The 71,235-nt window shown below is 31.4% G+C and overlaps 7 protein-coding genes, 1 long non-coding RNA gene and 1 other non-coding gene across 16 annotated transcripts in view; 3 read left to right on the top strand and 6 right to left on the bottom strand.

Moving 5' to 3' along the window:
• Positions 3,900-4,854, bottom strand: LOC109356881 (GATA transcription factor 15-like). Its single transcript, XM_019600495.1, has 3 exons — positions 4,660-4,854; positions 4,484-4,576; positions 3,900-4,390 (listed from the first exon to the last, which is right to left on the bottom strand). Exons 1-3 carry the CDS (start codon positions 4,690-4,692, stop codon positions 4,136-4,138), a joined length of 381 nt encoding a protein of 126 aa, XP_019456040.1. The 5' UTR covers positions 4,693-4,854; the 3' UTR covers positions 3,900-4,135.
• On the bottom strand, positions 16,907-21,073 carry LOC109356867 (importin subunit alpha-2-like). 3 transcript variants are annotated; one of them, XR_002108797.1, is made up of 11 exons: positions 20,707-21,073; positions 20,448-20,544; positions 20,187-20,278; positions 19,955-20,086; positions 19,686-19,871; positions 19,428-19,591; positions 19,259-19,337; positions 18,850-18,978; positions 18,104-18,231; positions 17,575-18,020; positions 16,907-17,504 (listed from the first exon to the last, which is right to left on the bottom strand). XR_002108797.1 is itself a non-coding variant. In XM_019600483.1 (11 exons), the coding sequence occupies exons 1-10, from the start codon at positions 20,911-20,913 to the stop codon at positions 17,645-17,647; spliced, it is 1,590 nt and encodes a 529-aa protein (XP_019456028.1). In that variant the 5' UTR covers positions 20,914-21,073; the 3' UTR covers positions 16,907-17,522; positions 17,633-17,644. The 3 variants fall into 3 exon arrangements, 2 of the variants coding, with proteins under 2 accessions (XP_019456028.1, XP_019456017.1); XM_019600483.1 differs by having other exon boundaries at positions 16,907-17,522; positions 17,633-18,020; XM_019600472.1 differs by having other exon boundaries at positions 16,907-17,516; positions 17,633-18,020.
• Positions 24,771-27,580, bottom strand: LOC109342761. The gene is made up of 3 exons (XM_019580751.1): positions 27,332-27,580; positions 26,840-27,090; positions 24,771-25,279 (listed from the first exon to the last, which is right to left on the bottom strand). The coding sequence occupies exons 1-3, from the start codon at positions 27,527-27,529 to the stop codon at positions 24,952-24,954; spliced, it is 777 nt and encodes a 258-aa protein (XP_019436296.1). The 5' UTR covers positions 27,530-27,580; the 3' UTR covers positions 24,771-24,951.
• LOC109356855 (AMSH-like ubiquitin thioesterase 3) lies at positions 29,785-36,634 on the bottom strand. Of its 3 annotated transcripts, none has more exons than XM_019600460.1 (15): positions 36,371-36,634; positions 35,109-35,173; positions 34,939-35,014; positions 34,630-34,830; positions 34,309-34,400; positions 33,562-33,667; positions 33,429-33,475; positions 32,767-33,097; positions 32,540-32,629; positions 32,385-32,447; positions 31,803-31,877; positions 31,642-31,704; positions 31,245-31,297; positions 30,387-30,616; positions 29,785-30,141 (listed from the first exon to the last, which is right to left on the bottom strand). In XM_019600460.1, the coding sequence occupies exons 1-14, from the start codon at positions 36,467-36,469 to the stop codon at positions 30,436-30,438; spliced, it is 1,542 nt and encodes a 513-aa protein (XP_019456005.1). In that variant the 5' UTR covers positions 36,470-36,634; the 3' UTR covers positions 29,785-30,141; positions 30,387-30,435. The 3 variants fall into 3 exon arrangements, with proteins under 3 accessions (XP_019456005.1, XP_019455996.1, XP_019455986.1); XM_019600451.1 differs by having other exon boundaries at positions 29,795-30,096; XM_019600441.1 differs by having other exon boundaries at positions 30,123-30,616.
• On the top strand, positions 44,286-44,358 carry TRNAE-CUC. The gene has a single exon. It is a non-coding gene; the product is annotated as a tRNA-Glu (tRNA).
• On the top strand, positions 45,749-54,758 carry LOC109356839 (calmodulin-binding transcription activator 5-like). Of its 3 annotated transcripts, none has more exons than XM_019600418.1 (14): positions 45,749-45,852; positions 46,082-46,167; positions 46,537-46,662; positions 47,143-47,258; positions 47,948-48,036; positions 48,235-48,280; positions 48,987-49,101; positions 49,529-49,648; positions 49,728-49,786; positions 51,043-51,471; positions 51,812-52,509; positions 52,727-53,273; positions 54,036-54,344; positions 54,424-54,758. In XM_019600418.1, the coding sequence occupies exons 2-14, from the start codon at positions 46,098-46,100 to the stop codon at positions 54,478-54,480; spliced, it is 2,781 nt and encodes a 926-aa protein (XP_019455963.1). In that variant the 5' UTR covers positions 45,749-45,852; positions 46,082-46,097; the 3' UTR covers positions 54,481-54,758. The 3 variants fall into 3 exon arrangements, with proteins under 3 accessions (XP_019455963.1, XP_019455972.1, XP_019455955.1); XM_019600427.1 differs by having other exon boundaries at positions 45,754-45,852; positions 46,031-46,167; positions 51,058-51,471; XM_019600410.1 differs by having other exon boundaries at positions 45,754-45,852; positions 46,031-46,167.
• Positions 56,011-60,250, bottom strand: LOC109356814 (GTP-binding protein SAR1A-like). Of its 2 annotated transcripts, none has more exons than XM_019600377.1 (3): positions 60,023-60,250; positions 59,780-59,911; positions 56,011-56,485 (listed from the first exon to the last, which is right to left on the bottom strand). In XM_019600377.1, the coding sequence occupies exons 1-3, from the start codon at positions 60,149-60,151 to the stop codon at positions 56,165-56,167; spliced, it is 582 nt and encodes a 193-aa protein (XP_019455922.1). In that variant the 5' UTR covers positions 60,152-60,250; the 3' UTR covers positions 56,011-56,164. The 2 variants fall into 2 exon arrangements, with proteins under 2 accessions (XP_019455922.1, XP_019455914.1); XM_019600369.1 differs by lacking the exons at positions 59,780-59,911; positions 60,023-60,250 and adding exons at positions 57,910-58,041; positions 58,153-58,351.
• Positions 62,268-62,979, top strand: LOC109356833. The gene is made up of 3 exons (XR_002108793.1): positions 62,268-62,340; positions 62,426-62,529; positions 62,651-62,979. It is a non-coding gene; the product is annotated as an uncharacterized LOC109356833 (long non-coding RNA).
• LOC109356808 (dihydrolipoyl dehydrogenase 1, chloroplastic-like) overlaps positions 66,904-71,235 on the bottom strand; it is a 5,423-nt gene continuing 1,091 nt past the window's right edge. Inside the window, exons 2-15 of the mRNA XM_019600356.1 lie at positions 71,046-71,192; positions 70,783-70,917; positions 70,534-70,642; positions 69,751-69,875; positions 69,446-69,571; positions 69,282-69,362; positions 68,649-68,711; positions 68,492-68,566; positions 68,333-68,411; positions 68,151-68,251; positions 67,824-67,937; positions 67,529-67,642; positions 67,309-67,380; positions 66,904-67,002 (exon numbers count right to left, since the gene is read on the bottom strand). Coding sequence (XP_019455901.1) covers positions 66,955-67,002; positions 67,309-67,380; positions 67,529-67,642; positions 67,824-67,937; positions 68,151-68,251; positions 68,333-68,411; positions 68,492-68,566; positions 68,649-68,711; positions 69,282-69,362; positions 69,446-69,571; positions 69,751-69,875; positions 70,534-70,642; positions 70,783-70,917; positions 71,046-71,192 — 1,389 coding nt within the window. The 3' untranslated portion in view covers positions 66,904-66,954. The remainder of the gene's footprint in view (positions 67,003-67,308; positions 67,381-67,528; positions 67,643-67,823; positions 67,938-68,150; positions 68,252-68,332; positions 68,412-68,491; positions 68,567-68,648; positions 68,712-69,281; positions 69,363-69,445; positions 69,572-69,750; positions 69,876-70,533; positions 70,643-70,782; positions 70,918-71,045; positions 71,193-71,235) is intronic.

The following is a 71,235-nucleotide window of genomic DNA, read 5'->3' as shown; positions in this document are numbered from 1 at the left end:
TTATACAAAATTTGATGTTCTTAATGTATGAACACAATAAATTATAAAGTAATGTAAGAAATCAAAATGACAATAAAATATAACTCTACTAGATTGGTCATCAAGTCAAGGAGTTCAAATGTGAAATGTGCAATCTAGTAAGTTTAAAGCTGTGAAATGTGCATAGAGTTGAAAATTAAAGCTCTATTAGGCTAGGCATAAGTAGTTGAAATTTAAGCTGTGAAATGTGCATGGAGTTGAATGAACTAAATACATTTGGTATAATTAATTGTACAATCTAGTAAATTTTATTAAATGATTTGAAATAACATATAATAATATGGAGTGTAATATGTATGTATTGTCAGTGTAAAGTTTTACAGACAGTCAATACATCATTCATTTGTATTACTTTTTTTAAGAGTCAATTTTGACTAAATATAAATGGTGGATAATACAATAACAATGTATATAACTTTTACACCGTAGTATACACATTTTTTCTCAATAATATATTTGGTTTGAATAAAAACTATTATCTGCTGAAAGTCCAAAAATATAAAATGATAAACAATTGTGACAACTCTCACTGCACACTAGTGGAGGATCTTTTCAATAAATGAGAATCTTCCTTTCCAGCAGTTATAGTAATCTTAGATTAATTTTTATGTTTACTAAATACTTTGCAAGATTTTTGGCTAGGTCAAAAAACTATAATAAACTAAAGTTAACAATAAGCAAAATTTCCAAATAAAAGCTAAATATGGCTAACCTATTGTTTTAACTTTGAAGTAGAATTTTCTTTATGAAAAGAATGGAGAAAATGAGTGTTCATTCCTAAACCAACTACAAACTATGAGTAATCAATCTATTTCCATTTTGATTACATCAAATCATTCTTTGGCATACCAATGTGAGTTTTTAGAAAAATATAGTATGCACCGACAATATAAGAGTTTTTTACTTTATTACTATATCATTCATATTTACTTATCATTGACTTTTAAATAAAAGTAAGATAAAAGAATTATGGATAATGCATTGTCTATGTATAAATCCTTACACCAACAAAACATAAATATTACACTCTTCAATTTATCTAGTTCTTGCTTGAAATTTAAGTGTTGCTTCCCCCATGATGAATATTTGTTTATTATTTTCTAAATCTCACTTAGCTTTTACTCTTTATGGTATTGACTTAGAATTTTCATTAATATTCGTCAACAATGATTTGCACTGACTTTGGGGTGGTTCCTGTGTTTCTCATTTCACACATGATGTCGAAATTATTATGCTAATTATTTAGACCAACGAAAAAGTAGAGACAAAAAGACATGGAATGATATGGTACTAATTGAGCAGCAAATTTTAGTCAAAGGAACTAGTAGTAAAACAAGATTCAGACACCATTTCATTGATTGATAAACAAAAACTAACATGGAGAACAACAACGTTATTTGTACAATTTTATATATTAAAGTTTGATAACTTTTTTGTTTTGAAAAAAGTCACAAAATTTCTCTAGCTTTCTTTTTTCTATATTTAAAGTTATATTGATGGATACATTATTGTGAGAAATTATTTTGAACATATGATGGCATTGTTTCATATCTTTACTTATTTTGACAAACTCCAAGGATGTTGAATGTTGAAAATGACATCTTAGTAGTTCTTGACTAAGACATAGCAAATCGTGCAAATATATACTTGATTGCAACATGGATAAAACTCAAGACACTGTCGTGTACCTTCATTAAAATAAAATAAATCCATAACAGAATCCTCTGAGGATTTTTATACTGCGCATTCATGTAGCAAGAAAGCTTGTCAATTTTCTACATATATACTAGATTATGCAAATTTACTTTTACTTTAAAGTGTTGTAATTTATGGTGATCGAATAGTTTATCTAATTTTTGAACGACAGATTCTACTTTGTGTGATGGCTATAAATTACAATCACAGGATACACCTATTATTATTAGATTGGATCGAATACATGAAAGAATTATATTAATGTATAATTTTTTTCTGGACAAGAGAAACTTATTATTACAATCACGTGACATATATATTCTTAAGTCTTGTTAGCTCATTCCATACTCATTCATCAATCGGAATAGCAAGTACATTAATTTTATGATAGATCTTTTTAGCATAAAGCCAAATTGATTTTTAATAATAATACAAATATATTGTCTTAGTATTCATTCAATTATTATTTCTCATATCTTCATAGAATAACTTATGGGTTTAATCGTACATAATTGTTCTAAAAGTATATGTTATAAGGTATGCATCTATATATTAATTGCTACTTTAAAATAGTTGCTTATGTTGAATTGGAATTTTATGATCATCAATTGTGCTAAACTGCCAATGTTCAAGGAAGAATATAGAGAGAAGAGATAAAATCTTTTGTTTGGTTCCAAAATTTAGAGGGAAAAAACGAAAGGGTCAAAATCTTGTCTTCCTAATTTGGTGTCTCACATTCAAAATTAGAGTTATTAATGAGATCGACAACAACTAAAACTATTTTAGGGAGTCATAAGGTGGTTAAGTGATCAGAGTGGAAAGGCTTAAGAAGTAGAGTGATGAGCAGGTTAAGAGTTCAAATCTCACTCATCACAAAATACTAACATATTAATATACTAACATTTGTCTATAAAAAAAAATTAAAACTATTTTAGAGCTTTCTCTCCTTTCATTTCAAACCAAACAAGAAGTAAAGAACATTTTCCATTTCTCCCTCATATTACATTATCTCCCTTTCAGTATAATCCCTGCTTCTACGTTACTCTCCTATCCTATAAAATCTTTTCTCTTCCCCTCTTTTGAATCAAACAATGTATAAAAAGTTTATAAGACAATCGTCACATGTTACGAAAAGCCTTATTCTTGCTATGTGACATTAGGCACATAAATCAAATGATACTATAAAATTCAGTTATTCTCATTCACTTACAAAAAATTATTATTTAAATCATTCTTAACAGTTTTGCACTTTTGCCTAAAAAATTCTTTCATTTTCCATTACCAATAATAACTGGATTACTTGTGTCCTCTCCTTATCCGACATTCCTAAAACATTAACAAAAAAAATACAAGTGAAAACCACATTTGTGATGATAGAGTGTGATGACACGTTTTTGTCCCCTAATCTAACCCTCAAACCGTAATGATAACTAGCACGTGATAATGACTATAACACGTGATACATGTTTTAAAGTACGAATGATACAAGAAAGCTGAATTTGGATACTTATTTTGTTCAAACTAGGTTAAAATACTTTTTTGTCAAAAAAAATCCAAACGTGTACGAATTGGATAGAATCCTCACTTGAAAACTTTAGTCTTTTTTGGAACTACCAAAGACTAACCCAGGGAGTGTGATTATACATACTAATAAGTGTCGTTTATATGAACTAAACTCTTAACATTTTGATTAATCCATAGATTTAGTCAAACTTTACATCATTAGACCAATATCAAATTCGTAAAAACTTTACTTGATGCAGCACTAGCAGAACTCCATTCAAATAAGATTGTTTTTGTTTATGTTAAGTGAATAGAGATTGTATTCTAATCTGATCAAGCATAATTCAAAATATCCTTATCAATACCCACGTTTTTCTAGATTCAAACTAGCGCGAACTATGAATTTCATGTTCGCTCCTCTGAAAATTGTTACCTTTAAACCCAACTTTATTCTTGTTTTTTTGAAATCAATAAATGACTTCACTTTTTTCAATTTTTCCACATGAAATCTATACTTCATCATAGATCACATATTCGCCAAATAACTAAACCCTTGATCGCTTATTCTCAAAATTAGATCATGAAATTAAATGTCGATATGGAAATGCAAATTGTTATAAAATGAGACAAACACAAAATCAAGTAATGAAACAAAAATTAAAGAGAACAAAGGAAATTCATACATTACTAGCAAAATTGGAATTCCAATAATTTCATAGAATTCTTCATAACAATGATCTGATACGCTCATCATCATAAGCAGAAAACTAAAAATATACACTACGAAACGATAGTAATGGATGATCGATCCTAAAAGCGAACAAAATCTAATCATAATCTTAATCTTACAGATTATAATTTATGAAAATGAAAAAATAAATATAACAATAAATTTGATTTAAGCATAAACAGATCCATAAGAAAGACACATTAAAACAACAGCAGCTTGTTCCTCTTCACCAAATTTCTTCATCATAGTAGATCTCTGCATCATAACTTCTTTCCCTAAATTCCACAACCTCTGCTTCAAACTTCCCCCAATCTTATTATTACTCCTTTTCCCCTTCCTAATCACATCACTGTTACTCTTACTCAAACCTAAAATCGCTCTCTTCCTCTTCCTGCTTCTGATCCCGCAAGCATTGCAAAGTGACTACAAAATAAAACAAAATAATCGGATCAGAGATTCAAAAATTGCATGGATCTGATTCTGATCTAACGAAATTGAACAATGAAATTGTTGTACCTTTGGACCAGCGGGTCCACCTCTCCAGAGAGGAGTTTTGGAAGTACCGCAATCAGTGCAAGTTTTCTTCGGTTCAGTAACCGCTTCTGATCCCTGCATAAGATAAAAAGAATGATTAGGTTTTTGAAATGAGAATGAAATGATGAAATGATTTGGTAGGGGAAATGAAGAGTTACTTTGATAGTGTGATCTAAGTCCATTATGATCATGAATATTCAAAGATCTAGAGATGAATGAGAATGGGAAATGGAAAATGAAGGAAGCAGAAAACGGCAGAGCGTTTTATGCATGCGATCGAGAGAGAGAAGATTGAGGAAGTGAAACGACAGAGTGAGACAGTAAGAGAGATACACGCGCACTAGCCGCAGCTGAATTTATCTAAAACACTACACCTTTTATAAATGCCATCATCGCGAAACCCTAACTCGTTGCTCAGTCAATTACTTTATTGCCCTTTCTTGATTTTTCTATGTCTAATCACACTCGGAACCCGCCAATATTCATCATGATTTAACATCAACGCGCCATTGCCCATTGCTAGATATTTCATATTTCATATTCGCTCCTTTTTCTCTCTTATAAATTTTTAATTATCAAATGTTGTATAGAAATAATTGATTTAATATGCATATCTATAGTATAAGTATTTTTTGTAAATCATATATCATTAACATTTATATATTAATTATCATTTACTCTCAAACAAAAATAATACAAATCAATGATGAATGGTGTAGTGATAATGTAAAAAACTTTATACTAACGGTACATAAATTTTCAACTAAAAATAATTGATTTTTATAGAGAAAAATATTTATGCATTGTGTAAGAGCTTTTTATATTGTCAGTGTATCATGAACCAATTATTTGCTATCATCTTTGTTTCTTATATATTTTAGATAAAAGTAATATAAATTAATAGTAATTGATATATTAGTTATGTATAAACCTTTAGACCGTAAGTACATAAATATTATGATAAGTTTGAGAGTGATGGACTCTTAAGTAAATTATCAAGTGTCAACCTTGAAATAAGTTTTTGAAGTTGTTTAGCTAGTTGATATTTATAGAAAAACTACAAATTTATAGGCTATGATGAATTAATTGATGTGGTTTGTTTTGTGATTATATGATTTGTAACTCTCTGTACATCATTTTACACATATCAAAACACTTAATTAACTAATTTCACCAAACACGTTTAGTTCAATGAATCAGCTTATGAGTATTGAAGCTACAACTTCTAGCTTTTCGAACTCCATGTGACTTTTTTTCAGCCATTTTTGCTAAACAAAATCTTATTTAACAAAGACAAAAAAACTTTACTAATTTCTACTTCTTAGGAAAGATTAGTTTTCAATTATTTGATCGGGCATGTTAAATCCTCACTAATTTATCTTACAAACGTTTTGAATTATGTAATAAAAAGTAGAGTAAATAGTCATTTATTTCCTCATATTTTTTTATCTTGCCAGTTTAGTCATTAAAAAAAGAAAAGACCTAAAATAGTCTTAAAAAATTTTAAATGTCGGTCAAATTAGTCCTTTTTGGGGTCAATTTAGTCTCTAGCAAATGTTGTAAAATGTGCTAAAAATCACTAATTTGACATACATTTAAAAATTTTGAGGACCATTTTTTAAAAACTAAAGTAGTAAGTTCCAAAAATATGAGAGACTAAGGTGAGTAATTACTCTGAAAGGTATTCTTAAGTTAGTGTGGTCGTTTAAGTAAAACAATAAAAGACAACTTATATTAAAAATCTAAGTCCTTAACGTTCGATGTATTAAATATATCAATTTTTAAAATAAAATTTTCCTTTGCACCATCTTAACAAAGGGCCATAATAAGAGTAGTTGTTAGCATTCCGTAGGGGTTTGACTCTTGTAAATTAAAAACGGTTTGCTAAAATAAATCCAAAATGAAAAGAATTACAATGAAAATTGGTATATTGGATATTTTGATTTTTCAATATAAACTTAGATAAACAAAATGAGAATATCAAATAACTTTAAATTCCTATCACCTACATTCATATGTTAATCCTCTATCCTAATAATAAGGTAGAGTGGAACCTTAGTTAAAAAAACAAAATCATACCAACTAGTGTGAGTATTGGTTAATAAATTTTTGAACAAAAAAAGTATGTATTGGAAAAGTAAGATTAAGATTTCCTTATCATCTCATCTCAACCACGTTCCAAATAACAATAATATGAGCATCGGACCGAGCCAAATGTTTAGACCGTTGACTAGAATTGAAAATTTAGATTTGATTGTTTAACCAAAATAATTTAGGAAATGTACCAAATAATTATGTTAACAATATTTACTTCATTCCAATATAAAAAACAAATAAATATTAGTGCATATTTGGTATGAATTAAAATTTTGACTTTTTGTTTATTTATTCAAAAATAAGCTTAAAATGTAAATTATGTGTTGGACAACTAAATGAGATTATAAACTTAGTTTTTTTTTTTAAAATAAACCAAAAGTATAAGCTCTAAAATTATGGGTTAGTTTATTTTGGTTAGCTTATTTTTTTTTCTTCAATTTTTCTATTTCTCATTTTACTCCATCACAACTTTGTCTTTCTCCTCCTTTTTATTATTCCATCAAACTTCATAACTCTTCATATATCATCACAACCAAACTCCATAACTTTCCATAACAATTCTACTTGGGATGAGATTATTAAAACTTTTGTATAAAACTTGATCTTTGTATATTATTTATTTTGTAAATGATGTAATTCAAGTTTAGCAATTTCTATTTATTTGTGTGTCATATTATTTTTAATACTGACGTTGGTTTTTATATTGTATTTTATTTTTAAAAATTTAACTTTTGTTATGCAATATTAAAAATCAAAAAAATTATAGTAAAACTATATATGATGATAAATATTAAAATGTATATTTAAATAATAGTGTAAAAAATAATCATAATATAAAAAAATAAAGTCATACCACTTTCTATAATTTATTATGTAAAAAAATATTTCTACCTTACCCAAACAAAACAGATTAATTTATATTCAGTTTTGGTACTCAAACATAAATATATTATAATCTTAACATATTATAATCTCACAATTTATAAACTATAAACTGAAAGTGGAAGTTTAATTTATACCAATGCACACTTAGTCTCATATAATTTTTATAAATTATATAATTATGCATTTATCTGAGATCTCTTCCGAAATGATATATGACTAAGATTTCATAAAATTACTATATAATATATTTTCCCATCCTTAATTATAAGATGTTTTTAACTATATTTCCCATACGAGAGACTGTAGTTATTTCTATTCATTTCTTTAAATTATATTATAACAAAATGAATTTACTCTACTAATTTTTCTTGGAAATGTTATATCTTAATATTTTCAATAGGGAACGAATAATAAGAGAAAATGTCATAAATACATCCCTGAAAATATAAAATATCTTTGTAGACTTAAAAGTTAAAACCTCAATCATCTAATCCCAAACAGACTTCGAGCAGTACAAAAAAAACATTAAATTTTTTTATCAATGTTAAAATTTTAAATGTTTAATATATATGCAGAAAAAAACTCTTATGGTGTCACTCTATAAATATTAATTCCAGATTTTAAAGGCATGGACATGGAGCTTCTGCCACTATATTTTAGAAACACATCCGTTTCATGATTTAAGAGCTGCGGTTAAAGAACTAAATTTAGGTGATCGCTTTCTCCACACCATCAATAAAATTTTCTACTGTGTGATAGAATAAAATAATCAACCTTTTCAATATCAAGAAATAAAGGTATACAATTTTCTAAATCCCCAAACAATATGAAAATTGTATAACACGAATAATGCACTTAAAAATTGGTTGCATATCTAACCTGAACATTAGAATATCATAGCAGCACGAATACTAACAATGTGTCAAAATACCACTAGTAGTCACTTATAAAAAATATACATCTTTTGCATATTCAATGCACACAAATAATTGTAGGATTTAATATATATATATATATATATATATATATAAAATGTAAGTATTTTTTGTACTGTTAACAAATTGTTTATTATTCATATATTACTATTATTTATTTTCAAGGAAAAGTAATATAAATTAATAGTATAAAATTTTACACTAATAACACATATTTTAAATTCTTTTAATTAAGTGATATTGAAACATGGACAAATGATTCATGTTACCTCAAGGCTGTAAGAGGGGATTCTTCTTTCTTTAAAGGATGGGATTTTTATACATTATTTTGTGAAAAAGCAAACGTTAATCAATAACATATAAATGAATAAACAAAATTATCACTTATGTGCATAACTAGATATGTGCAAAATTATACCCACAAGCCTAAACCACATATTTAGACTCTCAAACAAAAAATAATACAAATCAATGATAGATGATTGTCGAAAATGTAAAAAATTTTACACTAACTGTGTATAAATTTAAAACTCATAACTATAATCTTGCTTTCATGTACTTTTATACGGGCGTGTCATATTGGTATATGTAATATGTAAGATTGTATGTTGTTTGTCTTTATTTTATTAATTTATAAAAATATAAATGGTGCTCAATGAAATGGGTAGAGAGAGGATGATAGGTGAATTAGTGATTTAATGTGGTGAAGGTGAATTAGTGATTTGATGTGGTGAAGGGAGAGATTTGCATGGGAGCAAGAATTATTGGAGAGTTAAAGAAACTAATATTGTCATTTGTTGGAAATATTCTATTTTTAGATCTTTCATATTTCATAAGATTAGAGCAAAAAGAGAAAGACTAAAATTATATATAGAGCATATGTTACTTATTATATCTTGCACCAATTAGAAACATTCAATGGAATAGGATGTGTATATGTATTATGCAAACCATGTGTAGGTGTATTTAGAGCTTGCAATTTCTGTATAAAAGGCAATAACGGTACATGAGATTCTCACTCAACAGAATTTTATCTAATATTTAAACTTGTAAAATCATAACTATTGTGCAACATCTTGAGCATAGTGTTAAACTCAACCTTTTAGCTTATAATTTTAATATCTTATTAATATATTGTTGGATGTAAGCACAATAGAGGTTGAAAATCATTAACATTTTTTTGTTTATCCATATTTTTTCTTTGTTTATCCTATTTTTTCTCTTCTCTGTAAATATTTGTTACGGTATGATTAGGAATGATGGACAAATGATGATATTTGTGGTCATATTATTAAGTCAAATTTAAATGTATGGATGATCTAACTAGTTATTAGTCTAGTAATGTAAGATATTATTGGATCTCTAGACAAACTAAAATGTTAAATATTCAAATGTAAAAACAACAATTGTTGTAATGGACAATTACACATCTCGAAAGAAGCGAGTAAATTTAACTACATGTCATTCATTAGATTAGGAGTGAGCAGGATCTAACCCTACCCGCTCACCTGGTATTGTCCGATTTTGATCAGATCCGAATAGGGTTGGGTTTAGGTTCATATTAAAAAATTAGACTCATTCAATATTTAGGCTTAGGTATGGGATAAACATGATCTGACCTGACTCATGGTCATTCATTCATCGTGTTCTTGTGTGCCTCTTTTCAATTGTGTACAAAGTAATAACATCTTTTTGGTCGAAAGTATCATTAATTATCTAATTTTTTAATGATATATACATAATTAATAATATATATACATATATCATTTCATATATCAAATTACTTATCCATAATAATGAGTAATAATGAGAAAACTTTATCTAAAATATGTATACATTATATTTAATCAAGTCTAGGGCTATGTCTGAATTTAAAGGCTGACTCGATCATCATGTAGGGTTAGGTTATCTTCGGGCTGAGTCCGAATTCAAAAAATAATTCGACCAACATTTAGGACCGGATAAAAGATAAACCTTTACCCAATCCAACCTCACTCATACTCACCCCTACTTTGATCCTTCATTAATGTTGATCTATAGCAACTTATGGGAAACTTCTTTTGAGTAGATTGCTAATAAAAATCAATCAAGTTAGATAGAATATTTAACTGATTCTCTGTATTGGATGTGCATTGGTGCTGATGAGAATTATGATGTCTTATTTTTGTCATGTTGTTGCCTTTAAGGGATGTTGGAAAGGGTTATTTCTTGGTTGGATTTAGGTGTGCAGGCTCTTGACTCCGTTGTTGGTTTTTCTACATTATTTTTGGTGCAATTCTCTATGAAGTGGTCAATTTTTGGCTAAAGAGAAATAGCATTATCTTAAAAAACCAGACCGAGCTTTGATTCGGTGTTCTGGATTTAATATGATCAAGTCTTAGAATTTATTTAATGTAAATTTAAAGAATGCCTTTTTTCCCTAGATTCGGTGTATGAGCAATTATAGTTATTTTAACATAGCATATGCTTCAAATTAAAATCCATGGACATGTTTGTAAAAGGGTTTGAGCACCCTTCTACTCCAATAATATACCTTTCATTGTAAAAAAAATCAATACCTAAAATTATTATTTACCTTTTTAAGTTTTTCATTTTTGAATTAAAGTAGTTTATATAGTCCTACATTATATAAAAATATGATCAAATTAGTGTTTATAAGGCTTGAGCATTCATCATTATACTTGTCAATGTTCTCTTGGGTAGAGTTAGATCCAATTATTCTAAATTGTTGAAATCGTAACTAAATTAGAACCGTAATTAAAATTAGTCACGAAACATAAAATTTGTTGAATAACCCTGATTGGGTGGGATCATACTACGGCAAAAATCTCGCTAACGAATCTAGAAAAAGCTATATTTATAAACATCATTACACTTTAGTTTCTAGTATAATTATCATTTAATATTTTACATTTTTAGTTCATTAACAAATGATTTTGTAGCCTTTGTTATAACTTATAAGGACCTTAATAATAACGAAGGAAAGGTAGGTGAAAAAATGGTGATGCGCTGATAGTTTAAGAGTGTTTTATATTGTCATTTCATTATTCATGATTCATTTTCAATTGTTATTGACTCTTAACTTTTAAGTAAAAGTAGTATAAATGAATGATAGATGATATATTAATTATATATAATCTTTACACTATCAATACATAAATATTATAGATTGGGTAAGAATGAAAAAGTTTTAATTATGAAGAAAGTAAATGCACTATATATATATATATTGGAATGGAGATCACCTATCTCATTTTGAGTTTTTGTTTGTACTCTCATTTAATTAGAAAGAAAAATTATACAAATATAAACTACCATTTTATATTAATTATTAGTACTATTTGATTGGTTAGGGTTATAAAGACATGACTTTTTTGGGACATAGGATCTTTGCTCTATATTTTGTTACTTATCCCCATACCGTATAAACTTCGGTTGACAACTAATACCTTCACTCATAGCTTCATTAGCTTCATCTAAGGGTGAGGAGGACCTGGTCCTACCCGCTCACCCGGCACGGTCTGATCATGATCGGGTTGAATAGGGCCAGTTTGATCGGATCTATGGTCGAGTTTAGGTTCAAAAAACAGTCTCGGTCAATATTTAGAGTCGGATAGAGGCCAAGTATGACCTGACTCGTCTTGTCCCATGGTCACTCACTCATAATGTTTGTATGTATTTTTACTGAAATGTGTATAGAGTAATGATATCATTTTGGTAGAAAGTGTTACTGAATCTTTAATTTTTTATCATATATACATGATTAATAATATATATATACACATATATCATTTTATATGTCAAATTACATATTCATAATAATAAATAATATTGAGAAGTCTGAATCTAAATGAGTATGCATTATATTTAATTGAGTCTAGAGTCGGGTCAAGTTTAAAGGCTGACTCAGTCGATATTTAGGACCGGGTCAGCTTCAAGTCTACTGTAGGGTCTGAGTTCAATAAAATAATTCAACCAACATTTAGGGTGGGTAAGAACAAGCCTTAACCTGTCACAACCCTACCCATGTTCACTCCTAGTTCCATCTTTGGTAGCCAAATACTACAATTGAAAGCTACATAAATAATTATCTTGCACCATGTTCGTAAAATCTTGAAGTAACAATAGTAGTAGAAGGCTGTTATGAATCGTGAATGTTGTCTTCTATCTTAGCTCCACAACGTTAATTTGAAGTTTGATGACTAGGTAGGTGGCTGCAGTCCATGTCATGCTAATAACCATTGGATGGAGGGGAAATTAGGTCATATGATTTCAATATATATCTCAACACAATATAAAAGTTTTTGTACACAACTACTACATCATTTATGTATTAACCAAAGTTCTGCCAACATTAGCTAGAACACCACCATATCTATTAGCCCTTTGTGTAGTCATGAAACTTTTAATTTCTCAAACCAACCTAGTAGAAGGAGATTACTTGTCCCAATATTTGGTGTCCAATTGTGACTCAATCTATTAAAAAATGACAATTAATTAAGAAAAAAAAATCATAAAAATAGAAAATAATTTATTTTTTATTATCTGATGGAACATAATTGACTTGAGACATAAAAACATAAATTTATTGGAACATGTGATCCTTGCTCATAATACTCATTTGTGATGTAAAGAACACCAACCAGATGAACCATAGTTACAATAATTTAAGAGTCCATTTCCAAATTAAACTTATGGAAGCACAATAAGTTAAAATATTCAACAATTAAACATGTACAAATTCAATTTTAGAAGAACAACCATTAATCTTGTTCCACCCTAGATAAATTCGAGTTATTCCAAGCTCATCCCACACACATAACTAGAATAAGCATCCTCGCTCACCTGTCAAGGGCAGGCTGAACCCACTGTACGTGCTATTAATGTTTCTGACTCATCACTAATGCACATCTGATTCACCATTAATTCACATCTGACTCACAATTAATGCACATTTGATTTGTCATTAATGCACCATTCGCTCGCTATTAATGAGAGCTGACATTCCATCTGTCACGTTGCTTGCAAATTCTACTTGCCCCGATAGATTGAGAGTTGCAGATCTGCAAGATGGTTAAGGACAACCTGACAAACCCTCACAGTACACACCAAGTACTAACCAATGGTCAGACGCCACATCAGCCGCTCCTAACTCTATAAATATGAGACTCCCACACATGAAGTATCAATTAATACTCATTCTCTTATTTATTGCTTACATTCATTATTCTTGCTCTAACTTGTCTCTTATTTACTCTAATTATCTCTCTAGAAACCCGCATACTGACTTGATCGTCAGAAAATATTTTCAGGTACCTCCCCCGATGAGTCCAGACAACACTCCTGCCAAGACTCCGATTGTTGCCACTCAACTAGACACTTAATACTGATGATCAACACAAAGAACAAATCCCTATATGTATATTCCATATTTGAATAATTTACCGTCATAAATAAGGGATATTTCACATTTCTAATTGATTTAAATAATTCATTCATAAATTAGAAGACTTTTATAGTTTGTGACAAATATTTTAACTTAATGATAACAAATTGTAATTGAGTAGTAGATATGTTGGAAAAGCTTTAATTATAACAACCCTTAATAAAGTAGCTTTCATACTTATGCTTTCAGAATTCATTTAAAAATAACCTATGTAAGTATACTTGCATAATAAATACATTGCGAAAGCATATACTTTCAGAACTTATTTAAATATAGATTGTGGAGTATCCTTCTGTATGTATATATGCATATATATTTGATTCTATGTTTAGTTTCCTTATTTGCTTGATATAGAATATTCAAGGAAATACCATTAATTTTCTAAAAGGTACATTAATTGAAAAAAGAGGTCATAGAGAAGAAAGGGGTGGAAGTCAAGTCATCTCACACAAAGGCAAACATTCTCATAAAAGAAATAAGAATTTAACATTCTTGTCTTCTTCATAATTTCAAGTTTCCAAGAAAGTGAGCCAAGTAAAAACATTAAACTTAAGGAAGTGAGCCAAGTAAAAATGAGAAATAATAATACTTAATATAAACCATTAAATCTTATTTAAACGATTAATATTAAAATATATATACATATGATTTTTCACGTGATCATATATCAATAACTAATTTTTAATCACAATCATATATGTATGATTATAAAATTCAAATTTATTATTCTCATAATTTTTATATGTGAATTGTTCTCATTTTAATCACTCTATCTAACATAATAGTAGAGATGCTGCACCATTATATACGTACCAACATTTGATGTAATATAATGTAAAAAGGAATTTAGTGTAATATATGTCAATGCCCTACAAGTTCTATATCACAAAAGATAATATACTTATTAAACTCTATTTAAGTCGGCCGATCTGACCTGTCTGATCGTAAATCGGAGATATGACTGGTTTGAGTTGCTATTCGAAACAATTATACTTCAAAACTAGTATGAACTAGTTCAACTCGATCACTTTGAATATAAAATTGGTAACTCGGTCGGTTGAACCATTTGACTCATTTAATTCAATCAATTTTAAAAAACAGTCAAAACAACATTATTTTAATTGAGAAAAATATAATTCTTTCAACTTAATTGTAATTATGTTTATTATTATTATAATTATAATTGTTATTTGTTAGTTTATGTTGGATTAAAATGTTGTTTGATTAATTTAAAATTTATTTATGCACTTTTCTGCATAAAACCTATATTTTTCTGTGATGATTTCAACTTATGTGTGAAATTTTGTTGTAGTAAAAAATTTCTTGTTTATTGTTTTATGACATACTTTTGTAATGATTAGTTTTTATATTTGGGAAAATTTATAAAAAACAAGAATAAGACGATGTGATTCACAACTTCACGTAGCACATAGAGCAAGATAGGGACACGAGTACAGACACAATAAATAAACAAATCTTTGCCAAACAAAATGTGGAATGAAAGTGAAATACCTTTCTCGTTGTGGAGGATGCCTTCTACCTTTTTGGGAAGTAGAACCACCCCAATTTCAATTAATCATCCTTTTCAATTTTTCTATTCTAATTCCAACAACATTCACTGTGTCTTATGGTGCATGAATTATATTTTTTTATACTATCAATATATTTCTTCACCATTTTTATAAGGAATTAATCGTTTTTGTATTGTCCCTTCCAACAAATATCATTTTTATAAATCAAACTCTTAACTTTAGAGATCAGGTGATGCCTACATCACTAGACTAACACACGATTAGTGATATGAATTATATTAGTGAAAGTAACAAGATTACTGATTCACACATTAATTAATTTTTATTATTTTCAGATTTAGAGATATGATGGACTTTTCAAATGAGCTCTCAATTTGACAACGTACCCCAACAAATATATACATGGACTGAGTTTGCACCTCAAGTTCAATAAACAAGTTAGACATTACTTAATTAACATTCACTGTCTAGAAAGGTACGGCCACCAGGATCATAATATGCATCCAAAATAGGACACATATCACATTTTTATTGGCTAAAGGAGATAAGTTATCTCCTGATATGAGAAAATACATTATTCTCTTACATTAAGAGAATAAAGTATCTCCTGGTATAAGGAGATAAGTTATCTCATCCTGACAGTGAAATCATGACATGTGTCATGTTCATCATTTTCTATAAAAATATTTTTAAAAATAAACAAAATAGCACATGTGTCGCATTTTTACTGACTAGAGGAGATAAGTTATCTTCTGATATGCGAAGATACATTATTCTCTTACATTAAATAAGAGTTTAATATAAATTTTAACTCAAAATGTTATGAAGTTAATTTTATATGAGAGCTCTTCATTTAAATTGAATAAGTCGCTAAGTGCTTCTTTCTATGAGGGACCCCACCTTGCATGTTAACAAGAATTATAATAAACGGGTTTAATGAAAAATTACATGAGTGAGATTAATACCACATTTTTACCAAAAACATTAAGATGCTATAGTTTATGGATCTTACTACCTACATACATTTGAATTAATCCATTTGTTTCTAATGTAAAGCTTCTTTTACCATACATCCTACCATTGGAATTCCAAACAAATAAATACTCATTGTTGTATATAGATCATGAGTTCAAAATAAAATCAATCACTATTTGCGACACAACTAGTTAATGAATACATGGAAAATATTGAGTGAATTTGAAAACATGTAATTAGGTGACAATTTAGATAAACCTGTTATTGGAGGAAGGTTTTTAGAAGGCAGAGACAGTTGCTAAACATTTTTAAACTTTCCCCCTCTCAGACTCCAACCAAGCTAGGGAAGGGAAAATAATCGCGTTTCCCTTCACTCCCCTCATATTCAATCTAAGATTACTGCCCACGAATTATATTTTATTTTCAGCCAACATTCACTGGTATTTTATTTTATATCAGTCATCGTGCAAATTTAAGAAGAAAAAGATTTCCTTGCGCATGTCGATCAATGATTATCATTAGAATTAAAAGTATATAAAAATCAAGCACAAAAACAGCACCAATTCTTTGTGATTGCACCATAAAATTGGTTTCAAAACAATATATTCAACCTAAGTAAAATATTGACCGAGAAAAAATTACCAAGACCACGACCTTTGCATGGGACTCAAGGCTGCATTAAAGAAAATCCCAGCCATACATTACCCCCAAATCCCTGCTACTGAGAAGCACATATATTATCCCACAACACGTATCACTCCATATGCCATCAACTTCGATTGGTTGAAAAAATGTATTTAAATTAAAAGTTTAATTATTAAATATTGTTTTGACCAATCACAACTCATCTTATATGAAGTGACACACATTGTGTCACGGAATACGTGCTCCCCTACTACTGCAACATATAGTGGATACTTCTACACATCATATTGATTTTCGAGACAACAAACATAATGGACTAGGGTCATGAGGCTGCTGTAGAACCCACCAGATTGCTCTTTTGGACACATAAATGTAAACTAACCCACCCCAGCACCTCAGACCAGACTGTAACCAGACTCATGGTTCCCATGACTGACTCTCCAAAGACTTGACCGCAACAGCCACCCCGCATCAACCCCGGCTTTCATCAAACCAATTCCCTGCAATTATTGTTGAGGTTGTATGGTTTAGAAAGAAACAATACTAATATTTTTATACCAAATGAGCCAAAATAATGATTTATGACCTTATAAAGAAGGGTACATAAATCAGCTACCTCTCCAGGTCTTCAACTAAAGTTGAATCCACCAGATGGGACTGGGACCTCATTGCTTCCAAATTTGAAACCAGGCTGAGAATCATCACCGGGAGGCAGTGTCTCTTCATCTTCATCTTCCAACCAGTATGTTTCAAGAATCTTAACAGCCTTCTCATATATTTCATTGTTGTCGTGGCTTTGTAGGTTTTCAATCTTCTCCAATCCCTCAGCATCGTCAATCATTTGAGCATATAAGTTGACATCTCCAGTGTTACCAAGGTTCTTCTCAGCATCTCCCACCTTCAGAATATTCTCCAGGCCTTCCAAAGAGACAGTGATAATTCTTGGGTCGGGGCAAATAAGCAGCTCACAAAGAGGCTTTATGCAACCCTGACTCACCAAGTACCTTATATAACCACATAAGATAAGTGAGAACCAGTAACTCTAAACATAAGCAATATAACGAACAAATTAAAGAAAACCTCATACTTGATCTGCTCGTGACTACCACCAGATGTAGCATTTGAGATTGCCCATGCAGCTTCTTTCTTAATGTCAAACTCAGCATTTTGAAGAAGAACGACAAGGGGGGCAATAAGACCTGCTTCAATAACAGCCTGCACATTTAAAAATAAAAGCAGAGTCATGAGAATTTTCAACAAATAAACCAACTGAAGCTTTATAATAACAAAAGAAACTAAAACTCCCGTGAGATTCCAAATAGAAAATATAAAATACCCATTGCCTTTTTTGGATAAACAATATTCTTTCCCTTGCTTCCAGCAAAACAAAAGATCAATGGAACAGTCCCACGCATACTAGACTCCAGTTTTGTGTTTAATAGGGGAAAATGTTATTCTACGGATGAGGCTGAGATCAGTCCAACAATCACGTTCTTCTCCAGTTAGTATAGCCAAGGACTAACTGAACCTTAGTTATAATTGCACCATGTCAAGATGTTAACTACTTATCAATGCCCCTTATTGCAAGACAACAACAATCAAACCTTAATTCTCGTTCTGGAAACTTGAGACATTGTCTAGTAACTTTTTTGACAGGCACTGTCTAGTAGTAGCTTTGAAAGTTCAATTTCACATTTATTAAGATATCGAGAGAATAAATTTAAATAAAAATAGAACATGTACCACATATTGACTAGGACAATTAGAATATTTGGTTAACCATATTATTTAACATGAACCGAGAAGCAAATAATAAGACATTAACTAACTTACCTGTATTTGTTCCTTGTTTCCAGCTGTGATGTTTGATATAGTCCAGCAAGCTTCCTTCTTGATGCTTTTTTTATGATTATGGGTCAACAAGCTCAAAAGGATTGGGAGTGCACCATGATTGATAATACACTAATGAAGAAATTCCATCAGAAATAGGACACTCTTAAAATGGTGATACACATGTATAAAACAAGAGGGTGAAAATAGTATAATACAATGAGAGATATATAACTTTAAATTCTTTTCATTTAGATGCAAAGACTACCATTACATGATTTTTGAACAAAACTGAGTTTAAGAAAATATTTGGAAACAATTGGGATAAGACTGATGATTGAGAATTGCATCTCTCTTCATTTTAATACTACCACCGGAATCCTGATCATTACAGCAGTTTACAATTCATTACCTGAGTCTGCATATCATCTCCAGTCACAATATTTCCAACTGTGCGAAGAGCAGGAATCAGCACTGAGGGAGACGGATGCCTGAAAACGAATGCATGCAAATTTAGGGCAATCAACATTTGAGACAAGAGAACCTTTGTTAATAAGATATAGAGTAAAATTAAAACTCACATAAGGAGCTGCACCAGTCGGGTACATACGCCTGCCTCAATAACTGCTTGAATTTTATCATTTGTGCCATCAGAAAGATATGATAATGCCCAACAAGCATCTGTCAGAACTTCTTCATCACTGGAGAAAACCAAACGCTCAAGAGCTGGAATAGCTGGCCTTACCTGGTCATCAAAATATGAGCAGTGAGAATAGAGAAGAGGCATTCTTGGACATTTAAGTTAGATAAAGCAACAACGTCAAGAAAAGGAAAGTTACCTGCTCAAATGGAGGCTGTGGCTTGCCCCTGCAGAAGTTTGATAGTGTCCATGTGGCATTTCTCAGCATTGAAAGTTTTGCATGCTCATTCAACTGGGCCAATAGTGGGATCAGGGCACCCAGTCCGAGAACTAGATCCCGACACTTAGGGGAGTCACCAGCAACATTTCCCAATGCCCACACAGCCTAAAATACAATGGAATTAATACTAAGCACAATTAAGAAGGTAAAAGAAAATGCATGCAGTACCACATTTGAATATAATGTACCTGCTCCCGAACATCATCACTATGTGAACTAAGTAGCTGCACAAATATAGGAACTGCCCCATGATCAATCACCACTTTAGTATTCTCAGAAGTTCCAGATGCGATGTTTGTGAGAGCCCATGCAGCCTCAAACTAAACAAAACACAACATAAAAAATTTCAACTACTCTACACTACCAGAAAGGATCCAAAAAGGAAAAGGCAAAGAAGATGCAACACAACAAAATTCGAACCTGAAGTTGATGGAAATCTTCCCTACCGAGAAACTGAACAAAACGTGGCACAACACCCGACTGAATAACTTCCTCAATCGGAGGACTCCGCTCTACAAAATCAATAACATAATCATCACGTCAACGCAAAGCATCACGGAAATTTAATAAATAAACAATAGAAGCAATAGTTGAAGGTATCCGCCATATAAAATCAATGCATAGAATCAAAGCAAGACAGCAATTTAGCGAATAAAAATTGTAATCAAACATCAGAGTTACCAATTGAGAGCAACTTCCGAAATTGCGTGGTGGTTTCCAGTTGAATATTGTTATCATCGGACCAAACAGCAGCAACCATAGCAGGAAGAGTCTCTAACTGCAACATCAGACAAAAGCAACCATCAAAACCACATCAACAACTAAATAACCACCACATGCCTAACATCGAAGAACACTAACAAATGATCAAACGACTGTGATCAATAATCAAAATAAAAGAATCTCGAAAAACATAGAACGCAATTGATCGAACCCTAACCTTTCTATCGGCGTTGTTGAGAGGAGTGGCGAACTGTTGTTGAGCTGCGAAGCCTTCGCGACGCTTCTTCTGAAGGCTCTCTTCGCGCTTGTTCTTGCGAATCTCCACCAAGTTGTCCTCTCTTCTGCGACGGCCTTCGTCGGCGTCGACGGCAACCTTGTAGCGGTTGCGGCGACCGTCGGTTCTTTCATTTGGTCTAAGCGACATCGTTTCGTTGGTGAAAGGACAAAGAGAAGGAACAAAAGCAGACGAAGAATTTGAAGATCGAAATATTTTAACCGCGAAGAACACAAAAACCCTACTGGTACAAGTACTAGATTTATGTTACTCACACTCACTCGTACCGTGTCGTTTGTTTTGTTTGAGTGCTTTAAAAATTGCATCTAACGTTCGAATTAACGTAAAGAAAGTGATTTAATAGAATAAAATATTTTTTTATACTAAAATATTTTATTCTGACATGTTTTTTTTTTTTGTTTTTTTTTAAAATATATTATAAAAGAAAAGTATTACAAATATTAAATATGAGTTAGATTTAATGAGATAAATTATCTCATCGTATAAAAAGACACTTTATTCACTTATCTTAACTATCATTTATTGAATTCATCACTAATTAAGTTTATTTTAATTTTCAAATGTGGTTTTTCTAATTATGGTATAATTAATTTTAATGTTATTTTAAAGAGTAAATTACACTGACACAAACCACCCCTCATTTTTCTAAACCTACGCAAACTTCCCTTAGTTTTGTACTTTCATTATATTGACCACCCTTGTATAAGAAATAAGTGTAATCTTTTAAACAAAAAATGTGATAAATGCAATTAAGTTAAACAAAATATGATATATTGTGTAGACAAGTCTAAATAATATACAAATCAATGTATCTTTATTATTATTTTGTTACAAAATGCATCAACAATTATAAATAAATGTTGTTTAAATCACTCTTATAAATGTATTGTATCGGACCAAAAATAATAAAGATAAATTGATTTGTATATTATTTAGACTTGTCTACACAATATATCATATTTTGTTTAACTTAATTGCATTTATCACATTTTTTGTTTAAAAGATTACACTTATTTCTTATACGGGGGTGGTCAATGTAATGAAAGTACAAAACCATGGGAGGTTTGTGTAGGTGTAGAAAAGTGAGGGATGATTTGTGTAATTTCACTAAAACTCAGGGGGTGTGAATATAATTTACTCTATTTTAAATGAAGTTATTTTGTCTTGGGTTTTATCAGTTTTTTTACGATCTAGGTTCCAAAAACTTTTCTTGAACACTTCAGTTTAAGTGCTAAATGTTATCTTATTATATTTCAAACATGTTCATGGCCTTTGGAATAGTAGAGTTAGAGAAGAGAGAAAATGGGAAGAGAAATCTAAAAGAAATCTGAAATTTCTCTTATTCAGTTGAGAGAGGAGAAAGAAGGGAAAGAGCAAAAAAGTGAGTGGACCAGAAATTTTTTTCCTCTATACTTACAAGAAGAAAGTGAGAAGAGAAAAAAAAACCTTATTCGGACAATGAACACTTGTCCGAAATTGTATCCCATATCATATCAATGAAAATGTTAATTAAAATAATAATATAATTTATAATTTAAAATTATAACTTTTATTTTTAATTAATAAGAAAACAATATTTTTCTGTATTTTTTCGTTATTTTAGAGACATTTTTGTAATTTGAACTACAACATCATTACTATTTTCTCATTTTCTATTCAACCAAACAAAAAGATAAATAAAATAAAATATTTCTTTATATTAATTTTCTCTCGTTCTTCTTTTATACAGTATACTAAACATCACAAAAATCTATTCTTTTTTTTTTCTCTTCTCACCATTTTCTTTGGATGTTCAATTGAACTTGCATGCCCACCATTACTATTTTTTTTGGGAACTCGCATGTTTATTTTTGGACATTAAAATTTTATGTAGTTAATTCCTTTCTAAATTGCAGTCACTTAATTTTAATTTCATAATTTTGTACTACCAAATGTAATATATTCTTTTTTATGAGTAAGGAATTAATCTCCTTCAAGATGTGTAGTTGTCTCTCAACAAGTATTACTCTCAAGAATTGAATCTTTACCATTTTGATCTCTATAATGATCTAGCGAGATCTTGCATCACTAAATCAACATCTTATTAATATAATTTGGCATGAGGACCATTAAATAATAGGAATCGTGTAGGAATATCCACCAAATGCAAGGGCAATGATGGGGAGTGAGAAGAAAGTTAATCAATCAACAATATGGTAATTTTAATAATGTTAATGATGTGAATCAAGGGGAGACAACCTATAATTTGTGGAGGACAATCACTTGGAGTTTATATTCTTGGAAAGAAATTATGATGGTTTTTAGTTTATTTATTTATTTGTTCTAATTCAAATTAATGAGACTATATTCTCATAGTCTTAGATTTAATTTTGTTCAAATAATTTCAATTCAATAAATCATGGGAGGGTTGGGAACTTATTTATTCCTTTATATCATGACTCATTCGTGGCCAAGTAGTTTGATTGGGACAATTGGAATCAAGGCATGATGAAACTCTTACAAGACATGACACATCTCAAACTATAAGGATGAGAGGGTTCGGCTAGGACTTTATCTCTAAGGATAATCTGAATTTAACACGGAGATAAGGCAATGAATAAATTGATTAAATCAAAGGAGATAAAATTAAGAGGTTGGACAGTTACAATTAAGGATTCAAGTAAAGATAGATTTATTTTGACCAACAACTTAGCCAAACATTATCTTTTCAACAAATCAACCATACCAAGTCAAGGGTCTCGGCTATGACTCTCAAGGGTGCAACCCAAAGTGAACCAAAGATCTCAATAGGGCTCATGGCTAATCCAACTCAAGGCCATCAGCCAAGCACCAAAGATCAAGCAAGTTCGGTTCAAGGCTCAAGGCTCAACAAACCAATCAGATTGGATTAGATCTTATCTACTTGATAAATTAGGATTTTAAATTTCATTATCTTCACATTATCTTAGGATTAGTTAGGATTTTCGTTTGCATTTCAAATTTGATTAAATAAGATATTATTTTTTTAGTATCCAAAGATAATTAGGATTTTATCTTTAAACTTATCTTTAGTTTATTTCCACTAAGGCAGATTGTCTATTTATATATTTGACTTATTGATTAATAAAACAAGTTTAATTTTGAGAAAACCTTGTGTTTATTTTAGTTGAGAGAATTCTCCTAAAAACCTTCATTATTGTTGTGGCCATTAATGATGAATTCTTATCAAGTTTCCTAGTTTGTGACGAATAATACTAGTTTATCAAGCATTCTTGCTTGTGGTGTTTCCCCCTTCTAATCTTTTCCATTTCTCTCACCAAAACAACCTCAAATTTCTCATAATTCACAAAAACTGAATTACAATTTAAAAAGCTCAAGACTTCAAGCTAAAGCGACCATATAATTAAAGGCATCCTTAGAGGTTGTCATCGGTTAGTATAATTTAAAAATAGTAATATATATGTCTATCTCTAGATTTTTTATTATAAAGAGAATTAGTAGTTAGGCCACATAATTTCGTAATATTTAGTTTACTCTTATTTAAAAACATGGGTTAGTAGACGCGACAAATATATAGCGTATATTAAAACGTTATGCAAATATTTATAGGATTGTTCCGGACATAAAATATCTAAAAAAAAATACAAATTTTTTTATATAGTTATAAATGTACTAAAAAATGATATAGCTGTAAAAAAATTATGAATAGGTCATCTTTATTTCATAAAAATTTATTTTTATTGTTGTATTTTTTTAATTTATTTTTAAAATGCTGGCATACAGAGAAAAACAAGAAGTATGTAAGACATATACATAAATGTACAAAATTTCAAACACAACGTTGGAAACTTGATCTTCAAACTATATATAAGAACGATTGAACATCAAATATATATATATATAGAAGAATGTTTTATGTTCAAAATATATAGAAGAATATATTCTAACGTACTTTATCCTACATTCTTATTTAATTTATATCTATTCTATGATGGTTGTTCATCTATTTTGTTGTAGTTAGTAGTGGACCTTATCTCAATATTACTAAAATTTACACGTAATATTCCACTTTGCATGCATCCCTTTCTATGACCTTAAGCTTTGACCAAACCAAAAGCTAAATATTTACACTCCTTACTCTAACTCTACACAAACTTTTACATTTTATTGAAAAGTTGAAAATGCAGATCATAGTGTCCCTCTTGTTGTGGCCAGATTCTCTTTGGTAACAGTTGCAATATGTTGTTGTTGAAGCCATGTTGGATTAGAAACATGGATAACAGAAGAATCCCTTTGAACATTTTCAAGGTCTTGTGATATTCTTTGAGCATGAAGTGTGGTTAGGCATAAACCAGAAGCTAGGAAAACTGTGATTACAGCAAACACACCAGCACTAGAGAATATTCCTTCTCTAATGATTAGGCAACTTTTTCTTGGCATGGACCAATTCTTAAGATGACCTGATTCTACAAGCACTCCTAGTAACAATAGAATCTCAGCAACTGCAAAACAAATCCTACAAGAAACATTATGTGTTAACTCTTTATGTGACATGTATTATAAATTGTCTCATACACAAATTTTATTTTTGAAAATGTTATTTTGACAACCAATTTTTTACAGTGTTTAATTGTTCTTTATTTTCTTGATGGACTTTTTTATATGTGTGATAAAAGATGAAAAATAAATTAGAGATAAAAATAATTTGATTTATTTTAATACTACCATTTTATTTTTATAACTCATAGTAAGTGTTGATAAAATCTTTTCTTTTGGCTATAATATTGCTCAGAAGCTCTGTAAATTTTCATTTTTGGTCATAGCATGTTATGGTTGTATATTGAACTTCAAATTGGAAGTGATAATGATTTTAAATTATAGTTCAGATCATGGTAGTGGTTAGATTACCTTTTGTCATAATTATAAGATTACTTAAAATCTCTCATCTATTCTTGTACTTACGAATTTGGTCCTCAAAAATTAAAAAACTAAAAATGGTCACTAAAAATTTTAATTATGGTTCAAAATAATTTCTATTAGGTATTGTACAACAAACTAAAAAAATTAATTTGACTTACATTTCAAATTTTTTAGAGCATTTTGACTTTTTACTATTTCTGAGAGTTCATATAGGTAAGATCGAAAAAACATGAGAGAGAGAAATGAAATGTGTATTTATTCTAATTATAAATATTCCCATTCAATGTGACAAAGCCACCTACCTCTACCTTTCATCTATTTAGAGATGGCAAAACGGGCCGCCCGGCTCGTTTAGCCTGCGCCCGCAAAAATTTAAGCGGGCGCGGGCATGCGCACATTGCTTAACGAACAAAATTCAATGTCCTGCCCGTTTTAAAACGGGCTAACGGGCTTGCGGGCGGCCCGCGTGCATTTTTAAATAATTAAAAAAATAAAAAAATTCATATAATAAATAAAATTGAATTAAATAAAGTAGTTGAAGATAAAAAATTAACAAAATTTTTTATATTTCATATGAAGTTTAACAAATTACATTAGATTACAATTTTTGTAGGGATTAAAAATCACATTACACCATAACTAATCTAAAATTTTCTTACTTTTTTCCTTAAATTATGTTTATGGGCCACCCGGGGGCCGCCTGCATGCCCAACGGAAATACCCGCAAACTTGGCGGGCAAACCGGGCCGGACAAAACAGGCAAATGGACAAAAAACTTATGCCCTGCCCACACAAAAAATGCGGGCTATGTGGGCGCGCCCATGGGCAATGCCCATTTTGCCATCTCTACGTCTGTTGGCCCTATTCTTCAAAACTCAAGTTCAATATCTTTTTTATCTTAAATCAATTTGATCCACAGGCTCATGATATAACTTACTTATTTAAAGGGACTAGAACTAGCCACTAGTATAACCTTACAACTTTTGCATGATACATGTGTACAGCTATTTATCTCTGTAAGTGGAGAAGTTGTTCAAATTTCCTATATTCCACTAAGTAGTAATACTGGGTCACCCTTTTTTAAGAAAGCATGAAATAAAGAACTATATTTTCTACAATAGTTGAAGAACATGACAACTAAATGCCTTTGTCTTACCAGGCTGTAGTGTAGAAAAACCCAGCTTGGAATGTTAAGGACTTGACAGAAGCAGAATCAGGATCCAAGTTAAGTAAAACAGGTGATGATTTACTAACTGCAATTAGCAAACAAGTATGCTCCACAATCTTAACAATTGCTAGTGCAACAAAAGCACAAGTAGCACATAATAATGGCATTTTCCCACTACCATTGTAAACACATTCAGAGCTACCTCCCTTTTCATTCTCACCTATGTTCATCCATGTCACCTGCCATATCATCAACCCACCAGAGATTATATTAAACCTCATCATAAGTTAATATATGTTTCTCTTATCTATGCACTGACAGTGTATTATCTATCATTCATTTGTGTTATTCTTATTTAAGAGTCAATGATTATTGAAAATGAACTATGTATAATGCAATAATGAAACAAAAGAGGCCTATATATTCTTACACATATATATTTTTCAAATTTTTGTAACTTTGTACCATATTAAAATATACCTTAGAACGTTTCACTTCTGCTATAAGACACAAAATGAAACAAAAGAGGCCTAATAGGATTGTGAGAAGAACCATCAGCAAGGTACCTATTTTGCTTCTCAAAACTGTTGTTCCTGAATTTGGTTCAAGGTCAGCATGTGTTACAGCCATTTTTGGTGTTGTTGTTTGAGTTTGGGAGAATATACAGTTCATAGTCATATAGAAGAAATGGAAGATGAAGGGTATGAATGTTTATGTTCTGCATGGAATATTTAAGAGCAAGAAGGAAGAGTTATAGAATAGCTTGGAGCAAACAGCAAAGGTTACTTGAAGACTAAGGATTCGAAGGTTGTAGGATTTAATACTAAGCATTCACACAAGAGCAATAATGTTAGTTGGGGCTGACTAAAAGTTAAGTTTTAAAGGGTACTAGGTGATGAAGATGAGTTGATAAAGCTAGTCTTCATGAGTCATGACACAACAAGCCAACATAGATCATTTATCCAAAAAAAAGTCTTATTTCTCACGTGTCTAATAAATTTATACCAAATAATATAAATTTATTTTAATGATTTTTTATTTAACTGAATGATACATTTTAATATAAATGAGGACACAAAATGGGACCGGAGATCTTCATTCCACACCAAGCAATTGAACATTAGACAAAGATCACATGTATTGGACATGTCCACAATCCTTGTCTCAAACCAATTATAGTGTTACTTTTTATTTTTAAAAATTTCTTTTATTTATGTGTTAATATGTGATTAGCTTAGGACAAAGAATAGGACATAATGTGATCCTCATCCTTTAACATTATGCTTTTCCTTTTCTCTAAGTCTTAAGCCTCCCAACTCTTACACGTAGTGATAATTTAGTAACACTAGGCAGTCTTTATATTTTTATTCTAGAAAGTAAAAGATAATAGCAAGTTGAAGTACAATTTGGTTTGAAATTTTTTTGGTTAATTTAATCCTTTAATACCGTTTTTTCACTCAAAGAACTTTTGGACAATTTTGCTATTTGTAATTTGTTAAATATATTGGAAAGCTAAAGAATTATGTGCTTAAGATTTGGGGGAAAGCAATATATTAGAAAGGTGATGGTAAAGGACGGTTATTCTTGTTCTGTGGATCTTAATATTCTTTGTCTAAGGCAACAAAGAAAATGTTCCAAAAGGTGTTTTTTATGATGTGGATAATGACTAAAAATGTTGCTTATATATAGACCCGGTGGTCGTGGCACATAATGATGAGGGTGCGCATATATGCTTCTCAATATTTTCCCTTAAACCTAATCACCCACCAATGACATGTATATGTTACTCTCCAACACATATATTTCACCATATGGGAATGTTTTTAAGAATAAAAATATTATTTTATTATATCTAAAAGATAAAAATGTTATATTATATTTGTTACTTTTTTTGTTTTTTTTGATGTAGAATGAATTGATAAATGGAGGTCATTGGATGTTGATTTGTTTTATTAGCAGTGTTTGCCTTTATTTGATGATTGTAAGAGGTGGTGGGCACCTTGGCTTAGAGTGACCGTGAATGGAAGCAATATTGGTTCTGGGCACCACTTTATATTGGGCCATTGGGGTTTTTATTTAATAAATAAGCTTTGTACAATATACAAATTGCATTCAGCAAAAAGGAGTATTGCTTCCAATGCCAAGGCATAGATAATACAAATAGGCAAATAGCATGAATTCAAGTATTCAACTGTCAAAAAAAGCTAAAACACGACCAAATCCAGCTTAATATTCAACACAGGGGACACGTGTCTAAATTATTTTATTTTCCCCTGAGAATTGATGAAATAACTAATTTCACTAATAATTGAAGTGTAAGAATTAATTGGATTAAATGTAGAAAATGTTGTTAGAGGTGAAAATTTTCTATCCCAAAAAATGTATCACTTCATGTATCATTGTTTGTGATTACTCAGAAAAATACTTAATTTTTAACTTCAAATATAATTTTTCAACTAATCACAAACAGTGACAAATGAAGTGACACACCTTTGTGGGATAGCAGATATCCTTTTGTTAAGTGGTCATAGTAATTGTTGTGCCAAACGTTACCAAGCAAAAGGTGACACGGCTACACAAGTGGATCAAAATACAACCAGCTACTTGCCATTGTGCACCCATCTCCATAAGGGTTTTCAATTTCATCCAATTGATAGGGTTAGTTTGGTTCATGTAGCTTCAATTGTAAATGTAAGTCATAATAATATAAATTCTTCTGTAAAAAAAATACTTTGATGTTTTCTGTCTGACAAGGTTGAATTAGTGGCTAAAAATCAGGTGTCCCAACAATCAGGGAAAACTATTTAAAGGGTGGTCTAATGCATGAGGCTCACACTTATAGTGGGGATTCAGAAGTCAGGTAAAGCTATTTATGAAAAGAAACAAACCAAAATAAGAAAATCCTAGATTTTGCAACTGTACAAGGATGCGTGGTTCTAGTGGATGGAACAACATGTACTGAAGAGATTGTTGTTGGCTATTTCCTGTAGTAAAAGGCAACGTAGAAAACTATAGCTCTGTGTTCGGGTAGATGCTCTTATGTTTTCTACATGTATAGTTTATTGATGCTTGCATGAAGAGTAGGTCTTCTTGAACTAAAGGATCGTTCAATAGTGATATCTTTGTGATCACTACTTTATTTTTCAGCTTAAAAGGTGAATAAATGTTTCACAACTAAGAGTACACAACCAATTATCACCAGCAAGAATCAAAGCCAGAACCTGTTGTGCCAATGTAGTTCAATCCTGCCAGTAACCATCATTGGCAAATCAATTGACAGTATGAGTTTTCTGTCAACAGAGAGGAATGTTATAAACCACCTCGAAACTCGTTTCATTCCTCATGCATTAAGTATTACTAAACTTACACAACTATCTTTTCACAGATTTACTGGTATAATACAAATTCATGGGATCGGTCATCTGTATTCTCTATCTCATAGTTCCATAAATACAAAAAAAATCCATTTTTACCGATACAATTTTGAACATGGAATCAGATAGGCTGGTAGGGAATGTGCTGTATATCATTGTACCTGTAATCCATGAAGAGACATTCTTGAGAGAGGCCAAACTCATAATCAATCATCTCTCTCTCAGGTCAACGACTTCAAACTTCAAGTTAGCATTCATATAGACATGAGAACAATGCTCATATATTTGACTTCCATCCGAAGGCTCCTCGTGAGGATGAAATCCACGTTGTTGACAGTTACGAATGACAGACACGCCACCTGGATCAGACAGATGAAATATGCCATGTGGACTGCAGTCATGGAGTTCTAATTAGTGACGGAATGAAAAAAATTGAAACAACTATTTTATTTTGAAAGGACGTAACTTAAAATCTTGTATCCATACTATAACATTAGACCGTTCATTTCCATATGAAAGGCCAGCCTTGCAGATATACAGTAATAGGCACGCGAAATATATTTATACAGGGTCTATCATTTATTGGCACGCCACTTGTTAGGACTTATGAAGACCTCACGCTCCTCATTCGAAGTCAATTAATTGCTAAGTAAAAGGTTTCATGTCTTAACAACCCAGGCCAACAAATAAGAAGCCGAAGAAGCAAATCCTTAATCATATCATTTCTCTGGTCTATCTCTCCTTCGTCCACTCCACAGTCCACACTCAAGGCTATGCCCAATATCCAACAAGCAAAATAGCAAATCATTTCCTAGTCAAATCTAAGACCATGTGATTGAATTTAAGGGATCAGGTATATTATTGGACAATAATATGAAACCGGACTAATTTCAAAGTCCCTAAGCCTGAAACCGGACAAATTCTGTGTAAAGTGAAGCTCAAAGCTTGAACAGTGATCAGGGTTATTGAAGATGTTTCATTGTTTAATCTATCATGATTCATGAATGCAAGAAACAAACCTGTCTGTATCTGTAGGGGCCATGACAATTGCAATTGCCTCTGGTAACATGATCTAAAATGAAAAATGCTTTCAGTTAGGCACCAATGTAAAATTAAAATGAAATATACAAATGTTACATGCAGCAGCAAACCAAATGTTGCAAGTACTTCTAATTAAATTCTGAATTTCCGATACAAGTTACGTTAAAAATCATGAGAGAAGCATAGTATCATCTTTCATTTTTCTAACAATATGCAACACTATTACCCAACCACAACAGAGAATATATTATCTACAATTAGTGCAACTATTTCTTGTTTAGGCCCATAGTTAATAATAGTAGGCTATACCAACTGCTTCAGCATCTTAATATACAGTGTGAAAAACAGAGAATTCAAATTATATAAATCTATTACCTGGTATGAGTAATGTGTGTGCAGATCCACAGATGACATGAAACAAGTCTGTGATGGGTGTGTCTGAATTCAAAAGAGAAATAAGATAAATACTGGGATTTAAAGCCTTTACACAAAGTATAAAATAAAAAATCAACGGCAAAGGACAATGGAGCACTTACATGTATCCAACCTAAAGAAAAAAGTGATAAACTGTCTTGTACTTCAAATATTTCTTCTTCGTTCAATGTTTGGCACTGAACAATAAATTAATCAGATACATTATCTCAGAGTGGAATAATAATCAAACTATATTGAACAGTATAAAGAAACAGCAGTGAACCATGAGAAAATTACAGTTTTTTTAATCTCCCACTTTCAATGAGTACTTCATAATATGTTAGCTCTATTAATATATAACATGCATCATTAAAATTACTAAAGAACTAGTTGCTTTAAAAATAAGTATGAATAATTCTATTATATGATTTACAGTAACAATGGAGGTAGAAGCAGGCATTCCGAATAAAAATGTTGAGAAATAATCTCAGATGCCAATGATTTCAAATTATGCAAGATTCACCACATCTGCGCATCACAACTTCAAAGCAGTGTTGAAGTTTTATTTTGTCCGACAGGATGTAAATGGAACCTTTTTAACAATGGCATTAATAAGGAGCATGAGTCAGAAAGAAGAATGGCCTACATAATTATTTAAAACAGAAAACTGAAATTCATGAACTTAAATATGAGCAATATCTTACCGAGTCTGAAGTTGATTCCTGCTTTGGGATTATAAGTGTAGTGATATGGAAAACCCTGTTTTTCTAGAGCCACACAAATTGCAAGCACAAAGAATGACTAAAATTAGCATTCAAGAGATTCTCTACAATAAGTACACAAAAATTTGACTCCTTACCAGGGACCCTGCAAGAACACCACATGTCTCTAAGTTCTTCCGTGTGTTTCCCGAAGCCAGTCTCAAAAAATCTTCCATCATTTTGATAGGCTGCAACACAAATTCAAATCATAGTCACTTTTTCCGGGTATAAGAACTAAACACAAAGAAGAACACATACGATGAATGAGCAAAGGAATCCAAGACATTTGCTGCAAGCTCGTATTAGAAAACTAAAATTGGCTTACAATATGTAGGTGTTGATATGTAGTTGGACCAGCTCCCGAATCCTGAGATGATTTAGCTGGTCCGGGCCGTGGATCTGCAACTTTTGAAGGAGGAATAGGGGCATGTTCCGGGTACACCTGAGCAAGAACAGGAGGAGGCAGAGGTTGCTTGATGTTGAGCAACTGGAAAGGGTCCTCCCTTAATTCAGTTAAAACAGGAGAGCAGGACTCGACAGCAGGACGCAACCATCGACCATCATCCAAGGAGAGAATTGAGTCCAGTGTGGAAGTAACTGGTCCTTGATCAACATCTTTAACTGCCACAAGTTCATATTGCCCAGCTCGATTCAGGCTATAACCATGAATGTCAAAATAGTTAGTGAATGGGCAATTATATTTCAGAGAAACAACGCTGAACAAAACACTTTAGAATGGTATTTGACACTTGTATATTTCAGCATATTATTGTCATTGTCAGATTGCTTTACAAGCATACTAAAAAAGGGAAATGACAAGAACAGTTTTGATAAAGGAAGTACTCTATGTAATAGGAAGAGAAATAAAAAACAGATTCCAGAATGCAAAAGATGGGAATGACGATTATGCAATTTGCCTAGCATGAATATAGGAAACGGGAAAGGGAGATAACTTCAATCTCCCAAATTAGAATAAATAAGTCAAACCTTGAATCCTTGTCATGTGTCAGATCATTACTGCTTGGATATTGAACCTGAATAACACCAAATATCAATATTCTATTAGAAATGTAGATAATTCACATTTATGAAACACTAGAAAGCCACACTTCAGTTTTACCTTTATTTCCGTACTAGGTCCAAGCCATTGGCCCTGAAGACCATTTGGCCCCAAAAATGAGTGTCTGGACAAAGTCTCCTTCTTTGGAGGAGGTAGACCAACAGATCTGCATAGTATAAAGAACAATCATCATATTTCCTCCTCCAACATGACATTCTTTTTGAAATATATCTTGAATGTAAAGGACAGAGCTTCCACAAATAACAAGCATAATATAAAACATGTATGCTGCTAAAACAGCAAAAAGGTAGTACACACTAACACACAACAGGTTTGCTGAATGAAAGTGGCATTATGAATTGAAAAAGTACATGAACAACCAAGACACTAAAATAAAGCACTGGAATTTGATACAGTCGGTTATAGAAGCAGTTAACACGGTAAGTTTTGTCTGCCTATAGCAAAAAATGCATAAATACTCTTATTTGTTCCCTAATTTGTTCAGTCGTTACTTTTGCTTTGGGGGAAGAGTATACAGGAAACCAATGCAACTGCAAAACCTTGAACATGAAATGCACTCAGGCATATATATAAATGCACAAAAGAAAATTCAAGTACAGACAAAAGCGAAGTCAAAACAATGAGCATGGGTCATAATTTGACCAGCAATGTGATAATTTCTCAGAATGGTCAAAACCCAAAAGTTTCCAGTTTTCACTTGTATCAAAGATCAGCTCTTACTAGCAGGCCCCATTCAAATTTTAGAAAGTCCAAAAGAATATAACATGATTAGGAAGAAAAACTTACAGTTTCTGAAACTGCTTGTCAATGGGCATGGAATTTGAAGTTAACATATTATTGTTATATTTCCATGAAGGATGTGAACCCAATCCGGCAGGCTGCAAATATGAAGGTAAAAACGAATTGATAACAGTAAACCACATGCATGCACATTAGATTAGGAACATTTGAAGCCTTATGCAATTTACTAAACTAAAATTCTTCACAGGCTAAAATGAAGATTTTCAAGCACTTCAAATTGTATCTCAATCAGACTGGGCATCGAAGCAAAATATCGACAAACTTCAGGATCCCAGAGCATTAAAAAATTTATCAGCAAGTCCTCACCTGTTTAAAATCCATGCTCAAGGTAGAGCTTTTATTTACAGAAGGCCTTTCCAAAGTTGAATTCACTGAACTCTCCAAAGCCTTACTGAAGCCATTACCTTCGGGGAATGAAGCTTTTACACGTGAGTCATTCAATTTTTCCCACCGGCGTTTAAACTCGGGCTTCAAAGATTCTACCTCATCCAAAACAGCTAGTGATCTCTGTAGGCAAAATGACGGGCCAATGAACACATTACCAAATATCAAATATGAAGAATATTAAACTAAAAAATTAAACACGCACATGAAAAGTGGCAAAGCAGTTCTCACCTTTTTATGCGCTGCTCTTCCCTTGGGAAGTGAAACTTGGTAATCTCGATGATATGGTATAGTTTCAGAAACCAAACTTGAAAAAAAAACAAGAAAAAAAAGTTTATAATCAAGTTAACACACCTTATCAGTTGACAAAAAAGGAAATTCATGGACCTTTCATCTTTTACCTTAAATATCTAATGAGTATGATATACAAATCAACTATGTTTTTCTCCTCGCGATAGATGCTTGCCTGTCGACAAGAATAAAATCCATCACTCAATTGAACTCACCCAGAAGGTTATATAGAAAAACCACATGTGTGTATCAAAGTTCAAGTTATTCTGCACAATGCTTAAGACAATAAAGCACATATTTCTACAGGGTGGCATATAAATTTAAAAGAGATATTCCCAAAGAGCTTCTAAATTGTGTAGTAGGGCACTGATACTCATGCAGCATGCTCATCACGTGTGGCAGACAATGCTATAAAAGGATGGTCCAGCGTACGAGACTCCCACCTACTGGAGTACGAGGAGGGTAGATGTACACAGCCTCAGCCTTACCCACACAAGTGAAGGAGCTCCTTCTAGGATTTGAATTTATGACCTTCAGGTCAAAAGGCAAGCAAACTTACAATTGCAACAAGGCTCAACCTGTTGCAAACAATACTATATATGGAAAAAAAATTGTCTAGTTAAATCTGTCATTTAGAATTCTGTTTTGATATTTATTTGGCTTCAACAAAATTAGCTACACTAAAAATTCAGTCTACATGGCTGTAATTTGGAATTTCTCATGTTTATTCGTCTGTCTTATTAATGGCTTCTTTTGTTCTTAAGATTTTCTTTAATTTAAGTATGTATACCTCCGCCGGAAGAATATTGTCAAAAAAAATACAAAGCAAACTATTAAAAAGTGACAATCTTTTCAAATTGGCGAAGTAAGGGCGGCCCAATACACGAGTCTCTCACTTAGTAGGGTCTAGGAAGGGTAGATATAAGCAATCTTGCCCCACCAAGTAAAGAAATTGTTTCTAGGATTTGAACCCGTAATCTCATCATCACTAAGCAATAACTTTAACATTGCATCAAGCTTAACGAACAGATGAAGTGTGATATTAATTCTTTCTTTAATATCTTCCTCATATGCTATTAATTTTAAAAATTAGCATCATCTTATCAAACGGAGCTTGAACAGGATTTATAACAATCATAACATAACAAACTTAAATATGAACAAAAAATTACTAGGTTTCATAACAAAAAGCATATAATAAATATATCTACGGTGAAAAATAAAACCTATTCATCCTCAATCATATAATATTATAACAAAATGAAAAAGGATCCATCCTATTTTAGGCTTCGAGAAGATTCTAGATAAATCGGAGAAAGCCCTAATGTATTTTCCAATTGATGATGAAGAAATAGAGAATTTTGAAAGGAACCTGTTTGAGGAGATTATCGGCAATTCGATAATAATAGCGGAGGGGAATGCGATTATCAACATCGACTCTGCGAGTGGTTGAATCAAAATCGATCACCATGTTGGTAATCTTCTACTACTACTTCGACGTAAATCAATGACAGTGGCAATCGATTAATCAAATGTGTGAGTTGCAGGAATTGGATGAAGGAGGGAATTTGTAGTTTAATGTGATGTCAAACATATACGACATAGTGAGGTAACCCAATATAACACAACAAGGATAAACACGTTAACACAATTCTTTTAATTTTTGGGATTATAATTTGTAATGTATAGTTTGTATTTTATAAATTCAAATATAATTTTTTTGTGCTAAATTTACGGTTGAATTTATTCAATTAGTCTAATATTCAATTTTTTAAATACACTTTTAAAATAAGAATATAATAAGGATAAAATAAGAAAATAATATTATATGGTTTTTTGGTAGAAATAAAAAGATATTGAGGGCAAAATAAGAAAACACAAATTACACCATGATGAGTGGTTATTTTGTGTTTTCCCTTTATTAATAGTATAGATAATAGATACATATTTTAGATAAAATATTCTTAATATTTTACTTATTATTATGAATATATAATTTGATATATGTATATATATTGTTAATTATGTATATATGGTAAAAAATTAGATAGTCAATCATATTTTGTTTACCAAACAAATGTTATTACTCTATATTCAAAACAAATACAAACATGATAACTTAGTGATCATAAGAAGTGACACATGTCAATATCTTATGCAAAATTTTCCTCTAAAAAGTTCTCTACTTCTTATTGTGCAACCTCACCTCACACATAAGATGAAAAATTGTCTTTACTATTTATTGCAATTTAACATAATAGTTCATTATCTTTCTCTCACACTTTTTTCTATTCTTCCATATTTTCATAAAAATCAAATTATAAAAAGGAATTGTAACCGTAAAATTGTAACCATCAAATTTAGAAATTTTAATATATATGTTTGTAATTTTAAATTTGATTCTATTAGTTCTGAAAGTACCAGCTATATTTTTAGCTAATAAATATTTTAATATTTTACACCTAAAATAGAATAAAAATATTAGGAAAATGGCTAATTCAAATATTAGTATAATATTGTACTTAAGACTTTCAATCTTTCAATTTAATCAATTAGAAAATTGATTCAAGATCACAACCGTAATTGAATCAATATTCTAAGATGGAAAATTATGCAATTTAAGGTATGTTATTATTTGCATTTATTTGAGGAGAGGAATTTTATGTCGTGTGCAAATTTGCTTAATTAATATTTTCACTACATTATGAAACATTTTTTCTATTCTTTCATATCTTTCTCTCACATTTTATTCTAAAGCATAGAATCATCTCTCTACTTTTTACTCCCTCATTTTATCACTTTTCTTATCTTCCACCAATTTTTTATCTTCTTGGTTCCTATTCTTCTTCCATTTCATTTCATTTCACTTTGATGTCTCTTATTGTTGGTTCACCCTTGAAGCATTATTGTAGGTTAGTTTTCTATATATTTGTATATCTAATATTTTGTTGTAGATTTTTCTACTAAAAGTAATCATTATTTTAACAAAGAGCATATGAATTGTCTTTACCAGGTTGTAATATAATTGTTGAAAATGGCGTCAACAACGATAGACGATACAGAGGAAGAAAAAGATAATAGTCCATGAAAATTTGGTATTTTGATTATTTTCCTTTCAATTTGTAAATAAATAAATGTTTAAAAATAAACACTAGAGAATGTATTACATGTTATCTTACCTAAACTAGAGCAAGAAATTGTACGTGTTTTAATAGTCATTTTGATATTATTTTGACACATTTTGTGATAATATCATTTTTCTTGTGTTTAATGTCATCTTGTGATGTATAAAAGATTTGTATTTTGATTTAAGATTATATTTTTTATTATATAGTTTAGTTTGTATTATATTGTACTTAAAGCTTTCAATTTGATCCATTAGAAAATTGATTCAAGATCACAACTGTAATTGAATCAATTTTCTAACATGGAAAATTATGCAATTTAATGTATGTTATTATTTGCATTTATTTGAGGAGAGAGATTTTATGTCATGTGCAAATTTGCTTAATTATTATTTTCACTATGTTATGAAACATTTATTGGTCAATCATTACATAATGTTATATAATATTAAAGTGCAATCATTATAATATTTGAATTACAACAGTGTAACAATATATTTTCATAAATTTCAAATTATAAAAAGGAATTGTAACCGTAAAATTGTAACCATCAAATTTAGAAATTTTAATATATATGTTTGTAATTTTAAATTTGATTCTATTAGTTCTGAAAGTACCAGCTATATTTTTAGCTAATAAATATTTTGATATTTTACACCTAAAATAGAGTAACAATATTAGGAAAATGGCTAATTCAAATATTAGTATAATATTGTACTTAAGACTTTCAATCTTTCAATTTGATCAATTAGAAAATTGATTCAAGATCACAACTGTAATTGAATCAATATTCTAAGATGGAAAATTATGCAATTTAAGGTATGTTATTATTTGCATTTATTTGAGGAGAGGAATTTTATGTCGTGTGCAAATTTGCTTAATTAATATTTTCACTACATTATGAAACATTTATTGGTCAATCATTACATACGTTATATAATAATAAAGTGCAATCATTATAATATTTGAATTGCAACAGTATGATAATATATTTTCATAAAATTCAAATTATAAAAAAGGAATTGTAACCGTAGAATTGTAACAATCACATTTATAAATTTTAATATATATGTTTGTAATTGTAAATTTTATTATATTAGTTCTGAAAGTACCAGCTATATTTTTAGCTAATAAATTTTAACATTGCAATATTAGAATCATGTCTAAACTATAAACAAAATATGTTCATAATGAGTTCTAACATTGAGGAATACATATTTGTTATGAATTATAAATATTTCATATTACCTATTATATAATTAAGTATTATACATAGTTATAAATACTTTTTATTCCTTAATTTTAGACATTGCTCATTATAGATATAAATATATAATCAATATTTTCTTGATTAATATTTTCATTACGTTATGAAACATTTGTTGTTCATGTATGTTATTTTAAATTTATTTAATTAATATTTTCACTACGTTATGAAACATTTATTGGTCATGTACGTATTTGAAAATTTATTTAATATAAAATCATTAAAATGTTTAGCAAATTAACTTCTTCCATACACACAGTTACAATGCAGCCATTACATTAAGTAACATTAATATGCAGTTGTTACATTATATAATATTAAAGTACAATCATTTTATAACGATATATAATATAAAAATACAGTCATTATTTCCAATTCCTAAACTTTAGATCATGTTCATTATAAATATAAATTTATTACCCTTTATTGTTTAATTATATAATAGGTAATATGAAATATTTATAAATCATAACAAATATGTATTCCTTAATGTTAGAACTCATTATGAACATATTTTGTTTATAGTTTAGATTTGATTCTAATATTGCAATATTATTGTTGTAGTATTCAAATAGTAACAATAAGAAATATAATAAAAAATAATAATAATAATTTTCTATTATTTATATTTGTTAGTAGTTATTAAGAGTAGTAACAATAGTAACAATTTCTAAATTTTATTTGTTTGTAGTTATTTTAGAGTCAAATAATAATAATACTTTTGAAATTAATCTTATTTTATAGTCAAATAATAATGAGTTATAAATTTATTGTTGATTTCTAAATTAATATAATAATGATGTGTTGCTCAATACATTATAAGGTCTCATGTCCTTCATCTTCATATAGAACAATATAAAGTATAACAATGTCTTTTTCTATCTCTTTCCTGCAGGTAAAATCAACCACCAAAAATAGAATAATAATTTTAGGAAAATGACTAATTCAAATACTAATACAATTTCAATCAAAGTTATTTCTGATTCCTTAATTTTAGACACGACTCATTATATATATAAATGTATAATATCATTGACCCTTATTAAAAATCAACATTTTTTGCTTAAAATAAAGTCATATCTTTGATTTGATTTAATTGTGATAATGAAATTGATTCTTCCACATTCATTATATTAAAAACAATCATAAGATATATAAAATTATATGTATTGTAACACATATTTGATTTATATTTGTTTTAATTATTTATGATTCCTTAATTTAAGTAATGCCCATTATGTATATATTTTTTAGAGTTTAGATTTGATTATAATATTGACATGTTAGTATTGCAATATTAAATAGTAACAATATGGAACATATCTTAAAAAACAATATTAACAATGGACAACATAACTTTTATTTTATTTATTAGTCATCCAAATATATGATTATAAAGTGATTAACATTTAGTTAATTACTTATTTTCATATGTAAAACATTTTTTTTACCAATTTTCCAGTTCCCGAATGTAAGAAATTAAAATATTTAGTGATTTAATTGTCATTTTTGAATTAAATTATTATTGTTCCAATTTAAAAGTTTTATTTATTGTTTAAATTTTTACATAAGACTCTTCACTGATTATATGTTCAATTAATTGTGCATATGTAATAACATTTTTTATTTACTTTTCTATTTGGGTACACAATTAAGAATATTTTTTATTTTCCATTTAATGCTACTTTCCATTGCATTCAATATTTTCATTTTCACCATTGAGAATTTACACAATCTTTTAAGAAGTTTTCAAAGTAATACATATATTATTTCTCAATACTAAGAAGTCATTTAATATTTCCTCATACTTTTCAATGATTAACCTTGCAGTACACATGTGGTCGTGTAAAGAATACCTCTCAATGTTCAAAATTTACGGGCATTTTAGTTACTCGTACATATGGTTTGCTTCTTGCCTTTTAAAAGTTTTGTTGTCTAAAGAGCTTCTTTAATTTTCGCATTGTTTTTCACTATTTTACTTCTGATTTGTTATATTTGCTTTTTAATTATCTAATATTACCATCAAATTCTTATGTTTTCTAAATGTTTAGGTCATTTAATTATGTTTTTAATCATTATTTTTCTCTCTACAATATATGTTAACATCATGCTTTCAAAGCTCTTCATCACTCTCATATGAAATATACGAGTAATATGAATATTATTAACTATGCGATAAAAATTATTGTCCCGTGTAAATGCACGGGTAACTTACTAGTTGGAACCTAACACTAGATCCGATGAGACTCAATCCTATTTGGGTCATATTATGTTTGCGCCAAATTAATTGAGCGGGTAGGACCGGGTCCTAATCACATATAATTTAGAGCATAATATATATTCACTATATCATGTAAATATTTATAAGAAAAAAATGTATACAATGATAATGTAAAAGTTTTTTATATTGTCATTGCATCATTTATCATTCACTCTCCATCTTCATTGACTCTTCATAAAAAATAATCAAAATCAAGGGTAGATGATGCATTGACTGTGTATATATCTTTATATTGTAAATGCATAAATATTACACTAAATATTTATTCACACTCAACATATTATTTAATATTAATTTGGATTACTTTTAGAAAAGTCAATTATGATTAAAAATAAATCATAGATAATAGACCGACAATATAGAAAACTCTTACACTATTATTGCACACATTTTTCTTCATTATTTTTTGTTTATTTTTTTAGTAAAATATCTTAGTTAATAACAAATGTAACAAATATTTAATTCAAATGACTTGACTAAGAAGTTGGTTCGTAATATTTTACTAGACTACAGAAAGACCAAAATTATGATTTGATTCTTGTGAATGATATTAATTGATACAAACAATTATGTATCTCAAAAAGAATTAATTCTTTACACATACGGTGAAAGATACTATTTGTAGTACAATTGTTTTGAGTAATTGCATGCAATTAGATATGGCAAAATGGGCCGCCCGGTCCATTTAGCCCGCGCCCGTAAATGCCCACAAAAATTTAAGCGGACGCGAGCATGTTCGCATTGGTTAACGGACAAAATTTAATGACCTGCCCGTTTTAAAACGGACTAACAGGCTTGCAGACATTGTTAAATAATTTAAAAAAATAAAAAAATCATATAATAAATGAAATTAAAATAAATAAAGTAGTTGAAGATAAAAAATTAACAAAAAGTTTGATATTTTATATGAATTTTAACAAATCACATTATATTACAATTTTTGTAGGGATTAAAAATCACTTACATCATAACTTGTTTAAATATTTTTTACTTTTTCCTTAAATTATGTTTATGGGCCGCCTGCATGCCCAACAAAAATGTCCGCAAACTTAGTGGGCAAAATGGGCCAGGCGAAACGGGCAAATGGGCAAAATTTCTATGCCCTGCCCGCAAAAAAATGTGGGCTATATGGGCGCACCTGCGGACAATGGCCGTTTTGCCATCTCTACATGCAATACTAATTAAAAAAAATTAGTTAATAAAACAATGGTAAAAATGAGTTGAGCCGTGTTTAATAATTAAGGGTTGACTTAATTTGAGTTTTATACCAAATTAAATAGGAACTAATTTTACAATTCAATTAAAATTTCAATCCGGTAGTGAACTCAAATTAATGTCATTTATGTGTACACTCTATATGAGTGTACGAGTCAGAGACGGGTACTCATAGAGCTTTAGAATCGGGTTCATCAAAGTACACATAACATATATAGCATGCATGTGTATAATAGTATTCGTGTCCCCTAGTACTCACAATATATGGAATTACTTTAATATAATTTGAATTTTTTTAACTTGTATATTTTAATTTGGTGATACACATTACACATTATTTTTAAGCGATGTTGTTTTTGATGTTTTTATTTTAGCTAACAAGTGATTGACATTGAAAATGTCAAAAAATAACTCATGAAAAATTTATTTTATAAGGAATATAATATATGACTTTGGTAGTCGGAAATTATATTTGTATCTACCCGTATAAGTGTGGAAATGATAATAGGTAACTATTATTTGTGTTTATTCGCACGCGTTGCTATCCCTAAAAGTGAAGGACACTTTTAAAATAATTTATATTAAAATATTAATTTTAATATTATATATATATATTTATATAGAAGTGTACATACATTAAAATTATAAAATATTTTTTGAAATATGTATATAATAGGTATAAATTTAAACATTGTCTACCTATATATGTATATATATACATGTATTTATATATCATTCAGTCATTTCATTAATGTAATGGGTCAAATTATATTTGCATTAAGTTTGATTTTTTATTTATTGAATTCAATTTAGTTGAAGTTCAACTCACTTTATGAGTTAAGTTTATTAAAGTAAATAGTGAGTTGATTTTCAAATAAAATCAAAATGAGTTGTTTTATTTTTAACCCAAACTTACACATAGTTGATTAATGTATGACTTAGTAATAATGATGTTATGATAAAAGACATAACAATAAGATTAAAATTTGGATTCATGATATTAGTTATCCTTTTAACTTTGTTTTTTCATTGTAGCTAGACTATTTGGTTTTTTTGTCAAGTTTTTTAATTCTCAACCAAAATTCGTAATTTTAGTATCATTTGAGTTCATAGTGAAAAATCTATAAAACTCCTTTGTTAGTATGATAAAAAATATGATGACATTTGACAACATATTAAAAAGTGTAAAACATGTTACCAGGTTTTTTTAGTATTGATTTCTTAAAGTCCAAACAGAAACTAAGTGCAATTTCATAATTTATTTTGGAATGTTAGAACATATAAGTGCAATTCCTCCCTTTTTGGAATTTATCTTTTTGCAGCTGCAGTTAAGAATAAACGCTGGATGCTAATATAATGTAGTTGATCATATAAGATGTTTCTAACAAAATAACACAAATCCGTTGTAGTCTAGTTGGTCAGGATATTCGGCTCTCACCCGAAAGACCCGGGTTCAAGTCCCGGCAACGGAAATTAAGGTTTTTATTGTTTTACTTTTTATTTAAAACATTCAGGAGATAAAGTCAATTCTTGAGGTTTAAGGTTCAAGTCTCTGTGAGCAACACGATAAAAGATGGGATGTGCTCCCAATTTTTATGGTCACACCTTTGCAATAGCATATTTTACTCAAAACCTCTATACCATCTTCTAAATTATTTTATGCTTGCTTCAGATGTGGGTGACCTTACTGAATTATTCTCAATCTTCTTCTTTTATTTCTCCTAATTCAGCCACAAGTATTTGTTATTCAATGAAGACTCTTCTTTTACCACCTTCATTTATGTAGAAAGTAAAAATACGGATATAAATATGTTGTCTTATAAATTGTATCATTGTATATGTTATCACACATATGATTGGTTAGAAAAATAATTAATTATTGATTTTTAACTTAAATATATTTAATCAACTAATCACAAATAACTAATACATACAGCACCAGACTTTGTAGGATAATAGATATGTTTCCCTCCAAAAAAACCAATATAACTTCTTTCTTATTATCAAGTTTTTGCAAATACAACACTAGCATGAACAATCATTTGACTATGTATTTTAGGTATTATTATAACAACGAATTATTTCACCTATATTCCAAGACAAGATTGATGTGATAGATGCAAAAAATTATTAGAGAAGTTTCTCCTTTCGTGTGTAGCTGTATTTTCTTCGTTGGTACACGTAATTAGTTTATAGACCAGGCAAACTTTTTTATAATCAAAACTGTATTAGAATATACTAGGGAGTATTAGATGTACCTGAGACAATAAGAACTAAGCATTTAAAAGTACTAACATTTTTCTAAGATAAAATTGACATTTTATTATCTCATTAGAAAATCCAATTTATTGCAAATAAAAATAAAATCTCAATTATATTAGAGTTTAATTTATATACAATTCACATAATTTTTTGTCCCACACCACCTACATCAATTATATAGGCAAGCCAATGTTATTTAATAACAATCCACATAGGATTATAAGTGCATAATTTTTTTAAAGTGGAATAAAAACCCATTTAATCTAGGAATGATATTAATTTTCATGTAATGTAAGAAATTTTTAAATATTTCATTTACTTAATTACATAGATTGAAACATGTATATGAAAAATATACAATACTAATAAGACGTTACTCTAATAACGTAAGACTCTCCAAAATACTATAAGTTTAATAATTTGTTTACAAAAGACACCAGAAGCCTGAAAAAATTAATTCTGTATCAAAATGAAAAAAATGCAATAACAAATAAGTACATCATCTACTATTCGTATCTAATTTAATTTAATGATATTTAATCATCATTTATTATTATCTAATATATATATATATATATATATTAGTAGAGTGAGAGAGTTCGAAGGAAAACGAAGATTTGAAGAGAACAGAGTGTGATTCAGCACCGACGAGACGATCATATTTCTCTTTCTTCTGACGACGACACACCCTTCTTTGCAATCAGGTAAATTTCATCATCACGTTTTTTTCTGTTTTTTCCAACAATCCTTTTAACTTTTCATGCTATTTTTGTTGTTCCCTTACAATTATTGATCCGTTATTATTATCATTACACTTTCCCTCGTTGATTTTCCTTTTTTGTTCAATCATACCTTTTTCGGATTTATTTTGTTTTTTATAAGACTGTAAGTTATATAATTGCTGATTTTGGACTGAGAAAAAAACGTGTTCAGAATTTGGAAAGAGGTTATGATGATGACAAATAACTTAGCGGAAGAGTTAGTGGGTTCAGAGATACATGGGTTCCACACAATGCAAGGTTCATGCTTCACTCTTTATCTTTGAATTATGCTAATATTTTGTTTAACTCGATAATCTTTTTTCCTTTTAAAGTATCAGTTTTGAAATTTTCAATCTTGTTATATTTCTGTGACTCTAATTTTTTTGTTCAATATGGTAATATTGGCATATATAGTATAAACCCATTATTTGTAAGATAGATAAGATTTAAAAGAAAGATTAAAGTTTACATTTTCACCATGTACTTCTGGTGCAGTTTACTTCACACTGCAAATCTTAACTAATAACTAGATTACTAATTGCTTGGTCAATGATCAATGATCGATGTGTATTATTCATATTGGTTTATTTGTTGTTCTGAAATAATTTCTTATATATTATTCCATAGAGCTGGATGTGGGAAGCATTATGAAGGAAGCAAGAACAAGATGGCTTCGTCCGAATGAGATTCATGCCATACTTTGCAATCCCAAGTATTTTACCATCCATGTCAAGCCAGTGAATTTGCCTAAAAGTAATTATCTATTTCTATTAGAAGTAACTTGGGGTTTCTGAAGTCGATATGCGTCATTTTCAATATGCTCCGCTGTTTAATTTCTTATAGACTACTTTTCACCATTTTCATTCCTGTTAATCTCTCTTTCTTAATTACCATAAAATACATTCCGTGATGATAGAAAGCTTTCCGCGATAATCTTACTCCTTAATTTTTTCGTGATTTGTAGCATGTGTTGAACTTCTAGACCCTTTATTTGTTGTTGAAGCAGGGATTAATAAATAGTGTTGAGATGTATACATGGTTTAATCATTATATTTCCAATGAAGTAGTACAAACTACAAAGCCTCACTGTGAATGTTTTTTCCATTCATGTATCTAATTGAATCTCGATTAGTTATTTCACATCAAAGTAATAAGTTTTCATTATATTATGATCATATGATGTCAAATCTCAATTGACAGTGTTTTAATTATTATTATTTTGTGTGTAAACAGGTGGTACTATTGTATTATTTGACCGCAAGATGCTTAGGAACTTTCGAAAAGATGGGCATAACTGGAAAAAGAAAAAAGATGGGAAAACTGTTAAAGAAGCTCACGAGCACTTAAAGGCGAGGACTTTTTTTCTTGGGTGTTTATGTCTGGGTTAAATTGAATTTTATGGTGGTGATTATCTTTAACATACTGTACATAGATGAAGCATTGATACCGATACCAGTATCAAATATGATAGGTATATGATACATCAATACACATATTCTTGAAAATATATGATACAATGTGTTTGGAATTCGCATATAAAATATGCACATAAAATTCATAGAACATAATAACCATATAATTGTTGTTTTGAAATTCCAAATATAGGACATATTTCTTAGAAATCACTAAATACATAATGAAAGTCATAGTCATAAGAAATCATTGCGTAGTACCCACGAATAGGAATAATATCGACCCCGTTTAATACATGATCGAATACTGATACATGAAGGATATTGAAGTATCATTGCTTCATAATAGGATTGTGCTTGATTTCTATCATTGTTATCTCTGCTTTGTATGTTATATAATTTGCACAAAAAGATTCAGTCATGTTTTTATCATTCTCTCTGGATAAATTTGGGGGATAGGTTACGTTTCTGCTCTTGATTTTACCATCAGATTACAGTGTTTATTATGATCATATTTCATATTTCCCTCCTCTAATTTTTTGGTTATTGATTATGCTAGATTGAATAGTTGATGTTGTATATTTGACACTCTTTCTGGTCAATGTTTTCCTTTTTCCATCAATCAGGTTGGTAATGAAGAAAGGATCCACGTATATTATGCACATGGCCAAGATAACCCGGGCTTTGTTCGTAGATGTTATTGGCTGCTTGATAAGTATGCATATCAATAGTTAACTCTTAAGGCTCCAATTCCAACATGCTATTCAACTATGTACTTCTGAACTATGTTGTAGTTATGGTGCTTCTCTAATTCTTGCATATATTGGTTAAAACGGAATTATAAAACAAGTTTGCAAATAGTAATCACGATTCAGTAATTTGATTTATAATTGCTCTCATTTTTACTTTTCAGGAGTGTGGAACACATAGTTCTTGTTCATTACCGTGAAACACAGGAGGTTGAGTTCATCATTTCCTTTATCATTTTTCCGTTTGAAGTTTATTTTCACCTTACAAACAATGACTCATGATTTTGTTGTTTTGGCTTGAAGAAAGATCACATACATAACATTGTCATTAGTCAGTTTGTGATCTTAGGTGAGTAAATATAGTTTTAGGCATTTGAACTTGTCTGGAGTATTTAGTACAGCAACACCTTTTTTTCAATTGGTCTGGTTGAAAATTGCATTAGTTCCCTGCGTAGAGAGCATAGTTTCTTTTATTTGTGGGTAATTGAAGCACCTTATATAATGTTGTTTACAGTTACATGCATTTGAAGGAATATCCTAGTACAAAAATGATTTGTTTCAGTTTTGATGATGGTATATAAGCTCCAAACTTTGATTAGTAATACAAGTGGTATGACCATTAATTTTATTAGGTCACGTGTTTTGTCCTATTTGATATGTTGTGGGTAAGTTGGGTTGGGGCATGAGAAACTATTGACACAACCTTCATTTCTAAGGGCATGATTGTTTAAGAACCTTCTTTAAGACTACTTCTAAGTATACTTTAAGCATGCTATTATAAACTCAATTTTTGAGCTGAGTTTAGGGTTTAGACATAAACTCATGCTGAAGGTGCCATTCATGCTTTACCATTTGATCACGATAATGGATACAACTTGTCTTTGTAACCTATGCTTGGTCATGGTTTATGAAACAGGTGCAAGGTTCTCCTGTCACTCCTGTGAATTCAAACTCTAGTTCTTCTGATCCAGTCGCACCATGGATTATATTAGAAGAAATAGATTCGGGGACCAACACTTCATATGCTGGTGGTGAGAAATAACTGTAGTCCATCTTTTTACAAGTGACACAGTTCAGTAGGAAAAGTTTATACCATTTATTTGAAACATTTATTTTTAATCTTGAAGATGTTAAGAGTTTACGTGGAAACGATGAGAGGCATGACCATGAGTTAAGAGAAAAGAACATATCGAATTTGCATGACTTTACTTATTGCACATAAATTCCTCTCACCACATTTTTGTTCTGGTCATGTTTCCAAGTAAGCAGATGATAAGAATTCTTTTTTTTTTTGAAACATGACCGGGTATATGAAAATAAACAAAAAAATCACCAAAGTAATGTCATGTATCTATGATAATTATGGGGTTGTGTGTGTGTGTGTGTCATGGATAGTATAGTTGTCTTTACTTGACAGGGTATATATGTTCTCATCCATTCTGTTTTGGGGATGAACAGAGATTAATCACAATTCAGCAGCCAAAAGTCATGAACTGAGGCTTCACGAGATAAATACACTTGAATGGGATGACCTAGTGCTTGCAAATGATCTTAATACCTCTACTGTGCCTAATGAAGGTAACTGATTGTGCTTTAGCACCAATCTCTTGTCTGAGAAGCACCTTATTATTTTATAACAAAATTCAATTTTGTGCAGGCAAAGTTCAATTTTTTGATCAACAAAATCAAGCTTTACTGAATAACAGTTTCAACAATGTAAGATAATATTAGATTTTTCTTTCTTTTGTATTCATTTGTCTTTTCTATATTGTCCTTCCCATTTAAGTTTTGCTCGTGGGAAAGATAGTCTTTTGTTTTTCCCCTTTTGAATGGAAAGAGAAATTTTATTAGAGAAAGTAAGTGTAGCCTAAGATATCTTCCAATGCCGAAAATTGAAAGAACTAGATAAACAACAGATTCAAAGATCTAGCAAGGCTGCTTTGTGGATATTAGTGGTGGAAACTCCCTTGAAAATACCATGAGTTAATCACTAGAGAGAAGCCAAAATCACTAACCTATCCAAAAGCAAACCAAGGGGCTAAGAGACCCATAACAATGCAGGGATCCTTCTCCAACCAAACATGCTGAGGAACAGCAAAAACTTCACAGTGCTACTAAAGTTTGGCTTCCTTATCCTTGGTCCTTCAAAATTTATCAAAAGAACATGTCATCCTCTTTAAGTGCATGTAATAGTGTGGTTTTAAATTTCTTTACAACAGATCTGATAGGTACTCAGGCATTCAGCATCCAACTCGGCAGCAGTTCATGTGTGTCTTAACCAGGGATTGATCCAGAAAGCATCTGTGGGAGGGGCTGGATATATGGAAATATTTATAAAAAGGGTCATGCTAACAAGAAGTAGAAACCTTACATCGGAAATCACAACTTTTTAAGATTTTCAAGTTATTAATTACATCACTTTCCAATGCATAGCTTCCATTTTTTGAATCCTTAAACAATGACCTTAGGGCACTCGTTAGTATTTTCCTTGTACAAAATATATGGAAGCGGGGGGCAGATACCCATGGCTGCTTCCCTTTGGAGCCGTTCCTGGTTTTAACACTGTTAAATTCATGTTTCATTGTAGATGATAAGGAGTTACAATGCTGTTTTTCCTTTAGGGTTAGTTTGGGAGTTGAATTTTGGAGGGGAAGGAAGGGAAAGGGAAGGCTTGAGAGCCATGAAATGCACTTGTGAGTTAACTCCCAAGCCTTCCCTTTCCCTTCCTTCCCCTCCAAAATCTAACTCCCAAACTAATCCTTATTGTATTGTTTTTCCAATCACCAATAACTACATTAAAAAGCTACAGCCATTTCGAAAAAGCAGGACTTGGAATTATGTTGAATCCGAGGTTGTTTATATTCCTAGGGCTCAGATTTATTTCCTTGCTTTGCTACTTCCTTCTTCTCCCTGTTATTTTTCTTCTTCTGGAGACACTTACTTTGTAATAGTTGCTGCTATAACTTATACAGGGTTTTTGTCATCAGGTAGCTAGTGATCGATCTGCAGAAATTTCTTCTTTTGATAATTTAACTCAGCCAATTGCTGGGAGCAATACTGTTCCTTACAATTTTTCAGAAAGTGTTAATCTTCAGACAATAGAGAATCAAGTAAATCCAAAGGAGCACAGGAATGATCCTGTCTCTGCAAGTGGTGTGGGTTCCTTTAACAATGTTGTCAATGACAAATTGCAAAGTCAGGACAGCTTTGGAATGTGGGTGAACATCATGTCTGATTCACCATGTTCAGCAGATGAGTCAGCTCTTGAATCCTCGATTTCATCTGTTCACGATTCTTATTCACCCCTGGTAGTCAATAGTCATCTATCTTCTCTGCCCGAACAAGTATTTAATCTCACTGATGTGTCCCCGGCTTGGGTGTCTTCCACTGAGAAATCAAAGGTTTCCTTTCCCCTTTCATATATATACTTACTGGCAATTATTTTATGTTATAATTGTGTCTTTCTTTAACACTAACATATTTGGTTACTTAGTTGATTTCTCTGCCTTTTCTTCAAATCTTGAATGCCTATAGAATTCTAAAGCTTTAAACTGTGAAACATGTAAATCTTTTTTTCTTTTCAATGTTGCCAAAATTCATTTTTAGTTAGTGTTATGAGTAGCACTCTGACTGCAAGCATGTAAATCTTATTTGTGTATACGATAACAAAGTATAACACAATAAATTCTTTGTAATTTTGCAATTGTTACCAGACTTAGTAAGTTCCTGTACTTCTTTCAGGTCCTGCTGACTGGATTCTTTCATAAGGACTATGAGCACCTCTCAAAGTCCAATCTATTGTGTGTTTGTGGTGATGTAAGTGTTCCTGCAGAAATTGTTCAAGTTGGGGTTTACCGATGCTGGGTATCACCACATTCTCCTGGATTTGTGAATCTCTATTTGAGCTTTGATGGCCATAAGCCAATTAGCCAACTTGTTAATTTCGAGTATCGTACTACTGTTTTGCATGATCCTGCAGTTTCTATGGAACAGAAGGACAACTGGGACGAGTTCCAAATTCAAATGAAGCTTGCTCATTTGCTCTTTGCTAAACAAAAGATCCTTGATGTTTTCTCTAGTAACGTGTCACCTAATGCACTAAAGGAGGCCAGACAATTTGCCTTCAAAACGTCATACATTTCCAATAGTTGGCAGTACTTGATGAAGTCAACTGAAGACAACAAAATTCCATTTTCACAAGCAAAAGATGCCCTATTTGGGATTGCATTGAAAAACAGACTAAAGGACTGGCTGTTGGAAAGGATTGTTTCAGGCTGTAAGACTACCGAGTTTGATGCGCAAGGCCAAAGTGTAATCCATTTGTGTGCAATTTTGGAGTATACTTGGGCTGTTTCCTTATTTTCGTGGGCAGGCTTGTCGCTGGATTTTCGGGATAAATTTGGATGGACAGCTCTTCACTGGGCGGCATATTATGGAAGGTGTATACACAAGTACCCCACTTGTTTAAATCATTAGCCTTGCTGCTGCCACGTTGTGCTAAAATCAGTTTCACAATACACTCTTTTTTTTCTGTTTCTTTTTCCATGCAGATAACAAGACATGCATATAATTAACCTATATGAATTTAGCATGAAAGTGACTAAATAGGCAGCATGAACTTATGATGGATTTTTTATTTAAAATCTGTGATTACAGGGAGAAAATGGTTGCAACTCTGTTGTCTGCTGGGGCAAAGCCAAATTTGGTCACGGATCCAAATCCACAAAATCCTGGTGGATGTACTGCTGCGGATATAGCTTATATGAAGGGTTATGATGGCTTAGCAGCATATCTTTCAGAAAAGTCTCTAGTTGAGCATTTCAATGACATGAGCATAGCTGGGAATATTAGAGGCTCACTGGAAACTAGCACGACTGAACCAGTAGGTTATGAGAATCTTACTGAGGACCAGGCATACCTGAAGGATACATTAACAGCTTACCGAACGGCTGCTGAGGCAGCAGCACGCATACAGGCTGCATTTAGGGAGCACTCCCTAAAATTGCGAACGGAGGCAGTTGAATTTTTCAGTCCAGAGGGTGAAGCTCGTGCAATAGTTGCCGCAATGAAGATTCAGCATGCCTTTCGTAACTTTGAGACAAGGAAAATTATGGCAGCTGCTGCTCGCATTCAGCATACATACCGTACATGGAAGACTCGTAAGGAATTTCTCAACATGCGTCGTCAAGCTATCAAAATCCAAGTAAGAGCTACTCTTCCTGCCTCTGCTATTGCTAATTGTACCGAGTAAAACATATGCTAGATTGTAAATCCATGTTATTTTGTTTGTCATATTCTTAACTGATTAGTTGACTACAGAATGATGTCAGTTAGTACAAATGTTAACATGATCTCCACAAAGTATGAGTGCACTTATACACATCCAAGAACCTAGTCATAAAACACCTGAGCTTTATCCAGTCAGTTGATTTTATTTTCAATGGATTAAATTAATTTTTAAAGTTTGTAATTAAGCTACCTAGAGGTTGTTGATACAGCATGGAAGGAATATTGGTTCTAGGAATGATATTCTAACCTTAATTTCTTTCTCATCTAGTCATAGCTAATGCTAATCACCTTAACATTAATGAGACCATTGAAGAAACATTGTGGAGAGCGATAGACACTTGAAAATGTCGTTTTTGTTGTTTCAAGGGAGGGTAAAATATATCTAACTATCATATATATGTTTGTGCATGTGTAATTGTTTCTTGTCTCCTTTTCCTCTCTTTTTTTGGCTCACATGACGCCATTGAGTTCACAATATACATGACAGGATATTAGTCCTCTCCGTGCTTAAAATTTTAAAGTCTAGCATAGCAAGTAACGAAGTCATAAATCAATCCCATATTTCCAGATATGAGAATCAGACCAGCAGATTTGTTTGGCTAATTGGCTTGCATCTGCTAGACTAGTTTAGTATACTTTACATCCAGGAAGACTGATTGCATATGTTACAATGCAGGCTGCTTTCCGGTGTTTTAAATTGCGGAAGCATTATCGTAAAATTCTTTGGTCTGTTGGTGTGGTCGAGAAAGCAGTGCTTCGCTGGCGTTTAAAGAGAAGAGGCTTCCGTGGTCTCCAGGTTAATCATGTGGAAGCAGCCGAAGATCAGAAGCAGGAAAGCGATGTTGAGGAGGACTTCTTTCGGACTGGTAGGAAACAAGCTTCAGAACGTGTTGAGAGATCTGTAGTACGTGTGCAAGCCATGTTCCGTTCTAAGAAAGCACAACAAGAATATAGGAGGATGAAGTTGGCCCTTAATCAAGCAAAGGTGACTAATTTCTAAGTAATACATTAGTTCCATGATTTGAGTTTGCTTGTATATTTACATGTACAATTCCTTTGTGCAGCTGGAACGGGAATATGAAGAACTCCTCAACACTGAAGTTGAGATGCAATGCAAGTGAGGGATAGGTTTCCAAATCTAGGCTTAGTTCCTAGAATGGCAAGTATTTTTCTGATGCACCCAACACCTCAAAATTCTTGTGACAAACTAGTGATATGTTAGGGGAGGTTGGTGTTGTTTTTGTACATTCTATAGTTCTTGTAAATTTGCTAGTGTAGTAGATTTAAACCATTTGTCCCTTTCAACTCAAGCTCTGAAATTTTAATGTGTAGCTGGGCTTCTATGGTTGATACTTTCAATTCTAAGATCTAGTTCCAACTGAAATAACATGCTCTCCTAAAGTTGAATATTATCTTCATTATCATTGGTCACAAGTGTTCTTAGATTATTGCCACCAAATCTCTAATGTCTAACAGGCACTGAGCCATTGAACATTCAACCATAGTTTATTGGTTCTGCAATCTTAGTTACCAATTAGACTGCAATACAAGCTTTGTTAACTACAAAAAAAAGGGAACAATACTCTGCACTAGAAATATATTAAAATGAAATAGAAAGTCTTTGATTTCAGGGAAAACAAGAAAATGAAATTGGATCGGTTTGTAGATTTTTTTGAAAGTGAGATTTGAAGTAAAGTAGAATATAGAGTTGTTAAAAGTAAAAAATTTCCTTAAATGTATTGTGTTGGTTCACATTAATATTGCAGTTGGTTAGAAAAGATATAAGGAAAGTGATATGGTTCATTCCTCTAATACTTTATATCTCAAACTCAATTTTGTTATCCTCATTTTCTCCCTTGGGCTCACTTAGGCCTTGGAAAAAAATTACATTCTCCTCTAGGAGTAGTATATTATTTGTATCAATTCTAATTATGTCCACATACCTAATATTGCACCTAATTAACTTTCTTAAAGAAAATCTTATTGGAGTAGATAAGATTATTATGGATGACAAAACTTTCTATACCAATTATTTAACCCAACTAGATATTCAAAAACTCGAACTCAATACTTTTTTACATGATAGTAAAATATGTGCATTCAATCACAAACTAACCAAATTTCTAGTACTATTTATACTTATACTATTTGTACTTATTTATATCTCGTATCAACTATCTGGCATACCATCATTATTGTCTTGACCAAATCATCAGTTAAAATTGTCTTCAAAAGTTAGCTTAGTTGATAAAGCTAGGAGACATAAAATATGAAGACCTAAGTTTAAAAAAGTTGCACAATTTTCCACATCCCCTTAAAAACTTCACCTACAAAAGAAATAAATACCATTGATGAACATTGCTCATGACACAGTTCATAAATCACATCTTTGTATAGTCATAGGCATAACTGTGAGATGATTCAGACACATTCCATTCCTTATTTTCATATTTGTCAAGCATAATAGGATCACAAGAAAGAAATAAGTAAAAACTAAGCTTCCAGTCAAAATGAACCAAGAAGAGATTGGAATAAGATTTTCCAAAATTTATTTGTGACTTTGTGTTTCTCCCCAGTCATTCAACACAACAATACAATTCAATATTTCAACATTGAATATCTCCCACCACACAAAAAAAGAAATCTCTAAGGATACAAATTGTAGGACATAATGATATATTACTGCACTTGTATCAAATAATCCAAACATCAAAAGCAAAAACAAAGATAAAACTCCTTTTGATGTATCTGAAGGCAGTGCTGGTTGACAAGGGAAAGGGGAACGAAGAAAAATGTAGCCCGACTCTACTTGATATATTGAGAAACCCACTTGAAGCCATCACCATACCCCATCTTCCGGACAATGCTACACATGAACACTTCAAGAGGACGAAGGTTGGACTCGGTAAGACTTACCTTTCCCTTTCCTGTGGTGAAATTGGTCAGGCCTAGATGATATCGTAGCTCTTCTTCGGAAGCAGCATATGGAATGTCGATCTTGTTGCCTAGCACCAGAAATGGAACATTTGCCAATGATTCATCTGAAAGCAAGGCATCAAGCTCCTTCTTTGATTCTGCAAACCTCTCTTTGTCATAGGCATCAACCAGGTAAACTACCGCATCAACCTGGAAAGCCAGCATAGATATGAATTCTAAAGCAACACCAGCATACGAGTCATTGCAGATTAAGCATGTGTTTACAAACAGCAAATATATTTTAAAATCCAGGGGAATACGGTGAAAAACAGTTGTTCTTGAAGAAACCATCAACCATCAAATTAACTCCGAATACTAATAACCATCAAATTAACTCCAAGCTTATCTTAATGAATAGCTCTCCTCCCCCAAGGTTTAAGAAAATATCAATTTAGAACTTCTGCTTCGTCTAATACTTCAAATTTGTTAGAAAATCGATAACTAGCTCTTTTAAGAGATCCATACATCTTTTATCTGTTCCTTTCACTGTGCTTTTTTAGTTCTAATTTTCATCAGGAAAAGTTGAGCATGTTAAGATAGCTACAAGTAGAACACACCCTGCAAGGTTAACAGGAATGCTATCAATGAAATTTCCACAAATAATATTTGCCTACCATGAATCAGATAAATACAAAAGGCTTTATCTCAGATTACGAAGGCATAGCTTGCTGAATTAGTGGGCACATATGAAAATCAAGCCAGATGTAAGTTAGGTATTGTGACATGTTAAAAAAGAAGGATGGATCAAAATTGCACAGTGCTAGAATCTAAGACAAACATCTAGGGAATCTCGAAGGTTTCCAGAACATCAACAAAATAGGGAAGAGAACAAAACAGATAATGAAAAGCTGGCATTCCAAATTGGAAATGAACAACAATGAATAAACCAAGTAGAATTCAACGAGGAGTGAAACCAACCTTATCAAAGGCAATTGGGATCTAATGAAAGATTAACATGTATAAAAGACCTTCTATCAAACATGTTTCAATGACTAAAGAAATCAAACAAGAACAATGTTCCAACATATCCACTAGAAAGCAAATATGCATAGAGCAAAATATTCACTATCTATATAATATAGAAGAGGAAGTGAATGGTAACAAGGTGATCACCACAACACTTCCTCCCAACTCCCTGGGCACAAAGGCAATCCCATTTGTTAGAAACCAAATGAAGATCACGTTAAGCTCATTCATTTGAACGATTTGAGAACATCCGACGAAAAGAAATTATGCACCAATGCTGTAACAAAACAATATAAGTACAAACTAACTATTATAGTGCAGAAATAAAATATTAACCAAGTAGTCCATATTATAAATCATAGTTACAAGTTACAACTTACAAGGAATGCAGTAAAGGTGCAGGTACAAGTACCAGAAAATGATTCATTTGGATAAATGATTTACCAAATTTTGCATCATTATTACAATTTACAAGACTGTAAACTATGTTATAAAGCAAATCCCTCTTTTCAGAAATTAAAAATCTTATAAAAGTGCATATCATTGAAGAGGGGTAAAAACCGAAAATTATGAATAGATTGAAGCATCATAAGGTAAGGATAATTGACCTTAGCATAATAGTCTCTCCAGACTCTACGAGCAACTTGATGACCACCCAAATCAAAAGCTTTAAACTTGATCTTCCCAATGCTCAATTCCTCTGAAGTTGGGTGTTGGGTTGGTTGGTGCTGAACTAATCTCTTCAAAATACCCCATTTAAAAAAATCACATTTTTTATCTATTCAAACCCAAAAACATATATACTATAGAAGAAAATGTAAATTTATTCAATTTTGAGGGAAAAAAGTAACCTCGTCTTTGAGCATGTGAAGAAGGGTGGTTTTTCCAGCATTATCGAGACCAAGGAAAAGGATCTTAGCTTCTTTTTGCCAAAGACCTAAGGAAGCAAGAATGCCATAGAACCAATCGAAAAGGAACATGTTTTGATTTCAGATCCAAACCAAAAGCAAAATGAGATCCCACCCAAGTACTAGATTGTCTTTACCGCATCAACCTGGAAAGCCAGCATAGATATGAATTCTAAAGCAACACCAGCATACGAGTCATTGCAGATTAAGCATGTGTTTACAAACAGCAAATATATTTTAAAATCCAGGGGAATACGGTGAAAAACAGTTGTTCTTGAAGAAACCATCAACCATCAAATTAACTCCGAATACTAATAACCATCAAATTAACTCCAAGCTTATCTTAATGAATAGCTCTCCTCCCCCAAGGTTTAAGAAAATATCAATTTAGAACTTCTGCTTCGTCTAATACTTCAAATTTGTTAGAAAATCGATAACTAGCTCTTTTAAGAGATCCATACATCTTTTATCTGTTCCTTTCACTGTGCTTTTTTAGTTCTAATTTTCATCAGGAAAAGTTGAGCATGTTAAGATAGCTACAAGTAGAACACACCCTGCAAGGTTAACAGGAATGCTATCAATGAAATTTCCACAAATAATATTTGCCTACCATGAATCAGATAAATACAAAAGGCTTTATCTCAGATTACGAAGGCATAGCTTGCTGAATTAGTGGGCACATATGAAAATCAAGCCAGATGTAAGTTAGGTATTGTGACATGTTAAAAAAGAAGGATGGATCAAAATTGCACAGTGCTAGAATCTAAGACAAACATCTAGGGAATCTCGAAGGTTTCCAGAACATCAACAAAATAGGGAAGAGAACAAAACAGATAATGAAAAGCTGGCATTCCAAATTGGAAATGAACAACAATGAATAAACCAAGTAGAATTCAACGAGGAGTGAAACCAACCTTATCAAAGGCAATTGGGATCTAATGAAAGATTAACATGTATAAAAGACCTTCTATCAAACATGTTTCAATGACTAAAGAAATCAAACAAGAACAATGTTCCAACATATCCACTAGAAAGCAAATATGCATAGAGCAAAATATTCACTATCTATATAATATAGAAGAGGAAGTGAATGGTAACAAGGTGATCACCACAACACTTCCTCCCAACTCCCTGGGCACAAAGGCAATCCCATTTGTTAGAAACCAAATGAAGATCACGTTAAGCTCATTCATTTGAACGATTTGAGAACATCCGACGAAAAGAAATTATGCACCAATGCTGTAACAAAACAATATAAGTACAAACTAACTATTATAGTGCAGAAATAAAATATTAACCAAGTAGTCCATATTATAAATCATAGTTACAAGTTACAACTTACAAGGAATGCAGTAAAGGTGCAGGTACAAGTACCAGAAAATGATTCATTTGGATAAATGATTTACCAAATTTTGCATCATTATTACAATTTACAAGACTGTAAACTATGTTATAAAGCAAATCCCTCTTTTCAGAAATTAAAAATCTTATAAAAGTGCATATCATTGAAGAGGGGTAAAAACCGAAAATTATGAATAGATTGAAGCATCATAAGGTAAGGATAATTGACCTTAGCATAATAGTCTCTCCAGACTCTACGAGCAACTTGATGACCACCCAAATCAAAAGCTTTAAACTTGATCTTCCCAATGCTCAATTCCTCTGAAGTTGGGTGTTGGGTTGGTTGGTGCTGAACTAATCTCTTCAAAATACCCCATTTAAAAAAATCACATTTTTTATCTATTCAAACCCAAAAACATATATACTATAGAAGAAAATGTAAATTTATTCAATTTTGAGGGAAAAAAGTAACCTCGTCTTTGAGCATGTGAAGAAGGGTGGTTTTTCCAGCATTATCGAGACCAAGGAAAAGGATCTTAGCTTCTTTTTGCCAAAGACCTAAGGAAGCAAGAATGCCATAGAACCAATCGAAAAGGAACATGTTTTGATTTCAGATCCAAACCAAAAGCAAAATGAGATCCCACCCAAGTACTAGATTGTCTTTTTGGCCATATAACTAGTTACATTGATTATGTCATCATTCAAGGTTCCCCAATTCAATGTTCCAAACGCATGTGGTTGGAAAAATGCACTTCTATTTTTTTTTCTTACTTTCTTATTTCCTATGGATAGAACATAATACTCATCTATCAAAAAAAATTGTAATATCGATATTATTATTATTATAAAGATTTATATGTATTTATTATATTATTTATTTAAATTATTTAATTTTTTGAATAGTTAATAATAATTAAATATAAATGATAGTCATATTATTATTATATTTTTTTCCTGTATGAAAGTAGTGGCTGGCTTCTTAGTTATAAATTTGATTAATTAATTTGTTTTTTAGAGGGGTTATTAGTATTACTTCGATTCCAAATTTGTCCATGAGTATAGATTTGAGACTAGTGTTTTGGGTACGAAACAATAAAGATAATAAATAATAATTTAGATGATTTTCATGTATAACAAAATTTATCTCCAAACTATGGATTAGGTTGCATACTTGAGGTGCACCAAGCTTGTATTTATTTATGGTTACAATGTTTTTGGCTTTCTCACTACAAAGTTTGTTATATTATGAATTGTACCATATTTTAAGTATCAAATTTGTTTATCCTTAAACCTGGATGGTAATGACGTGAATACATGTAATGCTTGTTTGTATTCACACATCTTTGTAAGTAAGTATGTAATTTTAAATTTAATTATACATTTTATAAGTTACATATATTAATATGTAAACTAAAATAGTAACTTACCAATAGATAGTTTTTTTAGTATGATTCAATCAATAAAATTCATTATGAAATAAATATATATGATCACAATTTTATTCTTAGTATTGTGTAATTTATGTACTTTAGTGAATTAGTTATGAGTACATCAATACATACTTGTTCAAACTTAAATATATTCCCTAACAATTGAAGATGGAACCACGATTAACCTTACATTTATATACAAAAATAAAACTTGTTTATCATTTCTGTACTACCAAAAATATTTTATTATTTTTTTGGGTAAAAAATTAATCTATGTTGAGATTTGTAATTCTCTTTTCCAACAAATGTCACTTTCACTAAACCAATTATTTGCACACACTTCCCTTAACTGCAACTTCATAATTTTAAAATGTGTGATTAGATTACATATAATGTTTTTCTCTCATGATCTTATATTTATTTTTCTATAATATTATATTTAACTCAAAATTGATCTAAACTATAAATATCCCTAATCATATTCACTCTTTACCTTAGTTTTAGTTTTCTTGTTATGTCCCTTATTAAGGATTGCTGTCGGGGATGGTTATTATGATTGTAAATAATAGGGGTGAGCAAAATCTGATTCTACAAACTCACTATATGTGGTTTGATCACGATTAGACCCGAATAGACTTGAGTCTTATTGAGTCTAGAGTCAAATTTTGGTTCAAAAATTAGATCCAATCAATATTTAGGATTAGATAGAGACCAAACATGACCCCGCTTGACCTGACCCATGCTTACTCACTTATCATGTTTGTATGTGTCTCTATACAAATGTGTATAAAGTAATGACAAATTTCTTGTCAAAAGTATCATTGTTTCTTTAATTTTTACATAATATATACATACATATATATAATTTATATGTCAAATTACATTAATAAAAAATAACATTAAGAATATTTTATCTAAAATAGTATGTATTATATTTAATCGGATCCAGGCCAGGTTCGGGTTTAAAGGTCAATCTGATCGATATTTAGGGTCGAATTAGTTTCAAGTTTAAGACTAATTTTGATTTAAAAATGACTCAACCAACATTTAGGATCGAGTAAGAACAAACCTTAATCTGTCCCAAACTCTTAAATAATAAGAAATATTGGTTCAATAATTTCCTAAAGTACATTCATCTCTATCCCCCTCCAATAAATTGATTTTGGGCCTTTTCATGTGGCCCTACCTCCCTTCCATTCGGCCCATGTCAAACCGCACCCAATAAGGGTATTATAGTCATTTAAGGTTTCGAATATTTTAGGGTTTCGTTTCTTTGATATAAAACTACTCAATCTCCAACTTCATCTACCTCCAAAAACCCTAGCCTTTTTCTGCACTTTCACTTCCCCTCTGATCTAAGGTTCGTTCTCTTCAATTTCAACAAATATTTTCACAATTTTTCTTCCTTCACTCTCTAATTTTGTTTTCCTTAAATCAATTTGCAGAAATGGCGAAGTCGAAGAATCACACAGCTCACAACCAATCCTACAAGGCCCACAAGAATGGCATCAAAAAGCCAAAGAGGCACCGTCACACTTCCACCAAAGGGGTATAATCTTTTTAGTTTTCAATTTTTCATCTATATAAAATTTTAATTTTTATATTTGAAATTTATGATTTTTTATGAAACATTTGTTATAATAATATTGAATTATTTGTAATTTTTGTAGATGGATCCCAAATTTTTGAGGAACCAGAGGTATGCAAGGAAGCATAACAAGAAGGACGGTGAAATCGGAACTGATGAAGAGTAAAGTGCCATTCTCAAATGGAGCTGAGATATTATGATCTTCAATTTAGATTTTCTTATTTCAGCTGTGAGTTTTGATGGTAACTTTTTGTTTTAAATTATCATTAGTAATGTATTGTTTTTCATGTATTCGATTTAACTATGACAGAGAGGTTGCAGTATGCTTATAATGTGTTTGTTACTGGTTTATGTTTAAGACCCTTGAAATTTTATCACTGGAATATTTTAGTTGATTTACTTGTTTTTTCAGTCACTGCTATATTCTGTATGATTTGTTCTGTTAATGATTATCATTGTAGCCTGCTTTTAGTTCTAGATTCAATTTGGAACAAGCTTAGATTTTTGTATAATGGTAACACATTTTACTAGAAAAAAGGACGGTTGATTGTGGAGAAAATTTTAGAGTCAATGTTATATCTTTTTGGGAAGATTTGTGATCATAGGCTCACCTAGACCAATGAAATTGTTTTGTATTATGATTTAATTCAATTTAACTTAAGTATAGGTTGCAGTTTTGTTTTCCTTCACATGAACTAAGTTTGTATTGGTTTTATCCCAATCCTAGCAACATTACCTTTAGATTAATTTCTGCTACATGTCTTTCCCATAGTACGTGGTATTGGAATGCCAGTGGTTCACTTGAGACCCACATGGATATGTTTCCTCTTCCGTTAGTTTTATGGGGCATTCTCCACCAGGACTATGGCACAGTGGATTTGGTATGTAGTATGTAGGGTAATCGAGAGGATTATGGAACTATTTTCTCTCTCTTTTTCACCCTTTATCACCAATTTCAGGGAAAGTTTGACTGTGGGATGGAATATGCTCAGTTCTATTCCATTTTTTGCAAAATTTCTGATTAGCAAAAGTTGACATTAATTACCAAGTCTATTATCCTTTATTGGTATTTTAGCATGTTTTTTGGTGTAAATTTCTGGTTAAGATGTTGGTGCGTGTTAATTGCATCTAACTGATTGTCTCAGGTGGCATATTAATTCCCTGTCATGTACAAAATTTAAAACAGGAGAGTTCGTTCTTTACAAATGTCGAAAAACCAATGAAGCCCCAAGCATTAGTTAATTAATTTCTCCAAATCCTTAAGGTTTTGTTTGTGTGATAAGTTTTGGAGGGGTAGGGAGGGAAAAAAAGGCCGAGCTATCTTGTGTGTATTTCTTGGTTCCCATAAAGTGTTCTATTTTTCTTCTTTTTCAAAATTCAATTTGCAAACCAAGTCAACAAGCAAATTTCAGCAACAAGTCTCGATCCCTTGTCTACATGTATCATTCTTCAAGACGACTAAGGTGAATGTTTGTCATTGTAAAGAAAATTGTGTTTGCTTGAAAGTTAACTTATTGTGAAGAGTTGGTTGGGTTCATGAGAGAGATAATCAAAGATCCAAAATGTATTAGTTCCTTACCTTGTTTATACCAAAAAAGTTGAAAGTATCCTTCTTCAAGACAACTAAGGTGAATGTTAGTGTTTGCTTGACATAGTTAACTTATTTGTGAAGAGAGTTTGATTCACTCTAAATTGGATTACTCCCTTACTCAGAGAATAATTACCCTTATACAAACAAAAAAAAAGTTGAAAGTTTTGAACTTTGTAATTGCAAAATAATAGTTGTGTGTATTTTAAAAGCTAGCTTTAAAGTGGGTGTACATCTGTTTTGTTACTTCAATGACCTTATGATTGATTAAAAAAATATATTTAAGTTAAAATTTAATTTTTAAGTATTTTTTTACTATTCATAACGTATAGTACATGATGTACCTTCCCTTTAAAACTAACCTTAAAAAACTAAAGAGTGTGGTTATATATAATTATTTTTTAATTATTTATAAGCACTTCCAATCAACACCTAAGTAAATTAAAGTTTGTATAACTAAAACTGGAGTTGACAATGAACCAAACCAACTCAGTATTTGTTTGAAATTGATTCGTTATTTAGCTCGATAAACTTGGTTCTTTAGCCAAATGAGCTGAACTTGAGTTGGAAATTGAGTTAGTTAAATAAACGAGTTGAACTTGAGTTGGATATAATTCAACTAGTTAGGTTCATGAGTTGACTCAAACTAATTTTTTATGTTTGTTATTACCTATAAATTATTCTTTATATTTATTGTTATTATATATAAACAAGATTATATTTATATATATAAAATCTTTTGCATTATTTTTCAAAATTTAATTAAGTAGTTGAGTTGTTCAAGTGAACCATTTGAACTGAATCAAACAGTTTACGAACTTTAATTGACCCGAACTCGAGCTAAAAAAATAACTCGTATTGAACTTGAGTCAAGTTTCATGCTGAGACAATCATTATCAAGCTGAACCGAGCTAAGCATTAGTTGGACTCAGTTCGGCTCGTTTCCAGCTCTGCTGAAACCTACTATAGCTCTTTAGTGACATTGAGTCCTCGTAAAATGTAAAATTAATTCTCTAACGCTTTGTTTGAGAGTGTGGTTTCGGAGGGAAAGGGAATGAATGATTTTGGAAAGTTTTTCCCTTGTTTAGGATTGAGTTAAGGAGAGAGAAAGGTTTTGGAGAGTTTCTCAAACCTCCAAAACCCCCCATATGTCTATTTTTAAAGTTCCCACAGTTTGAGGTTTTGTTAGAAATAAAATGTCAAAATGGCTAAATATTTTTAGTAATATTATATAATTATACATTATAGTCCATTTCTCATTGTTAATTACATTTTTAAAAGAAAAAAAGAAAAAAAATCTAATATTATATTTAGTTTATCCTCCCTTATCTCAATCTCATACTCTCAAACAAGGGAGAAGATTTCCTTCATTTTCCATTCCTCCTCTTCGTAGCCCTTTGATCCATCTTCTTCCATTTCCCACGTAACTTCCAAACAAAACCTAAAGGTTAGTTTGAGAGTTAGACATTTGAGGGGAAGGAAGAGAAAGATAAGGTTTGAGAGCCATGAAATACAATAGTGATACAATCACGAACAAACCCAAACAAACCCTTTAAGTTTATATGACTCTCAAGTATTTCCTTTCCTTTAATTCCCCTCCAAAATCTAACTCCCAAACAAACCCTAGAAATGCAATCACCAAATAAGTTTATAGAATGACCAATATGATAGTCATTTTAAATTTCAGAAACTTTTGATGGTTATTATTTTAAAGACCAGCTAGGTGACCAGAATCTTCCAAGGATAAAATATAAAGTTGTTTTTTCTTTTACAATCCGTTAGTCATTAAGGGTGTATTTGGGAGTACCATTTTGGAGGGGGAGGGAAGGAATAGGAGCGTTTAGGAGAGGGATTCCCTTGTTTGGGAGTTTAATGGAGGAGAGGGGAGGGTTTTTCAAACCCCCTCAAACCCTCCAAATGCCAAAATACCTAGTTCCCTCAAATTTGGGTGTTTTGGGAGGAAAATAAGTCATTACCTAACTACCCTTACTAATATTATTCTATAACATACATACTATTGATTTTTTAAAAGGGGAGGGGGATAAAATAGTATTTTTGTATTACATTAACCCTCCATCCCCTCCTATCTAAATTCTACACTCCCAAACAAGGGAGGGATTTAGTTGGATTTGCCCTCCCTTCTCCTTCCTTTCCTCACCCTCTCAACCCTCTCCTTTCCTTTCCCTCCTAACTCCCAAACAAAGCCTAAAAGAATAAAAGGGATTTCTCTTGGGCCAATTACTAAGGAACTTTATTAGTATTGTACGAAAAATACAGTAGTTTCTATGAAAAAGAGAAGTTAAGCATGACCGATTAGAAATGTATCTCTAGACTTCAGACACGTCTTTGTTCAAATGGAAAACTTCAGTTTCAATTTTCTATACCGATCAATATTGAGAAACTGATGTTAATGCATTCGCCGCCACGAGAACATGAAAGCTCACCATAAACCAATTCTAAGCTTCAGAGCTTAGGTGGTTGATGTGTATGTCATCGATGCTAAGGAGTACATGTATTGGGTTCAAAACTGAATCACTTTCAAAATAAGCTATTCTCTAAAACAAGCAAGAATAATGATAATTAGTATCTTTGGCAGACACTAACTCCACCAACGACAAAAAAACATCAATTCACGTAACATTCGGAGGCCATCTATTATCAGACCATTACTGGTCTCACTCAAAGGTTGCTCTTTAACAGGATTCTGAATGTGTCCATGTGCTCCTGCTGAAGATGTGTAATTTTTTGGAAGTCCCTAATAAAAGGAAATTTCTTCAAAATTTTTTACTCGAGGAAGATTAGACAGCGACTGGTTCACTTACTGGGCTAGAAGCTTGTTCTTTAACCTGCATCCGTAATTGGAGAGGACATGTATCAATGCACTGGGTATGGTAAACATGATATGTACGTTGTGTTTCAACTCTTTTAGAATTTTAATCCAAATCAAAAGAAAAATTGAAACCATGAATAAGCCAATGCTTATGTTGTCATTGTCTTATCATTCACATATATAAAGAAAGGGGAATGTTAGGAGAGTTATGCACAATACGATGTATTTTCATAAGCAAATTGTATTAAAAGCAGCACAAGGGGTGCTAACCTAATACAAGAAAGGAACATTTAGATGTTGAAGTAACTTAAGGACGGCTCACCTTTGCAGATTTAAATAGCTCATCGAGAACCTCAGACAGAGTTGGATGTGCGTGAACTGCAAGTTTAATGTCCTGCATTGTGACACGAAAATAGGCAGTATAAGAAAGACTGAAGACTCTTGTGGGTTGCGGCTATTAACAAGTAAATTAATGAACGGAGAACCTCTTTCTCAATGTATAAAATGCGACCAATAATAAGTAATTGTGAAGGAAAATTTACCTGAATACGTGTCCCTAATGCTATTGCGTTGGATGCTTCATGGATGAGATCTGCTGCATGCAAACCAAAAATATGAACTCCTAGTATCTCTCCATTGTCAGGTCTGTATATCAACTGTATTAAAAGATAAATGACAGTTGTTAGCAATGTGAAGCCAGCGAGAATAGAGAAATAATGCATCCAAAAGAAAAAAGGATAAGAGTGTAGAAGAATAATCCTCATAACCTTGGCATCTAACATTATGATAAGCTTCTGTACAGGAATAGCATTTAAGGAAAGAATACAGAAATATAACCTTGGCAATGCCCTCCCCTTCATTTTCTGCTAGGGCCTTAGTGTTAGCTTTAAAACTTGTTTTGGCAACACTTACTTCAAAACCCTCCCTTTCACCTTTCTCCCTTGCTTGAGGCTGCAAATTTAATGTTTGGTCGTAATACATAAGAACTTCTAACTGAAGGACATTGATCAATGTTTATTTGTATAAATAATATAGGGGAAAGGGGTGAGTGGGTGACCAAGTTGGAAACAGAGATAAAAGCTAACCACTTATTTTAAAGATAACTCATTCATTATAATATATATTGCATATAATGACACCTAAAAAAAGTTCGGTTGGTTATACCTCTGTCAATCCAACCCTGCTGATTTCAGGATGAGTGAAACAAGCAGCTGGGATACTTAAATGATTGAGCACATAATCTCTTCCAGTGACTTGTTCAACCACTATCAACAAGTTTTTTGTCAAGTGAAATGGATGTAAATAAACTAAAATTTAGTTGAACAATTACATTAGTTGTGACTCACCGGAAATTCCTTGTGCACTGGCAGCATGAGCAAGCATCATCTTGCCATTAGCATCGCCAATACAATACAAATTAGGTACCTGTCATTTAACATGCTATGTTAATAACAATAAGTCAGAAAGATAAACCAGCTTGAGCAAGCAAGAGAATTGAGACACACCAGCTTGCCATTTGCATCAATCACTCGCATGCGCTCATCCACAGGAATAAAGCCACGTTGTGTTGCCACATCAATCTGCAGGAACAAAAATATAAAATCATTTACTTCTGGAAAAAAAATTCTAATCATAAGCACATTTCTGTTACAAAACACATACGTTCTCCAATCCAAGACCCTGTGTGAAAGGTGCTCTTCCAGTTGCTATTAGTGCAGCATCCACCTGTGGCAAAGCAAAGACAACAGCTTGTAACAAAGCCAAAATGGTCAAATATGCTTATATGCACGTAGTAAACAAATAAAAAAGTGATCTAACATTGAGATTTTCCGAGATAACAATTCCAAAAAGCCTAACACTGAACAATAAAGCATTTAAACCATCGTACCATGTTCAATAAGAATAAACAAGCCTCTATCTCTAAAGCTGAGTATGGATTGGCAACATAGGAAAAGGAAGGGAAAAACAGAATGAAGCATAATCTATTATAAATAGTTCTTTCTATGCTAAATAAGTGGCTAGTACTACAACCACTTGTGACTTTCGAAAATGTGGTCCGAGATGACTGACAAGCTCGCCTACCATGAGAGCATGGGTTAATACAAAGCATGTGACCAGAGGTAATCACAAACAGTGAAACTAAATAGTTCTATATGAGCATGTTCCCTGCTTATGTATTCACCATTCTAATTATGACAATTAATAACTTTATCCCCCTTTCACGTGGGAGAAAAAAATATTAACAGTTTTAAACAAACAGATAACCTTAAAAGCTTGAAGGAAAAGATATATCACCTCCAAAGTGTCCTTCGGTTCCTTTGTCTTTGCATCAATGAGCTCAATCAAGACAGGTTTTCCATCTCTTGCAGGCGTGATCTGTATGGAAAACATGATGACTGTGGCTTGTCAAAGTAGACAACAAACACAATTTAAATCAAGAAATTAGAAGATGTAATTACCTTAGTTGCAACAACTCCAGTGTGATAGTCAATATTCCTGGAATTTATAAGAACTCTTTGAGCCAATTTGCTAATTTCAGGATCAAATCCAGGCATAAGCTGATCTAAACCTTCGACAAAAGTAACCTGCAGAATACCAAAATATAGCAGCTAACTTCTTGTACTAATATAAATTATAAAAAGAAATATATGATTTTACAGCAGACATATATTTTTTATGCCACAATATAACAGCCAATTATTTGTAAATATTTCACAGGAACAGAAGGTAATGGACAAAAAACAATATCACAAAGATGTGCTACCTCACTTCCAAGCGCAGTATATACATCACTGAATTCAAGACCAATATAACCACTTCCAACAATTGCTATCCAATCAGGAACAGACTCTAGTTTAAGTGCATGATCACTGGTAATCACGGTCTTCCCTGAAGGTGATTAGTTGGTCAATTTTCATTAAAAAGGTAATCATATCGAACAAATATTTGAAGAAATCATGAGCTGGCAAACAAAGAATACAATGTTTGATTTATGCACAAAACTTGAGTCTACGAGACTATCATAAACTAAAGAGACGGACATATTGAACAAGATAGAATTTTTAAATTTTTGAATTGGATGGAAGATAAATTATATGCTACATTCATGTATTCATTTATAAGCTTCATAAAACAGAACAAAATAGGATATTGGGGATGGGGACTGAAGTGATAATGACTGTTTTGGTCCACTTGATGCCCTTAAGTGCATGAACTCCATAATTGAAGACGACCCTATGCCTTTCCTCTAAAGCTGAGTAGATATAGTAGGACTATATGAATATTGCATGATGAATAGGCATTCAAACAGTAAATCAGAAGTTACTGAACAATGATCCTGTCCCTTATGCACATTTAAGTGGAGCCCAATATCTCCAAAACTAAAACGATTACTTCTTTTTTCCACTGCATGCTTACAACTCTTGAAACTGATAACAATCTACTTTTTTAGACAGTTTAAGACAAGCCTAAGTCTGGTTAATCAACTAAAACTATAATAAGGAACATCAAACATTTATGTCATTAAGGGAAAAGCATTTATATGTACCATCCACTTCAATGCCCTTAGGAACAAAAGGAATAGAACCAGTGGCAATGATGATGTCTTTTGCAGTTACTATTTTGTCTGAAGATCCGATTTTCACCTTTTGAGGACCCTGCACATCATAAATAAGGCAGAAATTTAAAATGTCAAAAAATTATTTTATCATGCTATAGCCTTGGCTTAAATGATCACGTTAATATTCACTTAAGATGCAATATAATCCACAGAGCAAAGTATTAATATGCCACAAACCACAATACTTCCAAAACCGGTAAGTATCTCTACTCCAAGTGCTTTCATCGAGTTGGTTAAGTTGCTACGGATTTTCGTAGCAAGATTATTAGCATGGTCAGCCACTCCTTGTCTGTCATAGCCAGCAGCAGAAACCTAAAATAAAAAAGGCAATTAATCATGTAATCACCAATTGCTCTTCCATGTACTAATATTATAATTTCATTACAGCAACTGTAATAGGTTCACAAAACTAAACGAATCCTGATACACAATATTCTTACTTGTAATCCTAAGGACTTCAAATGATGATCACTCTTTAGTTCCCGCATACGACCACTAGCTGCCAAAAGAGCTTTAGAAGGAACACAGCCTCTGTTTACACATGTCCCTCCCACCACATCTCCCTCCACAATAGCTGTTTTCAAACCCTGCAGTCACTTCACTGTTATTGGAACTTCTCTCTTGTCCCAT

This window comes from Lupinus angustifolius, chromosome LG01 (genome assembly GCF_001865875.1).
Source record: "Lupinus angustifolius cultivar Tanjil chromosome LG01, LupAngTanjil_v1.0, whole genome shotgun sequence".
Classification (NCBI taxonomy): domain Eukaryota; kingdom Viridiplantae; phylum Streptophyta; class Magnoliopsida; order Fabales; family Fabaceae; genus Lupinus; species Lupinus angustifolius.
This window is presented reverse-complemented; position numbering and strand designations above follow the sequence as displayed.

Coding starts and splice junctions, on each gene's coding strand:
- LOC109356881 (XM_019600495.1), bottom strand. CDS start 4,692: ATGATCATAATGGACTTAGATCACACTATCAAA. Junction 4,577..4,659: donor ACTTAGATCACACTATCAAA/GTAACTCTTCAT, acceptor TATCTTATGCAG/GGATCAGAAGCGGTTACTGA. Junction 4,391..4,483: donor GTGGACCCGCTGGTCCAAAG/GTACAACAATTT, acceptor TTTATTTTGTAG/TCACTTTGCAATGCTTGCGG.
- LOC109356867 (XM_019600483.1), bottom strand. CDS start 20,913: ATGTCGCTTAGACCAAATGAAAGAACCGACGGTCGCCGCAACCGCTAC. Junction 20,279..20,447: donor TCGGAAGTTGCTCTCAATTG/GTAACTCTGATG, acceptor TTGATTTTGTAG/AGCGGAGTCCTCCGATTGAG. Junction 18,232..18,849: donor GAAACAAGGAACAAATACAG/GTAAGTTAGTTA, acceptor TTAAATGTGCAG/GCTGTTATTGAAGCAGGTCT.
- LOC109342761 (XM_019580751.1), bottom strand. CDS start 27,529: ATGACTATGAACTGTATATTCTCCCAAACTCAAACAACAACACCAAAA. Junction 27,091..27,331: donor CAGAAGTGAAACGTTCTAAG/GTATATTTTAAT, acceptor ATGATATGGCAG/GTGACATGGATGAACATAGG. Junction 25,280..26,839: donor TTTTTCTACACTACAGCCTG/GTAAGACAAAGG, acceptor TGTTTCTTGTAG/GATTTGTTTTGCAGTTGCTG.
- LOC109356855 (XM_019600460.1), bottom strand. CDS start 36,469: ATGGTGATCGATTTTGATTCAACCACTCGCAGAGTCGATGTTGATAAT. Junction 33,476..33,561: donor GACCTAGTACGGAAATAAAG/GTAAAACTGAAG, acceptor GGTGTTATTCAG/GTTCAATATCCAAGCAGTAA. Junction 31,298..31,641: donor ACACACATTACTCATACCAG/GTAATAGATTTA, acceptor TTTTCATTTTAG/ATCATGTTACCAGAGGCAAT.
- LOC109356839 (XM_019600418.1), top strand. CDS start 46,098: ATGATGATGACAAATAACTTAGCGGAAGAGTTAGTGGGTTCAGAGATA. Junction 47,259..47,947: donor AAGCTCACGAGCACTTAAAG/GCGAGGACTTTT, acceptor TCCATCAATCAG/GTTGGTAATGAAGAAAGGAT. Junction 49,649..49,727: donor CTCTACTGTGCCTAATGAAG/GTAACTGATTGT, acceptor AATTTTGTGCAG/GCAAAGTTCAATTTTTTGAT.
- LOC109356814 (XM_019600377.1), bottom strand. CDS start 60,151: ATGTTCCTTTTCGATTGGTTCTATGGCATTCTTGCTTCCTTAGGTCTT. Junction 59,912..60,022: donor TTCACATGCTCAAAGACGAG/GTTACTTTTTTC, acceptor GGTATTTTGAAG/AGATTAGTTCAGCACCAACC. Junction 56,486..59,779: donor GGAGAGACTATTATGCTAAG/GTCAATTATCCT, acceptor CTGGCTTTCCAG/GTTGATGCGGTAGTTTACCT.